This window comes from Enhydra lutris, unplaced genomic scaffold (genome assembly GCF_002288905.1).
Source record: "Enhydra lutris kenyoni isolate GAN:26980312 unplaced genomic scaffold, ASM228890v2 scaffoldscaffold60, whole genome shotgun sequence".
Taxonomy (NCBI): domain Eukaryota; kingdom Metazoa; phylum Chordata; class Mammalia; order Carnivora; family Mustelidae; genus Enhydra; species Enhydra lutris.
The window spans coordinates 8,821,668-8,893,756 of NW_019154144.1; positions in this window are offsets into that span (position 1 = coordinate 8,821,668).

Consider the following 72,089-nt stretch of genomic DNA (forward strand, 5'->3'; position numbering starts at 1 on the left):
AAAAACCATTCAGCATTTGTTTTGTAGTGAGCCTTTATAGAGACATCATGCACCCTGAGCAGCAAGAGTGGCACAACCAAGCTCTTTCCCTGGGAACTACATCTCAGTATCAAGCCACTGTAGCTTTGTACTGTGTCTTTGAGCATCTGTGCTTAATCTTGATTTATGCTGTGCATCCATTAGCAAGATGTGTCCTAAAGTATCTGAAAAGCCTGAAGGAGATTGTTTTTTCATTCTGGGAATAATTTCCATGTAAATTAATGTTAATTGCTTTTTCACTCTATGCCATTTCAGTTTATAAAAGTTTTCATGGGAACTCTGTTTTTTGATAGCAGGAAGAAATCTGTACCATACTGTTTTGATTCCTGTAGCTTTGTAGTAAGTTTTAAAATGGGAAAGTGTAAGTTCTCCAGTTTTGTTCTTCTTTTCTTTTTTTTTTTTTTAAAGGATTTTATTTATTTATTTGACATAGAGAGAGATCACAAGTAGGTAGAGAGGCAGGGAGAGAGAGAGGGGGAAGCAGGGTCCCTGCTGAGCAGAGAGCCCGATGTGGGGCTCGATCCCAGGACCCTGAGATCATGACCTGAGCTGAAGGCAGAGGCTTAACCCAATGAGCCACCCAGGGGCTCCTTGTTCTTCTTTTCTAATATTGTTTTGGCTCCCTTGTAACTTTATGTGAATTTGAGGATCAGCGTTTCCATTTTTGCAAAAAGGCCAGTAGGATTTTGATAGGGATTGTATTGAATCAGTAGATCGCTTTGACAAGTATTGGTGTGTTGAATATTCAGTATTCCAATTCATGGGCATGATGTCTTTCCATTTATTTAGGTTTTCTTTAATTTCTTTCAACAATGTTTTATGGTTTTCAGTGCACAAACTTTTCATCCCCTTAAATTTATTCCTCGGTATTTCATCTTTTTGAATGCTATCTTAGTCTGCTTAGGTTGCTATGACAAAATACTACATACTGGATGTCTTAAACAACAGAAATTTCTTTCTTACAGTTCTGGAGACTGGGAATCCAAGATCAAGGCCAATTTGGTTTTTGGTGGGAGTTTTCTTCCTGGCTTATAGATAGCTGCCTTCTCACTTTGTCATTCCATAGTGGGTCAGGAGAGAAAGAAAAGGGAGACAAAATCTACTCATGTCTAATCTATTAGATCAGGTTTCTACCCTTATGACCTCATTTAACCTTAAATTATCTTCTTACCGTTGGGCTGGCAGAAAGAAAGGGCTACTTAAGATGGCGAAAGTTCCCGCCACAAAACCTGAGCTCGGACAGGAGAACAAAGACCCAAGCAGGAATCTGAGACCCCCACTCCGGGCTCCCGTGGACCAATGGGACCCTGACAAGCGGGAATCTGAGATCCGCCCCCACTCCGGGCTCCAGTGGACCAATGGGACCCCGACGAGCAGGCGAAATATCCAAATAAGGGAAACTTGCCAAAAGACCCCTGAACTCCCCTCCAGACCCCTTAAAAGCACCCTTCTCCCTGCCTCGGGCGCGACTTCCCCCACTCTGCTTTCCAGAGTTGCGGAACCTCCCCTGAGGGCGCCCTCCTCCCATCGCAGTTTTCCTGGCTCCCTTTCTCCTGAGCCCTGAAACTGCGCCAGAGAGTGCCTTTAATAAATCTTGCCTTGTGCCTACCTCGCCTGGTGTGTTTATTTCCCGGAAAAACTTTACATTTGGTGCCAAAACCGGAAACCCGGGAGGGGATCGAGCCTCTGCCTCGGCTGGGCGGCTCTCCCCTCCACCTTCGGACTGGGACTCCGCACTTCCTTCGCTCGACTCTGAAAGTCTGCTGCCGCGGTGAGTGTTCCCTGGCTCCTGACCCCTCCCCGAGGCGTCCTGCCCTAATCGCGGCTGCGTCCGGGCGAGCTCTCCTCCACCAGGTGGCCCCGTAGTTCCGAGGAATTGGGAGACGTCCTCATTCCATGGCAACTATTCTCCTGAACCGCAACTCAGCCCGCGGAGGAGGGCACGCCTTCCTCCGCGTTTTGGGTTGATAGGGGAAGGAGCTATGGGAACCTCCCAGTTCAAATTCGACTCAAAAACTCCCTTGGGCTGTCTCCTGGCTAATCTCCGAACCTTGAGGCGAAGTCTCATACACTATTGTACCGTTGCTTGGCCCAAGTATCAGTTGGACAACCAATCGAAATGGCCTCCTGAGGGCACCTTCGACTATCAGGTGCTCAGGGGCCTTGACAATCTCTGTAGGCGCCAAGGCAGATGGTCCAAAGCACCTTACATCCAGGCCTTTTGGACTCTACGCTCTAGACCCTCACTCTGTTCCGGTTGCTCAACTTCTCAAGTACTCCTTGCCCGCACCCCCCTTTCGGCCCCTCCACCGTCCACTCCCAAGAACCTTGATTCCCCTTCCCTCTCCCCTCTCCAAACCCCCTGAAAACCTCTCCAGGCCCCCTGGAAGGGCCCCCCAACTGTCCCCCCCTCCTCCCTATCAGCCTTTCCCCGTCAACCAGCGCTCCCAGACCCCCCCCAAAGCTCTGAGCCGAAGCCCCCTGTGCTTATTCCGGCAGCTCCTGAGACTCCTACCTCAGAGCCAGAGCCTTCCCCCACTTCTAACCCTCCTGCCTCTCCCCCAATCTCCGCTCCGACATGGTCCAGAAATCAGTCTCCAGACCTGGTCTGTCCCCTGAGGGAGGTTGCAGGGGCTGAAGGGGTTGTCCGAGTCCATGTACCCTTCTCTTTGCAGGATCTCTCCCAAATAGAGAAGCGCTTGGGGTCTTTTTCGGCCAATCCTGATAACTATATCAAAGAATTCCAGTATCTGGCCCAAGCCTGTGACCTCGCCTGGCATGATTTACATGTGGCCCAGACCACCACCCTCACCACAGAGGAGAGGGAACGCATCCAGCCTGCTGCCCGGGAGCACGTGGATCAAGTCCATCTCACTGATGCTGCCATGCCAGTTGGAGCCCAGCGGTCCCAGCTGTAGAACCAGGTTGGGATTATCAGGATGGGCAAGATGGCCATGGGCACCGCGACCGCATGGTCCAATGTCTCATAGCCAACATGCGGGCAGCCTCTAATAAGGCCGTTAATTACGACAAGATTAGGGAGGTTGTGCAGGCCCCTGATGAAAACCCCGCCATGTTTCTTAACTGATTGACCGAGGCTTTAACCCAGTACACTCGCTTGGACCCCGCCTCTCCTGCAGGGGCCACGGTACTGGCTACTCATTTTATCTCTCAATCAGCACCAGATATACGGAGAAAGTTAAAAAAAGGCTGAGGAGGGCCCTCAGACCCCCATTTCTGACTTGGTGAAAATGGCATTTAAGGTCTTTAATTCCCGTGAGGAGGCCGCTGAGCTTAAACGACAAGCCAAACTCCAGGAAAAGGTTCAGTTGCAGACCCAAGCCTTGGTAGCAGCCCTGCGGCCGGCCAGCTCCAGGAGCCAACAGAGAGGGGCAACCAATCGCACACCCCCCCGGGGGCCTGTTTCAAATGCGGGGCCGAGAGACATTGGGCTCTCCAGTGCCCCAACCCAAAGCCGCCAACTCGGCCTTGCCCTCAATGCCATTTGATGGGCCACTGGAAATCCGACTGCCCTAACCTCGGGGTATCTTCGGCGCCTCAACGTGGGGGAGCCCCCGAGACAGTAAGTCCGGCTTTTCAACTGCTCAGATTGGGGGACGACTGACGAAGCCCAGACTCGGCCACCCCTCTCACCCAGGCCGAGCCCAGGGTCATGCTCCAGGTAGCGGGTAAGTCCATCTCCTTTCTGCTGGACACGGGGGCTACCTACTCTGTTCTGCCTTCCTATTCGGGACTTAACTCGAACCTCACCAATTACTGTTATGGGGATCGATGAGACCTCCTCCAATCTTAGGGTGACCCTTCCCCTTACCTGTAGCCTGGATGGGTTCCCCTTCTCCTACCCATTCCTAGTGATTCCTTCCTGCCCAGTCCCTCTACTGGGGAGGGACGTTCTCCAGAAACTGAGGGCAACTATCTGCCTCTCCCCTTCCTCCCCTCCCTCCACCTCAACCCGTCTCATCCTATACCTCTCCACTCCCTCGAACCCCGCTCCAGATGACCTACCCACTGTAGATCCTCGGGTGTGGGACACCTTGGAGCCCATCATCGCTTCCTACCTTACGCTGGTTAAAGTACAGCTTAAGGATAACTCCAAGTTTCCCTCTCGAGCTCAGTTTCCTATTTCCTTAGCCCACCGCTGGGGCCTGAAACCTATCAGAGAACGGCTTAAACGTCAGGGACTCCTGATCCCCATCAGTTCCCCCTGTAACACCCCTATCCTCCCAGTACGCAAGCCCTCAGGGGCTTATCTACTGGTACAAGACCTTAGGCTTATCAACGAGGCTGTGGTCCCCCTCCACCCAGTCGTTCCTAACCCCTACACCCTATTGTCTTACGTTCCTCCAAACACCTCTCACTTTACAGTACTGGACCTAAAGGACGCCTTTTTCACCGTCCCCTTGCACCCTGATTCCTATTTTCTTTTTGTCTTCACTTGGGAGGATCCCGACACACATGCTTCTGGACAACTAACTTGGACTGTCCTACCCCAGGGGTTCAGGGACAGCCCCCACATTTTCGGCCAGGCCTTGACTACAGACTTACAGCAGTGCGTCCTTAAGGCCAGTACTCTACTACAATATGTGGATGACCTCCTCCTCTGTAGCCCCTCCCTCTCGGTCTCCCAAGACGACACCTCCGCCCTACTTAACTTCCTGGGGGCCAAGGGATATCGAGTCACCCCCTCTAAGGCCCAATTGTGTGCCCCTTCGGTTACCTATCTGGGCATACTTCTGACTCCCACTTCTAAGTCTCTTACTGGGGACCGCATACGACTCCTCCAAGAAATCCAACCTCCCCAAACGGCGGATGAAATACTCTCTTTTCTTGGATTGGTTGGGTTCTTCAGACATTGGGTTCCAAATTTCTCTATCCTGGCCTGTCCTCTGTACCAGGCGGCTAAAGAGACCCCCCAGGGTTCTCTAACTGATCCCACTTCGATCCGCCACTCATTCTCTAAACTAAGGGACCGACTTACCACCGGTTCAGTCTTAGCCCTACCCGATCTCTCTAAACCATTCCATCTCTACACTGATGAGCGCTCCGGCTCTGCCACCAACCTCTTAACACTACTGGTGGGGCCTATGCATAGGGCTATAGCCTACCTGTCCAAGCAACTGGATGTCACCGCCCAGGGATGGCAGCCCTGCCTCAGGGCCCTAGCGGCAGCAGCTTCTCTTACAAAGGAAGCCCTCAAACTTACCTTAGGGCAGCCCATCATGGTCTACTCTCCCCACCGACTCACGGACCTCCTTAGCCACCGATCCCTGGCCCATCTGACTCCTTCTCGTCTCCAGCTATTCCATCTGCTATTCCTAGAAAACCCGCATATCTCTCTATCTCCCCCTGCTTAAGCCCCGCAACTTTACTGCCTATACCCTCACCCATCCCGGAACCCGTTCATTCCTGCCTACAACTTATAGAGGACCTCACTCCTCTCCATCCCGATCTCTCTGATCAACCACTATCCAACAGTGACCACGTACTCTTCGTGGACGGCAGTTCCTTCCTGGCCTCAGATGGCCAAAGACACGCTGCTTACGCTGTGGTCACCACAGATGCGGTATTAGAGACGGCTCCCCTCCCAATCGGAACCACTTCCCAGAAGGCTGAACTCGTAGCTCTCACCAGGGCATTACACTTGTCAAAGGGACAACGAGTCACCATTTACACTGACTCAAAATATGCCTACTTCATAACTCACACACACTCTACTCTTTGGCAAGAATGGGGTTTCCTAACGACCAAGGGCATCCCTCTAACTAATGGACCCCTCATCGCCAAGTTGCTTGAGGCCCTTAGTCTGCCCACTGAGGTAGCAGTTGTTCACTGTCGAGGCCTCCAAATGGCCAAGGATCTGGTCTCCCTAGGTAACAACAGGGCAGACTTAGTGGCCAGACAAATGGTCCTAAATACCCCTGTCTCCTATCCTCTTTCTTAACACCCCTCACCAGCCTTCCTACTCTGCAAAGGAAACACAAGCCCTCCAGGCGCAGGGAGGAAAGATCGGAGATAAGGGGTGGATCTACATTCAGGACAGGATTGCCCTGCCTGGCAATCTGGCACACACCTTAATTACTGACATCCACCGATCCCTCCATATTGGCCCAAAGGCTCTCCACCAATTTCTTCAGCCATTGTTCTATCATCCATCCTTATCTAAGGTAATCGAAGTTGTCCACAGGGCTTGTAAAACCTGTTCAGCCGTGAATTCACAAGGAGGAATCCGCAGACCAGGGCCTAACCATCAGCTCCGAGGTCATGGCGGGGGGCGGAGACGGGACTGGCAATTGGACTTCACTCACATGCCTCGCCATAAAACCTTTCGCTACCTATTAACCTTGGTTGATACATTCACAGGCTGGATTGAGGCATACCCCACCGCCCGGGACACAGCGGATGTGGTGGTGGCTACAATACTCATCGAGCACATCATCCCGAGGTTCGGATTGCCCTGGACCCTCCAGTCAGACAACGGACCCGCCTTCATCTCCAGTGTAACCCAACAGGTAGCTGAGAGCCTCAACATAACCTGGAAACTTCACATCCCATACCACCCACAGTCATCGGGTAAGGTAGAAAAGGCCAACGGGCTGCTCAAAGCCCAACTCACCAATCTTACCCTAGAGACCTGCCTTTCCTGGCCCACGCTTCTGCCCCTGGCTCTCACCAGACTCCGGGCTACGCCCCGTGGGCCTTCGGGCTTAAGCCCATTCGAATTACTATACAGCCGGCCCTTTCTTATAAATCATAGCCTTCCGGCCATTTCCCTGCCTCTTTTATCCTATCTACCTTACCTCACTCTCCTCCGAGCTTTCTTAAGGGCCCACGCCGACACTGTCATCCCAGCCCCAAGCGACCATGCTTCTGAAGGGGGTATATGAGATCTATCTCCTGGGGACCAGGTCCTCCTCAAAAGCTTGCGGCCAGGCTCCTTACAAACCCGGTGGACCGGGCCTCATACGGTCATCCTTACCACCCCAACTGCTGCGAAACTGTTGGGGCACTCTGCATGGGTACATATCAACAATCTCAAACGGGCACCCACAGATACTGATTGGACTTCCCAGATGGCAGGCCCCACCAAACTCCGCTTGGTTAGGGCCCCTTCTCATATTCCTTCTAATCCAGACAAACCAGGCGGACCCATGTGAGTCTAGCTGCATGAGGGGTTCAGGTACCTCTCGCTATTTCTCAGCCTTTACTTATATGCCTGCAACCTGCTACCGGGGAAAGAAACCAACAACCTGTACGTATGACCAGAAAACCTATTGGGTCTCTGACCTCGTGACAGCCAAACGTGGTATTGCCCCCTGCAACATCTACCCCAGGTCTGGAAAAGTTTGCTGGACCTATCTGGGTCATGTCGGTCTCTCTGACGGGGGCGGGGTCCAGGACCAGGCTAGCCACGAACACATTAAAACAGCGGTCAAGGACCTGACTAAACGACTCCAAACCCCAGTGACCCGGTCTATAAGGGCATCAATCTTGGTAGCATCCAAAAATTCCCTACCACTGAACAACTGACAGTGGCCCTCCTGAACTCTAGTTACAACCTATGGCGAAATGTGTCAAAGAACGGTGACAGTGACTGCTGGATCTGTTTCCCTTTTTCAACATGTTCCAACATTGTAGGGGTACCCCTCCCTATTGACTGACCACTCCCCAACTCCACGAATAATAATGCGGTCCATATCGGCCCCATGGGGGGAGACATACCTATTATTAATGTGTCCTCCCCCCTTACCACCGCAGCTGCCAACATCACTAACTCCTCCCTCCCGTACTGTACTCCCTCGGGAATATTTCTCTCGTGCCCTCAGGGAACCTATCACTGCCTGACCACTAATGACTCCCTAGGCTGTATATTCATTCTACTATCTCCTTCTACCACCATCTACTCTGAATCCCAGCTGCAATCCATCCTATTCCCCCAACACCGTGGAGGAAGAGGGCTGCCTTCCTTCCATTCATAATAGGGGCAAGAATAGCCACAGGGGTGGCAACCGGAACAGCAGGGATAGGAACTTCCATAGACTTTTATTACAAACTCTCCCAAGCCCTGAATGATGACATGGAACGGATTGCTGACTCCCTCACAGCCCTACAGACACATGTTACCAGCCTGGCGGCCTTAGCTCTGCAGAACAGATGGGCCTTAGACCTTCTGACCACCGAAAAAGGGGGGACCTGCCTATACTTAAATGAAGAATGTTGTTACTTTGTTAACCAATCAGGTATAGTTACCTCCAGGATCAAAGAACTCAGGGATCGGATTCAAGCATGGCCGCGAGACACGTCTTTCTGGGGCTTGGACCCCTACACCTGGGTAACCTGGCTGCTCCCTTTGGCGGGACCTGTATGCATAATCCTCCTAATCTCAGTTGCTCCCTGTCTTTTCCGATGCTTGCAGGGTCGCCTACAAGAACTTGCCCAAGTGTCCGTCAATCAACTCCTCCTCCAGCCCTACTCTCGCCTGCCCACTTCCGACTACCTCTATGACGACGCCCCCCTGTCAGCAGGAAGTAGCCAGAACTGAGTCAACACCCCTGGCACCATTATATAAAGCAAAAGGTCGGAATGTTGGGCTGGCAGAAAGAAAGGGCTACTTAAGATGGCGAAAGTTCCCGCCACAAAACCTGAGCTTGGACAGGAGAACAAAGACCCAAGCAGGAATCTGAGACCCCCGCTCCGGGCTCCTGTGGACCAATGGGACCCTGACAAGCGGGAATCTGAGACACACACACACACACACACACACACACACACACACACACACCGCTCCAGGCTCCAGTGGACCAATGGGACCCTGACGAGGAGGTGAAATATCCAAATAAGGGAAACTTGCCAAAAGACCCCTGAACTCCCCTCCAGACCCCTTAAAAGCACCCTTCTCCCTGCCTCGGGCGCGACTTCCCCCACTCTGCTTTCCAGAGTTACGGAACCTTCCCCTAGGGTGCCCTCCTCCCGTTGCAGTTTTCCTGGCTCCCTTTCTCCTGAGCCCTGAAACTGCGCCGGAGAGTGCCTTTAATAAATCTTGCCTTGTGCCTACCTCGCCTGGTGTGTTTATCTCGCCGGAAAAACTTTACACTTACAGGCCTTATCTCAAAAACAATCACATTGGAGATTATGGGTTCAACATATGGATTCTGGAGGGACACAATTCAGTCCATAGCAGTTAGTATTATAAATGGAATTATCACTTAATTTCCTTTTTAGGTTATTCATTGTTGGTGTATTAAAAAAAAACATTTTTTTCAGTGTTGGTCTTGTACTCTGCAAATTTGCCAAATTTATTACCTCTAATAATTGTGTGTGTGTGTGTGTGTGTGTGTGTGTATACACATGTGTATGTTCTTTAGGGTTTCTATATATAGGATCATAGCATCTGTTAATTGAGATAGTTTTATTTCTTCCCTACAATTTGGTTATTTCTTTCCCTTGTCTAATTGCTTTCGCTAGGGCCATTCTTTCATTTTAAGGAATTGGCTCATGCAGTTGTTAGAGCTGGCCAGTCTGAAATTTGTAGGGCAGGGTGGTAGGCTGAAAACTCAGGCAGGAGTTAATGTTGCAGTCTTGAGACAGAATTTCTTTTACAAGAAACCTCAGTTTTTGCTGTAAAGGCTTTTATGTATTACCAAAGTTGATTGAAAAAGGCCTACCCATATCATCAAGAGTAATCTTCATTTAGAATCAATCAATTGTAGATGAAAAACACATCCACAGAATTCTTTTCACAGTAACACCTGGATTAGAGTTTAATTAAATAGGTGGGTAGCAAAGTTGACACATAAAACCAACCATCACACCCAGTGTGGTAGATAGTTTTATTCACAATTTTTTAAATAAAAAAAATTTCACTTCTCTCATGGCTTTAGTTTGGGTATAATATACTTCCCCTGCCCTAGTGACTTTCCATTTTGCCATATGACTTGCTTTGGCCAATGGAATGTAAGTGGATGTAACATATGCCCTCTAGTTGTGAAACTAGATGCAGTCTTAGAAGGGGAAGGCATGTATGCTCTGAATTCTTTGACTTTGCCTGTATGTGCGTGTGTTTGTATGTATGTATTTCTGCAGGCCATGTTATGGTGTCCATCTTGAAATGGCTCCTACTGGCAAAAGAAGAAATACTTGGCACACCAAAGACAATTAAACTCATTAAGTATGTTAAAAACACATGAATTCTTAATATTGCTTAAAAAAAAAAACCCTCACTAGTCACATTGAAGATTGTTAGGACATCAACTCATTATTATGAAAATGGTAAATAATGGTTAAAAAGATAAAACAATTAACCTGCTTTTTCTACATAAACTGAAATTCAGAGTAACCAAATTGCTGATGAAGAAAAACTTTTTTGGAAAAAATCCAATGAATAAATAAGGGAGGAATGATATATCACCATTTTGGAACCCATAAGAAAATGATGTTTCTAAGAAATAGTGAGTGCAGTTCCACATGTAAAGAGCTCAGAAGTTGCTACTCCATCATAACAAGTAAAAAGATGAAAAAACTGAAAAATCAGCAACTCTTTAGATCTTCAAGAGAAATGAGGTCACAAGGCACATAATGCCCACCATGTGAATATAGAATCACAATTTATTGGAGCAGCAACCTCCATGGGAACCAGTGCCAGGGTAGGGAGACCTGAATTACAACTGATGAGTTGCTGGGGGTTCAGTCTGGACTATTCTGACACCCAGACTCTGGGGGACTGAGTCACGAGGCACATTTCTGTAAGAACTCTTCTGTAAGAACACACTTCTGTAAGAACTCCCAAGAACTCTAACAGGTTCTCACAGTAAATATTAAGAGAAAAATCTGTGCCCAGACAGGAGGAGAGGAAAAGGAGCCATCTGAAAATAAACCAGAGAACTCTGTTCTTAGTAAGGCATGCCCTTGGAGGAAACTAGAGCCTAAGTTGTTGGGGTTTTATCAGAGCCTGGACCTGGGAGACCCGGGGGACCTGGGGGAAAGGAAATACTCAACTCTAGCCCACTCTAGCCATCCTGTCCCACAAATGAGAGGAAGGGGAAGGAAACTGAGAAGCACTCATGAAGTTCAAGGTTCAGAGGCATAGGCTCTGAAAGACTGAGGCCTACTTATGAGACTGTAGAATGCTTCACTTCACCTAAATCTCATTAATACGTTATGAAAGCTCTGTTTCAACAGTTCTTTTTATGTGTCCAGCTATCAAGAAAAAAATACAAGACTTTCCAAAAGACAAAAAACGTAGATTGATGAGACAAAGCAAACATCAGAACCAGACATTGCACAGATATTGGAATTACCAGATTGGGACTTTAAAACTGTGAGTAAATGCTGAGGACTCTAAGGGACAAAGTGGACAGCATGCAAGAAGAGATGGATAATGTAAGCATAGAGATGAAAGTCATAACAAGGAACCAAAAGGAAATGTTAGAGACTAAAAAATGTATGAAAGAAATGAATGCCTTTGATGGGCCTGTTAGAAGACTGGACATGGCTGAGGAAGTAATAACTAATGTTTGCCAAATAACCATTAGGTAGAAGGTTGAAAGGGGACTTTACAAAAATGGATCAGGCTGATGACACTTGATCAATCGCAATAGTACTGCAAGTGAGATGATCCAGTATTGTGCACCTCCTAATGTGATACATCTCATATTGTTACTATGTATGAAATACTTTCACAAAACCAGAAATTGAATCTAAATCTAATGAAACTTCTAGGTTTAACTCCTAGTTTACTTGGAAAAAGAGGCACAGAATAACATGTTAAGTAACATCATGATAATAGAATCCACCCAGTGTACAATGTGGTAACCACTGTAGGAAAATGGAATGTAAACTGGCTATGTTAACTGTTATGGGCTGAATTTTGTCCCCTGAAAATTCTGTGCTGGAGCTTGAACCCTTAGGACCTCAGAATGTGACTGTACTTGTAAATAGAGTTTTTAAAGGGGTGATTAAGTTAAATGAAGTTGTTAAATGGGCCCTAATCCAATATGATGGGTACCCTTATAAAACGAAGTTAGGGCACATAAAGAGACACCAGAGATAACAGCACACCAAATCCGTGATATTTTGTTATGGCAGCCAGCCCTAGTAAACTAGTATAATAACACTAGGTGGAATAATGATTTTTTGGTTATAAGAATAACAAAAATGGACTTTATCTATTAGAGATATAAAATTTAGTATTTACGGTGAAATTATGAATTTGGGGATCTGGCTTAAAATACTTAAAAAATACATAGTAGATGAAATAAGAATGCAAATTTTTGGTAATTATTGAAACTGAGCAAGAGGTATTAGAAGTGCACTGTAGCTCCACTTTTGTATATGTTTGAAGATGTCCAAAATAAACAGTTAAACATGTATGCACATGCACACACATACACATACATGCAATATGCCTACATCATATGTAAATAGAGTTTTTGTCAGAATTTTGGCTCAGGGTCATCCACTCTGATGGATTTGGCTACTGGCATGTGCTAAAGACTCTCAAGTCTACAGTTTTACCCATTTCTGGTAACTCAACCTTTTCACTTGCTGTACCAAAGGCCTTTCACATGTAAAGTGTCCAAAATGAAATCATCATATTTTCCTTCAGATTTTCCATGTTTTCCCTGCTTTTGGTTTTCTCCTTCCCATAGATAAGAGTCTGGCTTAGAGATCTCTCTTAGGTCCCATATGTCACCAGTCCTCAAGTTACTGGAGTTCTATTTCTAAATACCTATTGGGTCTGTCCTCTCTTCTCTTATGGTATCACTTCCATGGTTCTCATTCTGGTTCACTGTACTCTTACCTGGATGGCTGTAGGTAACTCTTAAAGTTCCTTGCTTCCTTTCTCATTCTGGGTCTCCCTCTGCTGGTTTTGTTCATGTTGTTGCTAAAGTTGTCTTTTTTTCTCATAATTTTTAAAAGAAAGTTGGACAGAAAATATACAAATGCGAAACAGTGCAAAAGTGTATAACAATATAAAAGTGAGTCTATTATTGTGGTACAATTTATGGTAGTACAGATCTAGAAGGAACCAAATTTCCCTCAAAAGGTAACCTGAGTAAACCAGGGTAGGGCCATATAATGGAGTAATCTGTGACCCTAAAAAGGAATGAAGAATCTATCTGTCTATAGCATATATTGTTGTGTGAAGAAAGTCCTACACCTTTAATGAGACCCGGTTCCTTTTAGTGGGAAGGTGGAGCACAGCCTGGCCCTAGTAGTGTTTGTGGCTTCCAGATTAGTTATTGTTTCTAGGTATTTCACTAGACAGTGGTAGGAAATAAATGTAAGTATAAATAAAATTAAAAAATAAATATATTAACATATATCATGAAATTTATGGACATTCCAATTTAAATTCAGTATTTTTGGGGTTTTTATTTAACCTCTTTATCTTATTTGTGTATAGCCTTTCTCCCACAGTGAAAATGCTGGTCCACAAAGTGTACCTAAATAATGATTTGTTGCTTTGTCCTACATTACATTTGCAACTGTCTCAGAATAATATCAAAACTACAATTAACAATATGATCACTGTAATATTTAAAGATTTTTTTTTGAAATTTTTTTGTCCTTAGAGTATATACTATAAAAAATACATTATATAAATTTTGGTTTTTTTTAAAGACATTTGAAATAATTTCTTTCAGTTTGGTTATGTTTTGCTTTTGTTTTTAGGAATTGATTTTTTTAATAATTTACTTTTATAAGAATGTGAAATAAATATATGATTATATATTAAATCTAAAAAATTAGGTTAAGCTCAGAAACTCTAGCTTCTATTCCAGTTCCTTTTTCTCTTCCACCTTCCCTATATTGTTAAGCATATATTTTAGTTTAATGTAGTTACTATATGTTTGTATGCGACACATGTGTGTAGTTATCATTTGTATGTGTGTGTGTGTGTGTGTTTTATTACTAAATAAAATAAAGAGAGAGGATTAATCATTTATTCTGTTTTTGCAATTTTCTCTACCTTAAGGAATTCAATTAATTTATGAGTAAAAGTTTCCTTTTAAAGAATAAAAGCTAATAGAATTTCTGGGGAGGATGGTGGAATAGGATGACACTAAGCTCACCTCCTCCCACAGATACACCCAGATGACAGCCACATCAGTGTAAATAACTCAGAAAAATGACCCACACAGGTAAAAGAGCCATAAAGGTGACTGGACTAAAGGCAAATGTGGCTTAGCCACAATAATAGGGTGCACACAACATACAGTGGGAAAAAACATTTCTGAAGTGCCAGGGACATGCTACTGTAGGGCCCTATAGAAGCTCTTCTTCATAAAGTCGCTATTCAAGAATAAGAGACAAAGCTTTCTTAATATAGAAACAGATACAGAGAGTTAGTTAAAATGAGGAGACAGAAGAATATGTCCCAAATGAGAGAACAGGACAAATCACAGCAAGGGAGCTAAATGAAACAGAAATAAGTAGTATGACTGATAGAGAATTTAAAGTAATGGTCAAAAAGATATTCACTGGACTTGAGAAAAAAGTGGAAGATGTTAGTGAGACCCTCAACAAAGAGATAGAAAAACATAAAAACAAATCAGAGATGAAGAACTCAATATCTAAAATTTAAAAACACACTAGAAGGAATTAGCATTAAAGTAGAGGAAGTGGAAGAATGGATCAATGACCTGGAGGACAGTAATGAAAAGCAATAAAGCTGAAAAGGAGAAAGAGAAAAGAATAATAAAAAAATGAGAAGAGATTAAGGGAACTCAGCAACACCATCAGGTGTTAACACCAATTGTGTTATAGGGATTCCTTTAGGAGAAGAGAAGGAAAAGGGGGTAGAAAATTTCTTTGAAGAAATAAGAGCTGAAAACTTCACTGAACTGGGTAATGAAACAAATCCAGATCCTGGAGGTGTAGAGAGCCCCCAATAAAATCAGTCCAAGGAGGTCCTTTGGAGCAGGATGGAGGCGGTGCCGGAAGGGGCTGGGCCAGCAGGGTTGAAATTGAAATGACAGTGAGTCCCAGGAGGGCACCCGTCTTCCTGATTGCGGGAGCATACGGCAAGGCAGCTAGGCTAGTCCTACATCCATTTGGTGACTGGGTACAGGGCCAGTCCTGGAAAAGGCTAACCCTTTTGCAGAGAAGCTTTAGCCCTTCTGACCCCACAGTTATCAGTACTCAGACGCTGTGTAATTAACACACATAGTAATTAAAATGGCAGAAAGTCATGACACAGAGTTCTAAAAGCAGCAAGAGGAAAGAAAACAGTTACATACAAGGGAAACCCCATAAGGCTATCAGTAGACTTTATAGCAGAAACTTTACAGGCCAGAAGGGATTGGCATGATATATTCAAAATGCTGAGAGGAAAAAACTTGTAGCCAATAATACTCTGTCCAGCAAGGCTATTATTCAGAATAGAAGGAGAGATAAAGAATTTCCCAGACAAAAGTTAAAAGAATTCATCTCTGAGTCAGCCCTGTAAGAAATGTTAAAGGGGACTTTTTGAGTGGGAAGGAAGGACAATAAGTAAGAGTAAGAAAAGTGAGAAGCACCAAAACAACAAAATTAGGTATATCTATAAAAATCAGGTGATTCACAAAAGAATGTAAAATATGACACCATATGCCTAAAACATGGGATGGGGAGAGGAGTAAATATTTAGTGGTTTTAGAATGGCTTCAAGCTTAATCAACCATCAAATTAATACAGACTGCTCTATGCATAAGATGTTATATATAAACCTAATGGTAATCACAAATAAAAAAACTCTTAATAGATATGCAGAGAGAGAGAGAGAAAAAGAGAGAGAGAGAGAGAAAGTAATCCAAGTATATCACTAAATAAAGCCAGCAAATATTGAGAGAAGAGAGCAAGAGAAGAAAGGAACAGAAAAGAACTACAAAACAACTGTTAAACAGCTAATAAAATGGCAATAAGTATATACCTAGTGATAACTACTTTGAGTGTAAATGGACTAAAAATTCCAGTCAAAAGAGATAAGGTGATAGAAAGGATAAAAAACCAAGACCCATTTATATGCTGCCTACAAAAGACTCATTTCGACCTGACACATGCAGATTGAAAATGAGGGGGTAGGAAAAACACTTATATAAATGGAAGTGAAAAGAAACACAAGGCAGCAATAGACAAATAGGCTTTAAAACAAAGACTGTAATAAGAGACAAAGAAGGACACTACATAATCATAAAGGGACCAATTCAACAAGAAGATAATAACAATTGAAAATATTTATGCACCCAACATGGGAGCACCCAAATACATCAAGCAGTGATTAACAAACATAAAGGAAATAATTGATAATAACATAACGATAATAGGGGCTTTAATGCCCCATTACATCAATGGATAGATCATCTAAACAAAATCAACAAGGAAACAGTGGCTACAAGTGGCACATTGGACCAGATGGATTTAACAGATATATTCAGAACATTCCATCCTAAAACAGCAGAATACACATTCTTTACAAGCACACACAGAATATATCATGTTAGGCCACAAAACAAGTCTCAACAAATTCAAAAAGATTGTAGTTACATTATGCATCTTATCTGACCACAATGCTCGAAATTAGAAAATCAACCCCAAGAAAAAATCTGGAAAGAACACAGATACATGGAGGTTAAATAACATGCTACTCAACAATGGTTGAGTCAATCAAGAAATCAAAGAAATAAAAAATTACAAGTGGAAATGAAAACACAATGATCCAAAATGTTCAGGATGCAACGAAAGCAATTCTAAGAGGGAAGTTTACAGCAATATAGGCCTACCTCAAGAAGCAGGAAAAATGTCAAATAAACAACCTAACTTTATACCTAAAGGAGATAAAGAAGAACAACAAAACTCCAAACCAGCAGAAAGAAGGAAATAATAGATTAGAGCAAAAATAAATGATATAGAAATTTTTTGAAAAAGTGGAACAGATACACCAGGAACTGCTTATTTGAAAAGATCAGCAAAAATGACAAACCTCTAGCCAGACTCATTTAAAAAATAATAAAAAGTGGGGGGGGGGGAGAGAACCCAAACAAAAATCACAAAAGAGAGAAGAAAAAAAATACCCAACACCACAGAAATGCAAACAATTGTAAGAGAATATTATGAAAAATTATATGCTAACAAATTGGATAACCTAGAAGAAATGGATAAATTCCTAGAAACATATAACCTACCAAAACTGAAGCAGAAAGAAATAGAAAGTTTGGACAGAGTGATTACAGCCATGAAATAGAATCCATAATCAAAGAACTCCCTACAAACAAAAGTTCAGGACCAGACAGCTTCACAGGCAAATTCTACCTAACGTTTATTTATTTATTTTTTTGGAGATTTTATTTATTCATTTGACAGAAGAGATCGCAAGTAGGCAGAGAGGCAGGGTGGGGGGAGCAGGCTCCCTGCTGAGCAGAGAACCCGATGTGGGGCTGGATCCCAGGATCCTGGGATCATGACCTGAGCCGAAGGCAGAGGCTTTAACCCACTGAGCCACCCAGGTGCCCCTCTACCTAACGTTTAAAGAGTTGATACCTATTCTTCTCAAACTACTCCAAAAAGTACAAGAGGAAGGAAAACTTCCAAATTCATTCTATGAATCCAATAGTACCCTGATACCAAAACCAGCTATCACAAAAAAAGTGAGCTATAGGCCAGTATGTCTCATGAACATAGAAGCAAAAAAAATCCTCAACAAAATCCAGGGCACTTCGGTGGTTCAGTCAGTTATGCATCCAACTCCTGATTTTAGCTCAGGTCAGGATCTCAGGCTTCTGGGATCAAGCCCTGAGTCCAGCTCTACACTAAGCAGGGAGTCTGCTTCTCTCCCTCTCCATCTGCCCCTTCTCCCACTTGTGTACATGCTCTTTCTTTCTCTAAAGTAAATAAATAAGTCTTTAAAAAAGAAAATGCTCAACAAAATCCTAGGAAGCCAAATCCAGCAATATTCACCATGACCAAATGGGATTTATTCCTGGAATGCAAGGGTGGTTCAGTATTCACAGTTCAATCAACATGATATATCACATCAATAAGAGAAAGGATAAAAACCATATGATCATTTCAAAAGATGCAGAAAAAGCATTTGACAAGATAAAATATCCATTCATGATAAAAACCCTCAACAAAGCAGGTCTAGAGGAACATCCCTCAAAATAATAAAGGCCATATATGAAAAACCCACAATAAATATACTCAATGGGGGAAAACTGAGAACTTTTCCTCTAAGGTTGAGATTATAAGACAAGAATGTCCATCTCAACACGTTTATTTAATATAGTACTGGAATTCCTAACCATACCAGACAACAAAAAGCAATGAAAGACATCCAAATTAGCAAGGAAGAGGTAAAACTTGCACTATTTGCAGATGACATAATACTATATGTAGAAAACCAGAACACTCTACCAAAAAACTGCTAGAACTGATAAGTGAAATCAGTAGTGTTTGTCACAACTTTTTTTTTTTTTTAAAGATTTTATTTTTTTGACAGAGAGAAATCACAAGTAGGCAGAGAGGCAAGCAGAGAGAGAGAGAGGAGGAAGCAGGCTCCCTGCAGAGCAGAGAGCCTGACGCGGGGCTTGATCCCAGGACCCTGAGATCATGACCTGAGCCGAAGGCAAAGGCTTAACTCACTGAACCACCCAGGCGCCCCGTTTGTCACAACTTTCACTACTTTTGTGCAGGACACAAAATAAATGTATACAGAGAAATTAACCATCCCATTTATAATTGTACAAAAATAATAAGATACCTAGGAATGAACCCAACCAAAAAGATAAAAGACATACTCTGAAAACTACAGCACATTGATGAAAAAAATTAGAGATGACACAAAGAAATGGAAAGACATTCCATGCTCATGTGTTGGAAGAGCAAATAATGTCAGAATGTCAATACTGCCCAAAGCAATCTACACATTTAATGTAATCCCTATCAAAATACCAATAGTGTTTTTCACAGAACTAGAACAAACAGTCCTAAAATTTGTTTGGAGCCACAAAAGACCTCTTATAGCCAAAGCAATCTTGAAAAAGAACAGAACTGGAGGTATCACAATTCTGAACTTTAAGTTATATTACAAAGCTGTAGTTCTCAAAACAGTATGGTACGACCATAAAAAATAGACACACGTAGATCAATAGAACAGAATAGAAAACCCAGAAATGAACAACTACATGGTCAATTAATCTTCGGCAAAGAGGGAAAGAATATCCAATGGGAGAAAAAGACAGTCTCTTCAACAAATGATGCGGGGAAACCTGGACAGCTACATGCAAAAGAATGAAACTGGACCACTTGTAACACCATACACAAAAATGAACTCAAAATGGATTAAAGTCCTAGATAGAGACCAGAAACCATAAAAATCCTAGGAAAGAACATAGGCAGTAACATCTTTGACATTGGCCACAGCAATACTTTTTCTAGTTATGTCTCCTTAGGGAAAATAAAAGCAAAAATAAACTACTGGGACTACATTAGAATGAAAAGCTTTTGCACAGTGAAGGAAACAATCAATAAAACTAAAAGGCATCCTATGGATTGGGAGAAGATATTTATAAATGACATACCTGATAAAGGTTTAGTATCCAAAATATATAAAGAATTTACACAATCAACACCCAAAAAGCAAATAACCAGATTAGAAAATGGGTAGAAATGAACAGACATTTACCCAATGACATCCAGATGGCCAACAGACACATGAAAAGATGCTCAACATCACTGATCACCAGAGAAATACAGATCAAAACTACAATGAAGTATCACCTCACACCTGTCAGAAGGGCAAAAATAAAAGATACAAGAAACAACAAATGCTAGCAAGGAAGCAGAGAAAAAGGAACCCTCGTGCCCTGTTGGTGTGAAGGCAAACTTATGTAGTCACTTTGGAAAATATTATGGAAATTCCTCAAAAAGTTAATCTGAGGGTTTTGAAGGGGCGGGGGGTGGGAGGTTGGGGGAACCAGGTGGTGGGTATTAGAGAGGGCACGGATTGCGTGGAGCACTGGGTGTGGTGCAAAAACAATGAATACTGTTATGCTGAAAATTAAAAAAAAAAAGTAAGAAATGAAAAAAAAAATAGAACTACCCTATGATCCAATAATCACACTATTGGGTATTTACTCCAAACATGCAATACTAATTCAAAGGGAGACATATGCCCCTATGTTTATTGCAGCATTATTTATAATAGCCAAATTATGAAAGTAGCCCAAGTACCCATTGATAGGTGAAGGGATAAAGAAGTGGTACATAAATACAATGAAATATCATTCAGCCATTAAAAGGAATGAAATCTTGTCATTTACAACAACATGGATAGAACTAGAAAGTATAATGCTAAGTAAAATAAGTCAGTTAGAGAAAGACAAATACCATTTGATTTCACTCATACGTGGAATTTAAGAAAACAAAACAAAAAGGACAAAGGAAAAAAAAGAGAGAGAAACCAAGAAATGGATTCTTAACTATAGAGAACAAACTGATGGTTACCAGAGGGGAGATGGATTGGGGAATGGGCAATGGAGATAAAGACTACACTATCCTGGTGGGAAAAAATTTCACATAAATAAGAAAATAGAAAATACCAAGTATTGTCAAGGATGTGGAGAAATCGGCATCCTTATACATTGCTGGTGGGTATGTAAAATAGTGCAGCTACTATGGAAAACAGTATGGTGGTTCCTTAAAAAGCTCAATGGAATTACTATGTGATCCAGCAATTTTACTTCTAAGTATATTCCTAAAAGAATTAAAAACAGAGACTTTAACAGATGTTTGCACACCGTTGTTCATAGCAACATTATTCACCATAGCCAAAAGGTGGAAACAACTAGGCTATTCATCAAAAGATAAATAAACAAAATGTGTTGTTTGCATACAGTGGAATATTTTTAGCCTTAAAAAGTGATGAAATTCTGATACATGCCATGCTAACATAGACAAATCTTGAGCCTTATGCTAAGCAAAATAACCTAAACACAAAAGGACAACTATCACATGATTCCACTTAATGAGGTACTTAGAATAGTTAAATACATAGAGACAGAAAATAGAACAGTTAACCAGGGGCTGTGAGGAGAGCAGAGTGGGTAATTGTTGCTCAATGGATATAGTGTTTCAATTTTGTAAGGTGAAAACTTCTAGAAATAGAGAATTACTGATGGTTAAACAACATTTGTGAATGTACTTAATGCCACTGAATTGTTCATTTAAAACAGGTAAACATGGTATATTTTATCTTATGTATATTTTACCATAATAAGAAAATACTAAAAACACCTCCAAAACAACTCTCCCATTCTTTGTTCCAGAGGATTTGAGTTCATACTGTGTTCTGATCTCTTTTACCTATTTCAATAGCTTTCAATAGTCTTCCTTACCTTTTTAACTTTGGGGCAACTTTTGCTTTGACAATTCATATTTCTGGCCTTGCATTGTATGTATTATATTGCATGTGTTATATTTAGTTACTTGAGCACATATCTGTTTTTCAGTGATATTTGAAGCCCTTTGAGGTTGGGACCCATGTTAGGGCTTCAAAAAATGTTGGGACACCTCGGTGGCTCAGTTGGCTAAGTGTCTGCCTTCACTTGGGTCATGATCCTGGAGTCCTGGGATCGAATCCAATATCAGACTCCTTGCTCAGCAGTGGAGGGGCCTGCTTATCCCTCTGCCTGCTTCTCCCTTTGCCAACAGCTCCATTTGCTTGTGCTCTCTCTCTCTCTCTCTCCCTGACAAAGAAATAAATAAAATCTTAAAAAAAAAAAAAAGAGTTTGCTGTAGGGTGCCTGGATAGCTTAATTTGTTGTGTTTGCCTTTGGCTCAGGTCATGAGCCAAATTCCAGAGTTGCGGGATGGATATGCATGTTGGGCTCCCTATGGTGGGGAGTCTGTTCTCCCTCTTCTTCTCTTCCTACCCCTGCTCTCTCTTGCTTATGGTCTCTCTCTCAAATAAATAAAATCTTTTAAAAAAAGTTTAAAAAAATGTTTACTGGAAAGAATTAAAATTATTTCTATTATACATGGAGAGTTTTCTTGTATATAAGTGACATCTTGTGGCACCAACTGGAATAGTCAGTACTATATTGGTATTTTCTTTGAACAGATTGTTCTCTCTTTGGAAATACAGATGCTATATATCTTCTTTAAAGTTTACCTGAAATAAGCATGATTGCAATCAGAGGATAATAAACTAATGGTGATGCTAAAGGATGATTTTCTATACATGGGTGGGGCCTACCTGGGACAATTCCTAAACACCTACATCACTACAACCCCTTCCAGGTGTGGAAACTCACCAACTTTTAAGAGATTCCCTAAACCAGAATTACTAATTCTTTAAACAATTGGCCTAAAGATGATAGTTGAAACCAAAGAAGAGGAGAAGCATGCATGTTGGCTGTTGTAAGCCAAGAGGATTTGCAAAGAACCCTGACAAATGTCAGTTGGATTGTGAATTTTCTTGAGGGAAGATTTTGGGCTTGAAAAAAATATTTAGAGTTGCCAATGTTTAGTGAATTTTCAATTTATTAAAATTCTAAACTAGTAAATTTAGACCTTTTAAGCCTTTAATTTCAAGGTACTAATTTTATTATAAGGTTAATAAATTTTATTTCAATTAAGAACAGTTTCAGGGTGCCTGGGTACCTCAGTGGGCTAAGCCTCTGTCTTCGGCTCGGGTCATGATCTCAGGGCCCTGGGATCAAGCTCTGCATTGGGCTTTCTGCTCGGCGGGGAGCCTGCTCCCCCCTACCCTCTCTGCAGGCCTTTCTGCCTGCTTGTGATCTCTGTCAAATAAATAAATAAAAAATCTTAAAAAACAAAAAAAACCCCAACAGTTTCTTTAACTCCTCAGGGGATTCTTAAGTGCTCTGAAGTTTGAGAATCGTAAATAGGATTTCTAAATTACAATGAATTAATCTCTAATTTTTGAATTATTGTCTCAGCAAGGCCATCAAGAGGAAGTTTTATAGATTTGGCATGAGATTCCATAGCATGTCCAATTCTCATTGGCAGTCTAAACTCAAGTTTCCTTTAGCCATCACTTGTTTCAGAAGAATGTGTCTGACTTGCTAAAGAAAGAAAACAAAGAAACCGAAAATAAAGCAGGAATGGGAAGCAGAATAACACTCCAGCCCCCCGCACAGAATTTGACTTATTGTCTGTGCCTGTTTCATTTTTTTCCCCAGGCGAACTTACTGAATCAGTATTGGTGAAACTGAGCCTCTACTCTGAACATCTCAGGGACTTACTCTGATTCACATTTGCATCTCTACTGTTTGCTGAAATCTGAGTGCTTAATGTTCATTCACTTACTTATCAACTATTTATTGAGAGCCTATAATATACCAGGCATGAATCTAACTGCTAATGATGTTAGCAGTGACCAAACAGACAAAAATTCATTCTAGTGGGAGAGACAGATGTTAAGCAAATAAACAAGAAGAACACATAGTATGTTAGACGTGTCAGTGTCCTTTAGGCAAAGACCAGCAGGAACACACTTGTAGTTGAACAACTTGGGCTTATTGTTGCAGTGAGGGAAACTATCACCATGAGCAACTGTGGGGAGGCCCAGTAATAGTGTTAGAAAGAACCTGTTATAGAATTTAGACTGGGTAATTTTGGAAAGGATCTAATGAAGTGGAGATTTGCTGTGGATTGGATGTTATCAGGAAGCAGGGACAAAAATAGACTTATCAAGGAAAAAGGAGAGATGATTCAATTATATAAAATACATACATAGAAATGAAAGAGGATATATTACCACTCATGCCACAGAAATACAAAGGATTGTAAGAGATTAATATGAGCAATTATAAACCCACAAATTGGACAACTTAGAAGAAATGGGTAAATTCATATGACATGTAATTTTCCAAAACTGAATTGTGAAGAAGTAGAAAATCTGAACAGACCAATTGCTAGTAAGTTTATTGACTCAGTAATCATAAACCTACCAACAAACAAAAATCTAAGACCAGATAGCTTCACAGGTAAATTCTAATTATTTGAAGAAATATTAATGTCAATCCTTCTCAAACTCTTCCAAAAAAATAGAAGAGGAGGGAATATTCCCAAAGTCTTTTTTTTTTTCTTTTTTTGAGGCTGCCATTACCCTGATACCAAAACCAGTCAAGGACACAAGAAAATTATAGGCCAATTTCTTGTGTGAACATAGATGCAAAAGTCCTCAATGAAATAGCAAACCAAATTCAACAGTATATTAAAAGGATCATACACCATGATAAAGTGGGATTTATTCAAAGAATGCAAGGATGGTTAAACATCTGCAAATCAATCAGTGTCATAGACTATAATAACAAAATAAAAGATAAAAAGCCTTTGATCATCTCAATAGATGCAGAAAATCATTTGATAAAATTCAACAGCTGTCATGATGAAAACTCTCTTCCAAATGGGTGTAGAGGGAACATACCTCAACATCATAAAGGCCATATATGACAAGCCCACTGCTAGCATTATACTTAGTTGTGAGTATAAAAGCTTTTCCTCCAAGATCAGGAACAACACAAAGATGTTCATGTTACTCTTATTCAGTATAATGCTGGGTCCTGCTAGGGGAAAAAGAAATAGGGAAAGAAGTAGAAGACATTCAAATTATGGAGGAAGTCTTTTTTGCAGATGACATGATATTATATGTAGAAAACCCTAAAGGTGCCACCAAAAAACTGTTAGAACAAAAAAGTCAAATTCAATAAATTTATAAGATTCACAGTCAATTTGCAAAAATCAATGTGTTTCCATACAACAATAATGAACTATCTGAAATTAAGAGTACAGTCCCATTTACAATTGGATCAAAACTGAGAATAAATTTAATCAAGCCAGTGGAAAGAGCTGTGCACTGAAAGCTGTAAGACATCAATGAAGGAAATTGAAGACATAATTACATGGAAAGATATTCTGTGTTTGTGGATTAGAATAATATTGTTCAAATGTCTGTACTACACAAAGCAAGCTATAGATTCTTTGCAATCTCTGTCAAATTTTCAATGTCATTTTTCAAAGAAATGGAAAAAATTATCTTAGACTATAGACCCCAAAAAGACCCCAGATAGTCAAAGCAATCTTGAGAAAGAACAAAGCTGGAGGCGTCACTCTTCCTAATTTCAAACTATATTACAAATCATTAGTAATCAAAACAGTCTGGCATTGGCATGAATATGGACACATATCTCAATGAACAGAATAGAGAGCCCAGAAATAAACCCATGCATATTTAGTCAATTAACTTACAACAAAGGAGCCAGGAATATATAATGGAGAAAAGGATGTCTCTTCAATAAATTATTTTGGGAAAACTGGACAGCCACGTGGAAAAGAATGAAACCAGAACTCTGTCTTATGCGATAGGCAAAAAATCACCTAAAATGGATTGAATTTCAGGTTACACCTGAAATCATAAAACTAGGAGAAAACATGGGAACATGAGGCTAGGCTCCCTGACAGCAGTTTTGGCAATGTTTTTTGGAAATGACACCAAAAGCCACGGCAACAAAAGCAAAATAAACAAGTGGGACTACATCAAACTAAGAAACTTCTTCACAGTGAAGGAAACCATCAAAAAACTAAAAGGGAACCTATCAAATGGGAGAACATACTTGCAAATCATATATCTGATAAAGGGCTGACATCCAAAAAATATACAGAAATCCTATAACTTAGCAAAGAAACTCCACAAACAATATGATTTAAAAATGAGGAACTGGGGCTTCTGGGTGGCTCAGTCAGTTAAGTGTCTGACTCTTGATCTCAGCTCAGATCTTGATCTCATGGTCATGAGTACAAGCCCCACATTGGGCTCCATGATGGATATGGAACCTATTTAAGAAAAATTAGACATTTTCCCAGAGAAGACATACAAATGACCAATAGATACATGAAAAGGTGCTCAGCAAACCAAAACCACAATGAAGTATCACTTCATAACTGTTAGAGTTACCATCATCAAAACGACAACAGACACAAGTGTTGGTGAGGGTATAGAAGAAAGGGGACCCTTGTGCACTGTTGGTGGGCATGTTAATTGGGGCACCCATATGTAAAATAGTATGGAATGTCCTAAAAAAAAAGAAGAAGAAAATAGAAGTACCTTATGATCTAGCAGTTCTACTCTATCATATATCTGTCAAAATCACTAGTTTGAAGATATATCTTCCCCTCCCAGTATTCATTGTAGCATTATTTACAATAGCCAAGACATGGAAACAAACATCAGTGGATGAAAAAAAATTGTGGTATATATTCATGATAGAATATTTTATCACCATGAAAAAGAAGGAAATTGTGCCATTCACAACAACATGGTTAGACCTTGAGGACATTATAGTAAGTGAAATAAATTCTATAGAGAAATACAAATATTGTGTGACCTCACTTATAAATGGAATTTAAAAAACAAACAACTGAACCCATAGAAACAGAACAGATTGGTGGTTGCTGGAGGGGGTGCAGGGGGTAAGTGAAATGGGTGAAGGTAGTCAAAGGAGGTCAAAAGGTATACATTTCCCCTTATAAGTTCTGGAGATGTAATATACAGCATGGTGGCTATGGTTAATATACAGTACTTGAATGTTGCTAAGAGAGTAAGTCTTATAAGTTCTTATCTCAAAAAAATTGTAGTTATGTGAGATGATGAATATGAACTAGACTAATTATGATCATTTCACAACACATATACATATCAAATTTATTCTACACCTTAAGCTAATACAATATTATATATAAGCTAATATAATATTACTGTGTATATAATATATACACATATATATGTGTACACACATATGTATATATACATATATGTGTGTGTGTGTGTGTGTGTGTATCTCAATAAAACTAGGGGAAAAAATGATGATAAAACTGAACTTCAAATTCTCCACCAAGTCCTCTCCTATCATCTTTCCCTTTCCCAGATGACATCTCCGTATATATGTGTGTGTGTATGTGTGCATACACATATGTATACATATGTGTGCACACACATATATACATGTATACATATGTGTACACACATGTATACATATGTGTACACACAAGTATACATGTATATATATATCGTGTGTGTGTGTATATGTGTGTATCTCGATAAAACTAGGGGAAAAGATGATAAAACTGAACTTCAAATTCCCCACCAAGTCCTCTCCTATCATTTTTCCCTTTCCCAGATAACATCTCCATATTTCCAATAGATCAGGCTAGAAAACTGTGGGCATCTTTGATGCCTCTCTTTTTCTCACACTCACATTTAGTCATCACGTTTACTCACATTTAGTAAATCCTGTCAGCTCTGCTTATGCAATAGAACAGAGTATGACTGCTTCTCACTGTCCCAAGCCACCATTTATTATCCTATATAATGGCAACAACTTCCTAACTGGTTGCGTTGTGTTCACCATTGCCTGTCAGTAATGTGCTTTCCATGCAGAATGACCTTTTAAATGTCTAAATCTGATTATATTACTACTCTGCTAAAAATAGGGAAAGTCATTAAAAAGCCTACAAAACCCTATATTATCCCACACTCCCATGACCCTTTTTGAACTCACCTTCTGAAACACATTTCTGCCTTTTGTTTTCTTTGCATCTATTTGTTTGCATCTTTGTTTTCTTTGCATCTGTTGTTTTCTTTACTTATAATTATCTGATATTTTAAAATTGTAATTGTAAATAATTCACTCTATAGCTAAGAGACGATTTAAAAAGTAAACATAATATCAATATTGCACCTTGAAATTAAACTGTAATTCCATAATGTCGTCTGATATGCAGAATTTGTATTTCCCTTGTTTTCACAGTTTAAAAGGACATTTGTTCAGATTAGGGTCCAAACAAGGTTCACACATTGCATATGTCTCTTTTTAGTATGTTTATGATGACATATATATATATTTTTTCAGTGTTCCAAGATTCATTGTTTATGCACCACACTCAGTGCTCCATGCAAATACATGCCTTCCTTAATACCCACCACCAGGTTCACCCAACTCCCCACCCCTCTCCTCCCCTCCAAGACCCTCAGTTTGTTTCTCAGAGTCCACAGTCTTTCATGGTTTGTCTCCCCCTCCAATCTTCCCCAATTCTCTTCTCTCCAACTCCCAATGTCCTCCGTGTTATTCCTTATCCACAAGTAAGCGAAACCATATGATAATTGACTCTCTGCTTGACTTATTTCACTCAGCATAATCTCCTCCAATCCTGTCCATGTTGATAAAAAAGTTGGGTATTCATCCTTTCTGATGGAGGCATAATATTCCATTGTGTATAGGGACCATATATTCTTTATCCATTCATCTGTTGAAGGGCATCTGGGCTCTTTCCAATATTTGGCGACTGTGGCCATTGCTTCTATGGACATTGGGGTACAGATGGCCCTTCTTTTCACTTCATCTGTATCTTTGGGGTAAATACCCAGTACTGCAATTGCAGGGTCATAACGAAGCTCTATTTTTAATTTCTTAAGGAATTTCCACACTGTTTTTCAGAGTGGCTGCACCAACTTCCATTCCCACCAACAGAAGACCTAGCAAGAGCAATCAGACAACAAAAAGAAATAAAAGGTATTCAAACTGGCAAAGAAATCAAACTCTCTCTCTCTTTGCAGATGATATGATACTTTATATGGAAAACCCAAAGACTCCACCCCGAAACTACTAGAACTCATACAGCAATTCAGTAATGTGGCAGGATGCAAAATCAATGTACAGAAATCAGTTTCTTTCTTATACACCAACAATGAAAATACAGAAAGGGAAATTAGAGAATTGATTCCATTTACTATAGCACCAAGAACCATAAGATACCTGGGAATAAACCTAACCAAAGAGGTGAAGGATCTGTACTTGAGGAACTACAGAACACTCATGAAAGAAATTGAAGAAGACACAAAAAGATGGAAGACCATTCCATGCTCTTGGATCAGAAGAATAAACATTGTTAAAATGTCTATCCTGCCTAGAGCAATCTATACTTTTAATGCCATCCTAATTAAAATTTAACCAGTATTTTCCAAAGAGCTGAACAAACAATCTTAAAATTTGTATGGAATCAGAAGAGACCCCAAATTGCTAAGGAAATGTTGAAAAAGAAAAACAAAACTGGGGGCATCATGTTGCCTGATTTCAGGCTTTACTACAATGCTGTGATCACCAAGCAGCATGATACTTGCACAAAAACAGACACATAGACCAGTGGAACAGAGTAGAGAGCCCAGATATGGACCCTCAACTCTATGGTCAAATAATCTTCGACAAAGCAGGAAAAAAATACAGTGGAAAAAAGACAGTCTCTTCAATAAATGGTGCTGGGAAAATTGGACAGCTATGTGTAGAAGAATGAATTTCAACCATTCTCTTACACCATACACAAAGATAAACTCAAAATGGATAAAAGACCTCTATGTGAGGCAGGAATCTATCAAAATCCTAGAGGAGAACATAGACAGTAACCTCTTTGACATCGGCCACAGCAACTTCTTTCAAGACATGTCTCCAAAGCAAAGGAAACAAAAGTGAAAATGAACTTTTGGGACTTCATCAAGATCAAAAGCTTCTGCACAGCAAAGGAAACAGTCAGCAAAACAAAGAGGCAATCCATGGAATGGGAGAAGATATTTGCAAATGTATTTTGTGAGAAAATACAAAGGGCTGATATCCAAGATCTATAAAGATCTATAAAGAACTCCTCAAACTCAACACACACAAAACAGATAATCACGTCAAAAAATGGGCAGAAGGGGAGGAGTCAAGATGGCGGAGAAGTAGCAGGCTGAGACTACTTCAGGTAGCGGGAGATCAGCTAGATAGCTTATCTAAAGATTGCAAACACCTACAAATCCAACGGGAGATCGAAGAGAAGAAGGACAGCAACTCTAGAAACAGAAAATCAACCACTTTCTGAAAGCATATTTTCCTGGGGTTGTTGCCACCCTTTTAGTATTTTACTTGCTCCTTCATCTACTCTTATCTGGACAAAATGACAAGGCGGAAAAATTCACCACAAAAAAAAGAACAAGAGGCAGTACCAAAGGCTAGGGACCTAATCAATACAGACATTGGTAATATGTCAGATCTAGAGTTCAGAATGACGATTCTCAAGGTTCTAGCCGGGCTCAAAAAAGGCATGGAAGATATTAGAGAAACCCTCTCGGGAGATATAAAAGCCCTTTCTGGAGAAATAAAAGAACTAAAATCTAACCAAGTTGAAATCAAACAAGCTATAAATGAGGTGCAATCAAAAATGGAGGCTCTGACTTCTAGGATAAATGAGGCAGAAGAAAGAATTAGCGATATAGAAGACCAAATGACAGAGAATAAAGAAGCTGAGCAAAAGAGGGACAAACAGCTACTGGACCACAAGGGGAGAATTCGAGAGATAAGTGACACCATAAGACGAAAGAACATTAGAATAATTGGGATTCCAGAAGAAGAGGAAACAGAGAGGGGAGCAGAAGGTATATTGGAGAGAATTATTGGAGAGAATTTCCCCAATATGGCAAAGGGAACAAGCATCAAAATCCAGGAGATTCAGAGAACCCCCCTCAAAATCAATAAGAATAGGTCCACACCCCGTCACCTAATAGTAAAATTTACAAGTCTTAGTGACAAAGAGAAGATCCTGAAAGCAGCCCGGGAAAAGAAGTCTGTAATGTACAATGGTAAAAATATTAGATTGGCAGCAGACTTATCCACAGAGACCTGGCAGGCCAGAAAGAGCTGGCATGATATATTCAGGGTACTAAACGAGAAAAACATGCAGCCAAGAATACTATATCCAGCTAGGCTATCATTGAAAATAGAAGGAGAGATTAAAAGCTTCCAGGACAAACAAAAACTGAAAGAATTTGCAAATACCAAACCAGCTCTACAGGAAATATTGAAAGGGGTCCTCGAAGCAAAGAGAGATTCTAAAAGTAGTAGATCAGAAAGAAACAGAGACAATATACAATAACAGTCACCTTACAGGCAATACAGTGGCACTAAATTCATATCTCTCAATAGTTACCCTGAATGTGAATGGGCTAAATGCCCCAATCAAAAGACACAGGGTATCAGAATGGATAAAAAAACAAAAGCCATCTATAGGTTGCCTACAAGAAACTCATCTTAAACCCGAAGACACCTCCAGATTTAAAGTGAGGGGGTGGAAAAGAATTTACCATGCTAATGGACATCAGAAGAAAGCAGGAGTGGCAATCCTTACATCAGATCAATTAGATTTTAAGCCAAAGACTATAATAAGAGATGAGGAAGGACACTATATCATACTCAAAGGGTCTGTCCAACAAGAGGAGCTAACAATTTTAAATATCTATGCCCCTAACGTGGGAGCAGCCAACTATATGAACCAATTAATAACAAAATCAAAGAAACACATCGACAATAATACAATAATAGTAGGGGACTTTAACACTCCCCTCACTGAAATGGACAGATCATCCAAGCTAAAGATCAACAAGGAAATCAAGGCCTTAAATGACACACTGGACCAGATGGACATCACAGATCTATTCAGAACATTTCATCCCAAAGCAACAGAATACACATTCTTCTCTAGTGCACATGGAACATTCTCCAGAATAGATCACATTCTCGGTCCTAAATCAGGTCTCAACCGTTATCAAAAGATTGGAATCATTCCCTGCATATTTTCAGAACACAATGCTCTGAAGCTAGATCTCAATCACAAGAGGAAATTTGGAAAGAACCCAAATACATGGAGACTAAACAGCATCCTTCTAAAGAATGAATGGGTCAACCAGGAAATTAAGGAAGAGTTGAAAAATTCATGGAAACAAATGATAATGAAAACACAACGGTTCAAAATCTGTGGGACACAACAAAGGCAGTCCTGAGAGGAAAATATATAGCGGTACAAGCCTTTCTCAAGAAACAAGAAAGGTCTCAGGTACACAACCTAACCCTACACCTAAAAGAGCTAGAGAAAGAACAAGAAAGAAACCCTAAACCCAGCAGGAGAAGAGAAATCATAAAGATCAGAGCAGAAATCAATGAAATAGAAACCAAAAAAACAATAGAACAAATCAATGAAACTAGGAGCTGGTTCTTTGAAAGAATTAATAAGATCGATAAACCCCTGGCCAGACTTATCAAAAAGAAAAGAGAAAGGACCCAAATAAATAAAATCATGAATGAAAGAGGAGAGATCACAACGAACACCAAAGAAATACAGACAATTATAAGAACATACTATGAGCAACTCTATGCCAACAAATTTGACAATCTGGAAGAAATGGATGCATTCCTAGAGACATATAAACTACCACAACTGAACCAGGAAGAAATAGAAAGCCTGAAGAGACCCATAACCAGTAAGGAGATTGAAACGGTCATCAAAAATCTCCAAACAAACAAAAGCCCAGGGCCAGATGGCTTCCCGGGGGAATTCTACCAAACATTTAAAGAAGAACTAATTCCTATTCTCCTGAAACTGTTCCAAAAAATAGAAATGGAAGGAAAACTTCCAAACTCATTTTATGAGGCCAGCATCACCTTGATCCCAAAACCAGACAAGGACCCCAACAAAAAAGAGAACTACAGACCAATATCCTTGATGAACACAGATGCAAAAATTCTCGCCAAAATACTAGCCAATAGGATTCAACAGTACATTAAAAGGATTATTCACTGCGACCAAGTGGGATTTATTCCAGGGCTGCAAGGTTGGTTCAACATCCGCAAATCAATCAATGTGATACAACACATTAATAAAAGAAAGAACAAGAACCATACAATACTCTCCATAGATGCTGAAAAAGCATTTGACAAAGTACAGCATCCCTTCCTGATCAAAACTCTTCAAAGTGTAGGGATAGAGGGCACATACCTCAATATTATCAAAGCCATCTATGAAAAACCCACCGCAAATATCATTCTCAACGGAGAAAAAATGAAAGCTTTTCCACTAAGGTCAGGAACACGGCAGGGATGTCCGTTATCACCACTGCTATTCAACATAGTACTAGAAGTCCTAGCCTCAGCAATCAGACAACAAAAGGAAATTAAAGGCATCATAATTGGCAAAGAAGAAGTCAAACTACCACTCTTCGCAGATGATATGATACTGTATGTGGAAAACCCAAAAGACTCCACTCCAAAACTGCTAGAACTTGTACAGGAATTCAGTAAAGTGTCAGGATATAAAATCAATGCACAGAAATCAGTTGCATTTCTCTACACCAACAACAAGACAGAAGAAAGAGAAATTAAGGAGTCCATCCCATTTACAATTGCACCCAAAACTATAAGATACCTAGGAATAAATCTAACCAAAGAGACTAAGAATCTATACACAGAAAACTATAAAGTATTCATGAAAGAAATTGAGGAAGACTCAAAGAAATGGAAAAATGTTCCATGCTCCTGGATTGGAAGAACAAATATTGTGAAAATGTCTATGCTACCTAAAGCAGTCTACACATTTAATGCAATTCCTATCAAAGTACCATCCATTTTTTTCAAAGAAATGGAACAAATAATCCTAAAATTTATATGGAACCGGAAAAGACCTCGAATAGCCAAAGCAATATTGAAAAAGAAAGCCAACGTTGGTGGCATCACAATTCCGGACTTCAAGCTCTATTACAAAGCTGTCATCATCAAGACAGCATGGTACTGGCACAAAAACAGACACATAGATCAATGGAACAGAATAGAGAGCCCAGAAATAGACCCTCAACTCTATGGTCAACTCATCTTCGACAAAGCAGGAAAGAATATCCAATGGAAAAAAGACAGCCTCTTCAACAAATGGTGTTGGGAAAATTGGACAGCCACATGCAGAAAAATGAAATTGGATCATTTCCTTACACCACACATGAAAATAGACTCAAAATGGATGACGGATCTCAATGTGAGAAAGGAATCCATCAAAATCCTTGAGGAGAACACAGGCAGCAACCTCTTCGACCTCAGCCGCAGCAACATCTTCCTAGGAACATCGCCAAAGGCAAGGGAAGCAAGGGCAAAAATGAACTATTGGGATTTCATCAAGATCAAAAGCTTTTGCACAGCAAAGGAAACAGTTAACAAAACCAAAAGACAACTGACAGAATGGGAGAAGATATTTGCAAATGACATATCGGATAAAGGGCTAGTGTCCAAAATCTATAAAGAACTTAGCAAACTCAACACCCAAAGAACAAATAATCCAATCAAGAAATGGGCAGAGGACATGAACAGACATTTCTGCAAAGAAGACTCCAGATGGCCAACAGACACATGAAAAAGTGCTCCACATCACTTGGCATCAGGGAAATACAAATCAAAACCACAATGAGATACCACCTCACACCAGTCAGAATGGCTAAAATTAACAAGTCAGGAAATGACAGATGCTGGCGAGGATGCGGAGAAAGGGGAACCCTCCTACACTGTTGGTGGGAATGCAAGCTGGTGCAACCACTCTGGAAAACAGCATGGAGGTTCCTCAAAATGTTGAAAATAGAGCTACCCTATGACCCAGCAATTGCACTGCTGGGTATTCACCCTAAAGATACAAACGTAGTGATCCGAAGGGGCACGTGCACCCGAATGTTTATAGCAGCAATGTCTACAATAGCCAAACTATGGAAAGAACCTAGATGTCCATCAACAGACGAATGGATAAAGAAGATGTGGTATATATATACACAATGGAATACTATGCAGCCATCAAAAGAAATGAAATCTTGCCATTTGCGACGACGTGGATGGAACTAGAGGGTATCATGCTTAGCGAAATAAGTCAATCGGAGAAAGACAACTATCATATGATCTCCCTGATATGAGGGAGAGGAGATGCAACATGGTGGGTTAAGGGGGTAGGAGAAGAGTAAATGAAACAAGATGGGATTGGGAGGGAGACAAACCATAAGTGACTCTTAATCTCACAAAACAAACTGAGGGTTAATGGGGGGAGGGGGGTTGGGGGGGTGGGATTATGGACATTGGGGAGGGTATGTGCTATGGTGAGTGCTGTGAAGTGTGTAAACCTGGCGATTCACAGACCTGTACCCCTGGGGATAAAAATATATTATATGTTTATAAAAAATAAAATTAAAAAAAAATGGGCAGAAGGCATGAACAGACATTTCTCCAAAGAAGACATACAAATGCCTAACAGACACATGAAAAAATGTTCATATCATTAGCCATCAGGGAGATTCAAATCAAAACCACACTGAGATACCACCTTATAGAGGTTAGAATGGCCAAAATTAACAAGACAGTAAACAATAAGAGTTGGAGAGGATGTGGAGAAAGGGGAACCCTCTTACACTGTTGGTGATATATATATATATATTTTTAATTTGAGTATGACTTACAATGTTACATAAGTTTCAAATATATAGCATAGTGATTCTACTTGTCTATTCCTTATGCTATGTTCACATGGTTATGACAGATGCTTACCATATGTCACCATACAATGCTTTTACAATGTCATTGACTATATTCCCCATGCTGTGCCTTTAATTCTCTTGACTTATTCATTCCATAATTGGAAGCCTGTTTCTCCCACTCCTTTTCACCCATTTTGCCCAACCCTCTACCTCTCTTCCCTCTGGCAACCATCAGAGTGTTCTCTGTATTTATAGTTCTGATCCTACTTTTTGTTTGTTTTATTCATTTGTTTTGTTTTTAAGATACACATAGTATCCTCTTAAGACACTTTTAATCTATAAGAGTTTTCTCTCCCATCACTTTTTTTTCTTTCTTTCTTCTTTTCTTTTCCTTTCTTTTTCTTCTTTTCTTTCTGGAATGGATCTTAGATGGGATAGAATTTCCCATGTTCTAGATTCGTGTTTACCTTTTTAATCTAGCTTTTTATTTTTGCTAACCTGGTTGTTGTATTAGACCTAGAGGCTAGATCAGATTGAAATCTGATTTTTCTTCTTTTTACGAATATTTCATAGATGGAATTGTACGTTGCTTACTATATTACATTAGGGAGCTTTTAATACATGTCTCTTGGGGTGCCTGGTTGGCTCAGTGGGTTAAAGCCTCTGCCTTCGGCTCAGGTCATGATCTCAGGGTCCTGGGATCGAGTCCCACGTCGGGCTCTCTGCTCTGCGGAGAGCCTGCTTCCTCCTCTCTCTCTCTCTCTGCCTGCCTCGCCACCTACTTGTGATCTTTCTGTCAAATAAATAAATAAAATATTAAAAAAAAATACATGTCTCTTTTTTGATGTGAAGATTGTTCAGTATAAGTGCACCTGGGTGGCTCAGTAGGTTAAAGCCTCTGCTTCGGCTCAGGTCCTGGTCCCAGGGTCCTGGGATCGAGCCTCGGGTTGGGTTCTCTGCTCAACAGGGAGACTGCTCCCCTCCCGCCCACCCCCCCCCCCTCCCCCCCCCGCCTACCTCCCCCTCCCCCGCCTCTCTGCCTCTTGTGATCTCTGTCAAGTAAATAAATAAAATCTTAAAAAAAAAAACAAAAAAGATTGTTCAGTATATTCAATTATTAATTCAACTTAGCCACTAGAGGTCACGACTTTATTTTAAAAATAAGTATTGTACTGGACCTCGTGAAGGATATAGACTTAAGTTTTATAAAGAGTAGAAAAGTCTTTGTTAATGAGTTGTCGTTATTAAGAATTTCTCGGTAGAGGTGCCTGAGTGGCTCAGTGGGTTAAAGCCTCTGCCTTCGGCTCAGGTCATGATCCCAGCGTCCTGGGATCCAGCCCCGCATCGGGCTCTCTGCTCAGCAGGGAGCCTGCTTACCTTCCTCTCTCTCCGCCTGCCTCTCTGCGTACTTGTGATCTCTGTCTGTCAAATAAATAAATAAAATCTTTAAAAAAAAATAATTTCTGGGTAAACATTTTTGCCTCAAGTATAAAATGTTTGTTGTCTTTGAAGTTTAAATATAGTTTTACAATATAATTTTTCAATTTTAGACATTATCACTATATTAAAATTATGATTCCTAGATTTAAATACTTGCTAGAACTACCCTAGAAGTTTAAGTCAGTTTATATGCTGCTTTAACTGTATGCAATACTCTGGTTAAAATGGTAAAACAGGATATATAGGAGAGTAGGAAAAATACTGGTGAAACCAAGCATGGAGAAAGGGAATGAGCAGTAAAGGAGAGGAGGAAATAAAGCTTGTCCATGGCTTTCATGGGAATCTGTAGCTGTGCATTCTCCCTGGGACTGTCCTCAGGCCTGTTTGCTAGTACTATTTCCAGAACTTTCTTTAAAATGTGCCTTTCTATTGACTGGGTAGCCTTGTGGATCCAAAGATGTTTTTCAATTTAATCATACTAAGAATTTTTATTAGAGGTGCTGATAGTGGTAGATATGTGTTATTTGTCTTTTTCACAAGTGGGAGAAATTGAACTCAAGTAGTGCAACTGTTATGGTAAATTACTGCCCCAAACGCTAGTATCAAGACAATAGTGAGTATGATAATAGCAATAATTTATACATTTTGAGAATCACATCTTTACTTCGATTATCATCTTACAGGGGTGGAAAAACATGGATTAAACCCAGATAATCTAGGGTTTAGATTCTGGCAGTATTTTATTATGGCATCTTATAACATGACCACTTTGAGTGTCTATTTATTTGTATGTGAATTGGGAACAATAAGACTTAGGACTATAGTTAATAATACTATCTTATATATTTGAAAGTTGCTGAGAGAGTAGATCTTGAAAGTTCTAATTTTGAGGAAAAAAACTATAAATATGTGAGGTGATGGATGTTGACTAGCCTTTTATTATTATCTACAGCTGGGCCTTATCTGAATCATGCTGAACTATTTGAGTCTAGTTAAAATGGCCTTAGAAATTTCTTAAATACTTAGCTAAAACATTTTTCACTTACCCAAAGAGTTTTAAAATTCTCTACTGTTACCCATTTCTAGTAAGTTCTCCAAAATTAATTTTAGGAGTATATCTCTTCATTTCAGCTGATATTAATATTAAACTTTTAGATTTAATTTTAGCTACATAGAAGACTATTCTGAACTATCTGATTTTTTAATCCAGATATACGAGAATATACTTGGAAATATTTAATAGTTTTTGTTGTTGTTGTTGCATAAGGTAGGGAATTAATGAGGTAGAGAAGAAAATGAAATGCATTTTTAAAAACCAGATAATTTATTAAAATAACTGAAAGAAACATCAAATTTTTAAGACATTCCAGTGTTTTATAAGTACAAATAAGGTCAGTTACAGAGCTTCTATATTAATTAAATAACTAATTTTATTCCATATATTTATTCATTAGTTGAATAAAAGAGAAACCATTTAAAGAAGCATGGCTCTTGCAGTCATGAACTTAAATTGAATTGTACTGAAAGCCTCTGCTTATAAAGATTAAGTGAGGCTTATTGTATGTCTTGCCAGCCAGCCAGCCAGCCAGCCATCCATTTGTATTGAATGGATGAGATTGAAATAAAACATGGTAAGCTTTTAGTCTGGTGAGGAAGCAGATAATAAATCAGGGTTCACAGTTCAATATAATTATAATGTGTAGAGATTCTATGTTAGTACAGTGGAGGAGATCTAAATCAGATAGGGGTAGGGAGGCTAAGTCCTTTCTCTGAGCACATGAAAACCGGGTATGTGAATGCCCTAAGAAAATTGGAAACTGATGGGTCATGCATTAAAAAGAAAGAATGTGCCCTGTCTACTAAGAAGAGCATTCTGGGAGGTTGATTTCTAAACAGTAAGATTATTTTAAAATGTAAAGAGATTTGGGATGCCTGGGTGGCTCAGTCATTAAGCGTCTGCCTTCGGCTCAGGTCATGATCCCAGGGTCCTCGGATCAAGACCTGCATCAGGCTCCCTTCTCGTCAGAAAGCCTGCTTCTCCCTCTCCAGCTTCCCCTGCTGTGTTCCCTCTCTCGCTGTCTCTCTCTGTCAAATAAATAAATAAGATCTTTAAAAAATAATATAAAATGTAAAGGAATTTGAGCATGTTTGTGTTCTGCCAATGGCAAGAAAGAGATTCCATATTCCAGAAAGAAAATCTTTGCCATCATTTAATAGGGTTCCTGAATACACCGAAGAAGCAAGATTACAATGAGTAAACTAAGTGGGAAATAAAAGCCTGTGAGAAGTGCTTGGAGTGACTGATGGATAAACACTGGTATGTTTATATTTGGATTGAGTAATATTTTAAGCACCTGGATTTTAGTTAATCCTGTTTCCCAAAGCAGTAATATTCTTTTTATTTGTATAGCCGCCCAAAGAAGATAAACAAAGATAAACTGCCAGCACTGAGGCTAAATCAGGTGTTCTTTTGTATCAGAGTTACAGAGTTAAAGTCTGTATTGGGATTTAAGCAACACATCTTTCCTCTTTAATTTTCCCTCACAGAAAATGTTAATATGCATGTGGAAACTTAACCTGGATGTTATAAAATCCTCCATGTTGAATTTTGTAAGAAAAGAGGCATTCATGAGTAAAAAGAACTTTGTAAAAGTAAAGGCTATTGAATGCTGTAATAGGTTACCAAAAGATTGTAGAATTTTCTTATTGTAAGAGCCTTAAACTCATAGATCCATTTAGATAACATTTTAGGATAACCTCTGGCTTTGTGTACATGGTCATACTAATGTACTTTCTATGAGCAAACTCAATCACTATCCCCAAGAAGACTTTCTCTTTATTTATCCACACAGATTTAACTATTTCTTCCTTTGTATCCTCATGTTACACGATCACAACACCTATAAAATTTTAGGACAGTTCTTTATTTATCATTCTCCTTCACTGGATTATAGTTCTCTGAGGACAGAGCTATGTTTCAAGTTTCCAGTTGAATGCTGAAAAAAAATAGCCAGTATTAAATAAATCCCCTATGTCTCATTCTAGCTAAGTCTGTCATTTCATTGTTCCATGAGCTGGCCATGAACATTCCAATTTCTTGTGTTTATGCCATGTGCCTTATTTTGGTGTATACTTTCCTTTTTACTGTCTGTATGAGTCTTATGTGTTCTTCCTGGTCTAGCACAAGTCTCATTTCCTTCATAGAGACCCCAGGAGATTCAAGGCTTGAGTGAACATTCTTTCCTTGGAAATCCTAAAACATTTATTTACAGAATTGGTAAATATAAAAGCATGTGAGTCCTCAATTAATTTGTAAGCACAGGGATCATGCCTCATTTCTACTTTCCCTAATGACTAACACAGTGCTTTGTTTTTTTCTTTTTTCATTTTTTAAATTTTCAAATTTAAATTCAGTTAGCCAAGTTATAGTACAGTGCTTTATTTCAGAGTAGCTGGGGTAATGAAGGAGGTATGAAAATGACTAATCTAATCACTTAAGGAAATTTCTGTTGAAGACATTAATATTTCTAAAATCTGTACACAACGGAGAAAGGGGACTAACATTTTCAATACTGTAAAATAATGATACAGGTCCCTATTCCTCATCCAGAACCCCCAGGGGCCAGATTGTTTTGGAATTTAGAATATTTTCCTCTTGACTGGGTCGTACTTTCCATTAATAATTCATAATAAATGAGTAAATAAGGACAATAAAGACTATAAATATCCTCATGTCAGTTCAGATCCAGTTTTGGTTAATAAAGTGAAACTTCATAATCTGAATTGCATAGACCATGAAGTCCAATTATTTGTCTGGTGATTAATTTGTAAGTTATACTGTTGGCCTTGTAAATTGGTCATAGTCTGAAATATAACCTTTGCAGTTCATTTGTTATTTTTTTTTCTTAGTTTCAGTGGAGAGTTGCCATGTTAATATAAATGTCATGAGAAGATTATAAATCAGGACTTCAATATTCTACAAACAATAATTCTTTTTTTTTAAGATTTTATTTATTTATTTGAGAGAGAGGCAGTGAGAGAGAGCATGAGCAAGGAGAAGATCAGAGGGAGAAGCAGACTCCCCGTGGAGCTGGGAGCCCAATGCGGGACTCGATCCCGGGACTCTGGGATCATGACCTGAGCCGAAGACAGTTGTCCAACCAACTGAGCCACCCAGGCGTCCCTACAAACAATAATTCTTGAAGTTTGGCTGACTCATACATATAGAGTAATATATATATTTTAGCTATTTTCTGATGAAAATTCTAACAAGAATTTTTAAGGCTCCTTATTCAAAAGATAGCATGAGCTTGAAAGATAATAAACTTCTAAAGTGGTAAAAACTTTAATTAACTATCTCAGGAGCACACTGCTGCTTTTCTATTTTTTAAGTGTTTAAAGAAGATTTAGAAATTAACTGCATTTCTATTTGACTGAATTGTATACAACGTTTTTAACTTTCAACCTCTACTCTTCTAGGCTTGAGTATAATTATATTTTCTAATCCAACATTTATGGATTTAGTTGAGCAGTCTCTCTTGGCATGTATTTAGGTAAGTTTGTTTGCTCACAAAAATGAAGTCATGGTCATATGGAAACATTTAGTGTATTTTTTAACTAGCAAATTGGAACAATGGTATCTAGAAAGCATTTTTATCAAGTTAAAATATCTAAATTTTTTTTTTTAATTTATTTGACAGAGAACACAAGTAGGCAGAGAGGCAGGCAGAGAGAGAGGAAGGGAAGCAGGCTCCCTGCTGAGCAGAGAGCCCGATGCGGGGCTCGATCCCAGGACCCTGGGATCATGACCTGAGCCGAAAGCAGAGGCTTTCACCCACTGAGCCACACAGGCGCCCCAAGTTAAAATATCTAACCACAAATTTTTCTCCTTCTCACTTTTATCATGAAATTGCTCCTAGGAATTGTGCTGTAGTATAAAATTTGCTTTTTTAAACATGAAGATTTTATTTTTAAAAATTAAAAAAAACTCAAACTTTGATAGGGAACACCCCACACAAAGTAGTGACTTAACTGGACTTGTTAAAAAACTTTAAAAAGAGAATCAACTGAGAGAATGGGAGAGAGAGATTAGAGGTGGTAGGTAAGGAGGAAGAGGAAATACTGAGTCTCAGTGAGGAGACTGGGGAGGAGCCTGGATTGAATACAGTGGCAGTGGATTTGGGAATATATTTTAACACATTGTTGGGATCCACGTGATAAAGAGTGACTGAGGACTGTTTTAACCAGACCTATGAAAGGTGTGACTGTTGAAAACAAAGTCCGCATCAGACCCAAGAGGCCATGTAAACAAAAGAAGCAATCCATTATGACAGTGGATCAAAACAAGTTGATAGAGGAGAAAGGGAAAGTTTGATAGAAATGGGGAAATCGGGAAGGAATGATCATTGTTTGTGATAAGTGATATGTCTTAGTGTAAGTTTCAGGCTGCTGACAGTAATACATGGTAGTTTTATGTATATTTAATGGCCTAACCATGAAAGAATAAGATGGACAAGTTGACAAACACAAGATGGCTTTACTTCTGTATTTAGGCAAGGTCAGTCACTCTGCACATCATTGTGGCCACACCTCTCCACAAATTACTTGAAGGCAGCATAGTGTTTAAAAATGTTGGCCAATTGGGAATATTATCACAGTTATATAGCTAGTTGAGGTTAAAAAAAAAGGCAGAAAAGAGAAAAGAAAGAACATAATTTTTGTGACGCTAAAATATATAATGGTGGAGAAATATTTTTCCTTACCTAAAAATGACTATGGAGTTGTTACAGGAGAATGGAGGTAAATTGGTCAGGGTTCTTCTCCTTACAGTGACAGAAAACTAACTTGAACAGGTTAGGCAATAGAAGAAAATTTATCCATTCACATAGCTGAAAAGTACAGAAATTTATTGCTTCAGGCATGGCTGTCTCTAGGTGCGTAAATGATATTGTCAGACATCTCTTTCTTTTTCCATCACCGGGCTCTATTTTCTCCCCACACTATATCCCCCCCCCCCCATTTTCTCTTTTTAAATTTTTTATAATAATTTTTATTGAGGTAAAACTAGTATATAACATTATATTTGTTTTAGGTATACAACATAATAATTTGTAATTTTATGTAATACACAGTGATCACCACAGTGAGTTTAGTTATCATCTGACACTATACAGTGACCCCTTTTAATCCTTTTGCCCACCTCCTAACCCTCTTTCACTCTGAAAAATACAAATCTGTTTTCTCTATGAGTTTTGGTTTTACTTTTTTTATTCCACATGTAAGTGAAATGATAATGGTATTTGTCTTTTTCTGTCTGACTTATTTTACTTAGCATAATAACCCCAAGATTCATCTTGCCACAAATGGCAAGAGCTCTTCTATTTTTGTGGCTGAGTAATATCCCATTGTGCATATACACCGTAACTTCTTTATCCATTTATCTGTTGATGAACACCTAGGATTTTTCCATATCTTGGCTATTGTAAATAATGCTGCATTAAACATAGGTGTGTGTGTGTGTGTGTGTGTGTGTGTGTGTGTGTGTGTGTGTGTATATATATATATATATATATTTAGTGTTTTTGTTTTCTTCAGATAAATACCCAGAAGTGGAATAGCTGGACCATATGGTAGTTCTATTTTTAATTTTTTGAAGAACCTTTATCCTGTTTTCCATAGTGGGTGCATCAATTTATATTCCTGATAATAATGTATGAGGGTTCTCTTTTCTCCACATTCTTGCCAACACTTGTTTCTTGTGTTTTCTATTTTAGCCATTCTCACAGGTGGGAGGTGATATCTAGTTGTGGTTTTTATTGCATTTTCTTGATGATTAGTGATACTGAGTATCTTTTCATATGCCTGTTGTCCATCTGTATGTCTTTTTTTAAAAAAAATTCTCTGCTGATTCAATCCTCTGCCCACTTTTTTTCTTTTTAACTTTTTAAAATAATTAAAAAAAATTTTTTAATAAACATATAATGTATTATTAGCCCCAGGGGTATAGGTCTGTGAATCACCAGGTTTACACACTTCACAGCACTCACCATAGCACATACCCTCCCCAATGTCCATAACCCCACCAACCTCTCCCTACCCCCCCACCCCCTGGCCACCCTCAGTTTGTTTTATGAGATTAAGAGTCTCTTATGGGGACGGCTGGGTGGCTCAGTTGGTTAAGCAGCTGCCTTCAGCTCAGGTCGTGGTCCCAGCGTCCTGGGATTGAGTCCCACATCGGGCTCCTTGCTCATCAGGGAGCCTGCTTCTCCCTCTGCCTCTGCCTGCCATTCTGTCTGCCTGTGCTTGCTCTCTCTCTCCCTCTCTCTCTCTGACAAATAAATAAATAAAATCTTTAAAAAAAAAAAAGAGTCTCTTATGGTTTGTTTCCCTCCCAATCCCATCTTGTTTCATTTTTTCCTTCCCTACCCCCCAAAGCCCCCTGCCCTGCCTCTCAAATTCCTCATATCAGAGAGATCATATGATGATTGTCTTTCTCTGATTGACCTGTTTTTCTCAGCATAGTGTCCTCTATTCCATCCACATTGTTGCAATATTTCATTTCTTTTGATGGCTGCGTAGTATTCCATTGTATATATATACCACATCTTCTTTATCCATTCATCTGTTGATGGACATCTGGGTTCTTTCCATAGTTTGGCTATTATGGACATTGCTGCTATAAACATTTGGGTGTACGTGTCCTTTCAGATCACTATGTTTGTATCTTTAGGTTAAATACCCAGTAGTGCAATTGCTGGGTCGTAGGAGAGCTCTATTTTCAACTTTTTGAAGAACCCCCATGCTGTTTTCCAGAGTGGTGCACCAGCTTGCATTCCCACCAACAGTGTATTCTTTTTCACTTTTAAGGAGGCTCCACATGCACCATTGGTTCAAACTCAGGACTCCAAGATTAACAGTTACATGCTCTACCAACTGAGCCAGCCAGGTGTTTCTGCCCATTTTGTTTGTTTTTTTGTTTTGTTTTGTTTTTATTTTAATCACCAGATACTCATCACAACAAATGCACTCCTTCATCCCCATCATCTGTTTTACTCATTCCCCCTCTTCCCTCTGATAACTCTCAGTTCTCTATGGTAAGAGTCATTTCTTGGTTTTTCTCTTTTTCCCTTTGCTCAATTGTTTTGCTTCTTAAATTCCATATAGGAGTGAAATCATATGGTAGTTATCTTTCCTTTCTTATCTCGCTTAATATTATACTTTCTCCTATTTAGAGGACTGGCTGAGCTGTGCATGTAACACTATGCCTGACACAAAGGGGTTCATAACACATTATCTTTATTATGTTGATTGTAGACTGTGTAATGTTTGGTGGCTTGAACAATTTCTCTTTCTTGAAACTTTTTTTCCAGTTTTACCTTATTATCTTATTCAATTTCCTGATATACCAGGGTTATTTCTCCTCCTATCTTTCTGGCTATGCTTTACTTTTGCTAGTTTTTCTTTCCCCACCTGCTTCTTTATCATTTGTTTTCTCCAATATTCCATCATTGGTCTCCTTTTCTCATTTGTCATACTCTTCCTGAGCAATATTATCTCTAGGTGAAACATTCTTTCCTATCCTCAAGTTCACTCTGGTCATAAATAAGAACTCCCATTAATACTTTGATCCATTTAGAAGCACACTTTGGGAGCAAGCTCTCCTTGTTCTCCATACCTCTAAACTACCCTTCTGCCCAGGAGTGGGAGTGACTACTTTTTGGTGAGATTGAGAAAAGGGACTCAGTGTATAACACTAGCTTCTTGTTTACTAGAGTTCTTTTCCTACCTTCTCTCTCCTTCATATCCCTTCCTTTTCCTTTTGACCTTCTGTCCCCAGATCTTTTGTGGTCTTCTCTTCATGAAGGTAAGCCTATAAAGCAAGTTGGAATTGCATAAATTGCACAGGTAAGTTAAACCATGTTTAAAATTAAAGAAATACAGAGTCAGAATAAATATTGTTGACACAAGTACTTTAAGATTTCAAACTATAAGACTGTGGCATTTGTCATTCATTTCAGATAAGAAAGATTAAAGAAAGACTGAGTTTTTATTTTTAATCTCCTGATGTTATAACCTATAATATTAAGACTGTGTTGACCTCAAGGCTAAGTCAAATGTTTGTTGTAGGAAATTGTGTTGGCTTACTAAAGTTATAAGCTGTTATTTGAACTAGGAAATTGAATTTGCTCACCACTTTGAGATAATTAGCTCACTATGACCTCATTGATGTTGCTAAAATCAATCTTACCCATATTAACTCTGTAAATTCTCTTCAGATAAGAAACTACCTCAGATTCTGTCTAGATTTTTATTTTTGCTACTTGTATAGTTTAAAAAAAGGCCAAATCTCATTCCTATGCAATTTCAAATGAGGTTCCAATATAGTTTTTCTAATAATAAAGGCTATATTTCAATTCCTACCCAACATTTTTTCATATTATCTGATCAATTCTGCATCTGGAGAGGAAGATTATGATAAACTGGTCTTTCTGAATCCTGACATAAGTTAAGTAAATCTGGGGACTTGTTTTCATTGTAACATGCCATGGAAGTTTGGGGAAGAGGGCATGAATAACTCCACCATATTATATGGTGGATACAAACATTTCCATGAAGAACCTGCAGGACATCACCAAGATGGCAATATATAGGCTTCTGAATTTACCTCCTCCCACAGATGCACCACATATACAACTACACATGGATCAATAGCCTGTGAGAGAAATCCAGAAATTAGTTGAATGAATCCCACACATTGGGTGGTTGAGGAAATACCCACATTGAAGTGGGTAGGAAGCACTGGGACATACTCTGATCATGAATCCACCCTTGGAGCAGTGTCTTATAATTGGGAGGGAACCCTCAATATCCAACTTTCACAGAGGAGATAAGGGTATGGACCACACATGTAACAACCCAACTTTTAAGACTACACTTAAGAACAGACTCCCAAATTACCTAGTTCTAAGAGCCAATGGAGCTTGCATTCATGAGTCTCACAGGATTATAACAAACAAAAGAATAATTAGCAGGCATATAAACATTCCCCATGGCTGTGTCCCTGGATTCAGCAGACAAAATTGCCCACTTTTCAGTTTTTCCATGGAAGGGGTTTGACTTCATATTTTACCAGCTGCTGTCTGAGGGTCCAACTTCTATTTAAACCACATGTAGGTGCTGACTGCATACCTTCCTGGAGCCTGAAAGAGCTGGAGAGCACTTTCCTTGCCTTCTTCCATTGGCTTGTTCCATCAGTAAAACCAAGTTACCAGCTTCTCCCTGGGAGGAGCTTTCCCACACATATAGCACCCTCACTGTATGGTTACCACCAAGGGCACTGTTTCCCAAATGACCCATGACTAGGAACTTACAGAGCTTGGCATTCATGAATCCCCCAGGACCACATAAAACAAAGAATCTGTTCTATTTGGACATGAGCACTCCCAGTAACTTTTTCCTCTGGCTTAGCACAGAGTGTGTATGCAAAAACATTAATTCTTGATTTATCCCTAATAGGGATTAGACTGCATATCCAATCTCCTAACTTATCCAGCTGCTGCCTGAAGGTTGAGCTTCCAATTTGTCTCCACTGGGGAGCTAAAAGAGTAAGCAATTAATAGTTATCTGGAAGCCTGGACAGGCATATTGGTATTTCCCACACTTTGGCACACTGACAGTCTCGGTATACCCACAATTACTAGGAACTGCTAGAACAAAGATGGCAGCTTGAACAATCACAGATGTTTGAGGAACCAGGAACTTGAACTGGACTGATTGATGAAGTGCATCTTCTGCATGAGCCCAGACTATCAAGACTGGGAGAGGTGTCTTCTATATCTAATGCTTAGAAATTAACAGAGAGTAAAGCAAGATGAAGAAATTGAGGAATATATCCCAAACAAAAGAACAAGACACATTTACAGAAATTGACCTTAATGAAGTGGAGATAAATGACTTACCAATAGAGAGTTCAAAACAATGTTCATAAAGACACTCATGTGATCAGGAAAGGAATGCATGATCAAAGTTAGAATTTAAACAAGGAGACAGAAATATAAGAAAATACCAAAGAGAAATCATAGAACTGAAGAATACAGTAACTGAACTGAAAAACTCAGTAGAGGGGTTCAGTAGCCCAGTAGATCAAATGAAAGAGAGGATCAGTGAACCTGAAGACAAGGCAGTGAAATCTACCAAATCGGAGAAGCGAAAATGAAAAAAGAATGAAGATAGCTTAAGGCACCTATGAGAAACTGTCAGACATACTTGTATACATTATAGCAGTACCAGAGAGAGGAGAGAGAAAGGGGCAGAAAGCTTATTCAGAGATATAATGGCTTAAAACTTCCCTAACCTGAGAAAAGAAACTTATATTTAGATCTGGGAAGACTGGAGAGTTCCAAAAAGGATTAATCCAAAGAGACCCACTCTGAGACACATTATAATAAATTTTCAAAAGTTAAAGGGAAAGAAAGAATCTTAAAAGCAGCAAAAGAAACTTTTTACATACAAGAGAACAGCACCCCCCCCCTTAAGATTATAAGCTGATTTATCAGCTGGATATCAGAGATGGAAATCAGAGATGAGTATGATGATATATTCAAGTGCTGAAAAAGAAAATCCACCAACCAAGAATACTTGGCATGGTTGCTCTTCAGAATTGAAGGAGCCTTAAAAGAAATGTTAGATTTCTTTCTTTTTTTTAAAGATTTTATTTATTTATTTGACAGAGAGAGAGAGATCACAAGTAGGCAGAGAGGCAGGCAGAAAAAGAGGGGGAAGCAGGTTCCCCACTGAGCAGAGAGCCTGACACAGGGCTTGATCCCAGGACCCTGAGACCATGACCCTAGCCAAAGGCAGAGGCTTTAATCCACTGAGCCAGCCAGGCGCCCCAAGAAATGTTGGATATCTTTATGCTGAAATTAAAAGATATAAGTGGTGACATTAAAGGTGTGAAAATATAAAACTTACTGATAAAACAGTTAAATTCATAATACTCTAATGTTGTAATGGTGGTAGGCAAATAACTTATAACTCTGATATAAAGTTTGAGACAAAAGTATTAAAATTCCTGTAACTAGAATAATTTGATGAATGGATACATAAGATAAAAAAGATAAAATTATGACTTAAAAAACAAAAATATGGGGTAGGGGAGGAGTGTAAAAATATAGAGCTTTTGTATGTGTTCAGATTTAAGTCATTATTAGTTTAGAATAGACTGTTATAACTTTAAGGTGTTTTATGTAAGCCTCATGGTAACTACAAAATAAAAAAACTATAGTAGGTATACAAAAGACAAAGAAGTCAAAGCACATCACTACAGAAAATCATTAAATCATGAAAAGAGATTGCAAGAAGAAAGAAACAAAGGAAATACAAAACAGTAAACAACAACAACAACAACAACAATAAATTAACAAACAATAAATTAACAAAATCTCAAAAGTAAGTCTATACATACCAGTAAATAGTTTATGTGTTTATGGGCAGAATTATCCAATGAAAAGACAGAATGGCTGAATGAATTAAAAAAACAGGACCCAACTATATTCTCCCTACAAGAAACTCACCTTAGCTTTAAGGATACATACAGAGTGAAAGTGAAGAGATGGGAAAAGATATTCCATGCAAGTAGAAACCAAAAGAAAGCAGAGCTATCTATACTTACATGACAGAGAAAACAGAAAACAGTAATGAAAGAACAGAGAAGACCAGTATATAATGATAAAAAGGTCAATTCATAAGGAAGATATAATAATCATAAAAAAATACACCTATTATTGGAATGCCTAAATATATAAAGCAAATATTGACAGATGTGAAGGGAGAAATAGGCAGCAACCCAATAACAGTAGGGGACTTAAATATCCCATTTTCAACAATGGATAAATAAGACAGAATATCAACAAGAAAACCTTGGACTTAAACTACATGTTAGACCAGGTAGAACCAGCTGATCTATACAGAACATCCCATCCAATAGCAGCAGAATACACATTCTTCTCAAGTGCACATTGAGCATTCTCCAGGCCACAAAAGAGTCTTAACAAACCTAAGAAGATTGAAATCGTATCAAGCATCTTTTTTGATCATAATGGTATGACACTATATATCAATTACAAGAGGAAAGCTGGAAAATTCGCAATTATGTGGAGATTAAACATGCTCCTGAATAATTAACACATCGAAGAAAAAAATCAAAAGAAAAATTTAAAAAATATATCTGAAGACAAATGAAAATGGAAATACAATATATAAACCATGTGATACAGCACAAGCAGTCCTAAGAGGAAATTTTATAGCAGTAAACACAAACATTAAGAAAAAAGAAAGATCTCAAATAAACAACCTAACTTTACAAATCAAGGAACTAGAATAAGAGGAACAAACAAAGCCCAAAGTTGGTAGAAGGAAGAAAATAAATATTAGGGTATGAATACATGAGAAAGAGATTAGAAAGTCAATAGAAAAATTCAATGTAACCAACAGCTGAATTTTTTGAAAAGATAAACAAAATTGACAAACCTTTAGCTACTCTAAGAAGAAAAAGAGTAGACTCAAATAAAATTAGGAATGACAGAGGGACATTACAACTGATAATACAGAAATGCTAAGGATCATTAAGAAGCTACAATGAACAATTATACCAGCAAATTAGATAACCTAGAAGACATGAATAAAGTTCTGTAAACACACAGCCTACCAAGACTGAATCATGAAGATACAGAAAGTCTAAATAATTACTTGTAAAGAGATTGAATCAGTAATGAAAAACTTCCCATCAAAGAAAAGTCTAGGACAATGTGGATTAGGTGTTGAATTTTACCAAACATTTAAAGAAGAATTAATACCAACCTTCTCAACCTCTTCCAAAAATAGAAGAGGAGACACCACTTCCAAACTCATTTTACCAGGCCATCATTACCCTAGTATCAAAGCTACAGAAAGACACTACAAGAAAAGATTACAGGTCAATATCACCGAGAGAGGCAAAAATCTTCAACAAAATATTAGCAAACCAAATTCAACAGTACACTGAAAGGATCACACACCATGATCAAGTGGTATTTATTACTGGAATGCCAGCAAGAGTGGTTCAACATCTAGAAATCAATAAATGTGATATATCATACTAAGAAATATGATGGACAAAAATTATATGATCACCTCAATAGGTGCAGAAAAGCCATTTCATAAAATTCAACATCTTTTCATAATAAAAACTCTCAACAAATTAAGAATATATGGACTATACTTCAACATAATAAAGACCATATATGACATGCCCTTAGAGAATATCATACTCGGTGGTGAAGAGCTAAAAGCTTTTCTTGTAAGATCAGGAACAAACCAAGGATGCCCATTTTTATCACTTTTATTTAACATAGTGTTGGAAGGCCTAAAAGAGCAATGTTTGCAGATGCTGCATTGTATATGGTAAACCCTAAAGACTCTGCAAAAACAAAGCAAAACAAAGCAAAACTTTCAGAATAAAAGGTTTCCTAAAGTTGCAGTATAAAAAAATCAGCATCCAAAAGTCATTTGTGTTTCTATGCATTAGCAATGAACAATTTGAAAGAAAAATTAAGAAAATAATCCCATTTGTTATTGCATCAAAAAGAATAAAATACCTAGGAATAAGCTTAATCAAGGTGGTGAAAGATCAATGTACCAGAAACTATATAACTTTGATGAAATAAATTAAAGAAGATGAAAATAAATGGAAGGCATTCAGTGTTCATGGATTGCAAGAATAATATTAGTAAAATGTCCTAAAGCAATTTACAGATTTGGTGCAATGCCTATCAGAATTCTCACAGAAATAGAAAAACATAATTCTAAAATTCCTGTGGAACCATAAAAGATCCCGAACAAAGCAATCTTAAGAAAGAACATTGTTGGGGGAATCAATTCCTGATTTCAAACTATATTACAAAGCTATAATAATCAAACAGAATGGTTGACATAAAAACACACAGAAATAAGTGAACAGAATAGAAAGCCCAGAAATAAACTCATGCATATATGGCCAGTTTATTTTCAACAAGACACCAACAATATACAATGCAGAATGGATAGTCTCTTCAAAAAATTGTGTTGTGAAAACTGAATATCCACATGCAAAACAATGAAACTGGACCACTGTCTTTCACCATACACAAAAGTCAACTCAAATGGATGAAACATCAGCTGCGAAACTACAAAACTCCTAGAAGAAAACATAGAAGATAAACCCACTGACATGGGTCTTTCTGAATTTGACACTAAAGTTAAAGGCAACAAAAGAGAAAAATAAACAAGTGGACCATATCAAACTAAAAAGCTTCTGCACAGTAAAGGGAACCATCAACAAAATGAAATTCAACCTATTGAATGGGAAAAATATTTGCAACCATGTATTTGACATGTGATACTATCCAAAATATATAAAGAATTCATAAACTCAAAAGTGTGAAAGAGGGGCGCCTGGGTGGCTCAGTGGGTTAAAGCCTCTGCCTTTAGCTCAGGTCATGGTCCTGGGGTCCTGGGATTGAGCCCCGCATCATATCGGGCTCTCTGCTCAGCAAGGAGCCTGCCCCCCCCAACCTGTCTGTCTGTCTACTTGTGATCTCTGTCAAGTAAATAAATAAAATCTTTTTAAAAAGTGTAAAAGAAATAACCCAATTAAAAAATTGGTGAAGAACCCAAATAGTCATTTTTCCAAAGAAGACATAGAGTTGGCTAGTAGGTATATGAAAAGGTGCTCAACATCATGAATTATCTGGAAAACGCAAATTAAAACCACAATGAGAAGCCACTTTATACCTGTTAGGCTAGTCTGAAAAAAAAAAAACAAAAAACAAGAGACGATAAATTCTGGTGAGAATGTGAAGAAAAGGGAGCCCTTATACACTGTTGGTGAGAATATAAACTGGTACACTTATGTAAAACAGTATGGGCATTCCTCAAAAAAATTCAAAACAGAGCTACCATATTATGCAGAAATCCCACTTCTGGATATGTATCTAAAAGAAATGAAATCGCTATCTTGAAGATACCTGTACTTTTTTTTTTTTTAAGATTTTATTTATTTATTTGACAGAGAGAGATCACAAGTAGACGGAGAGGCAGGCAGAGAGAGAGAGAGAGAGAGGGAAGCAGGCTCCTTGCTGAGCAGAGAGCCCGATGCGGGACTCGATCCCAGGACCCTGAGATCATGACCTGAGCCGAAGGCAGCGGCTTAACCCACTGAGCCACCCAGGCGCCCCGAAGATACCTGTACTTTTGTGTTCACTGCAACCTTATTCACATTAGCCAAGACACGGAATCAAACTAAATGTCTATCAACAGATGAATGGGTAAAGAAATATACCCACATATAGTGCAATGTTTTTCAGCATTAAAAAAGAAGGAAAATCTGTTATTTGTGACAACATGGATGATTCTGGAAGGCATTATGTTAAGTGAAATACGCTAGACAGAAAAAGACAAATACTGTATGGTATCATTGGATGTGAAATCATTGGACATGAAATCTAAAAAAATCAATTTCATAATAATAGGAATGTAGTGGTTGCCAGGAGCTGGGGGATGAGGAAATGGGGTGAGTTTTGTAAAAGGATACAGACTTACAGTTGTAAGGTGAATAGGGTCTGAGGATCTAACGTATAACATGGTGACCTCAATGGATAATACTATATTGTGTAATTCAAATTTGCTAAGACAAAAACAGGTTAATATGTGATGATGGATGTATTAATTAACTTCATGGAGATAATCCTTTCAAAATGTATAGGTATAGCAAACCATCACATTGAATACTTTAAATATATTATCTTATTGGTAAATTATATCTCAATAAAGCTGAAAAAGTTAAAAAGAGCCTGCATTTCTTAAATGGCTAAATTGGCTTTGACTGGTTTGCAACACAAACTCCTTTGGCTATAGATTCCTACTTATCCTTCTTATATTCAGAATTTAGCTGAGTTCTACACTGAATTCTCTTTCCCCTACTTATAATAGTTTCTGCATAAAATTTATCTTTACTGCTTTGACCATTTCTGTCTTTTCCACAGTATGTGTTGGGGCCCTATAGCTGGTGTATTAAATTAAGACTGCAGATTATGACCTGGTGAATGAAGAGGCACAAGCCACTAACATGGGGTCAGCAAGTAGCTTTGTCGTCATCTGAGCTCTCACTTTGGGGAAATGAAAACCCTGGGGACATTTAGACTGAAGGTGTGATTTCAATACAGTCACAGGAAGAAAGCCAAGTCACAAGATTTATTACTTAGAGATACCAGAAATGGGGGAAGTGCACAATGAGCCATGGGTAATGACAGTCTTCCGTCCTAAGTCATGAAGAAGCAACAGATAGAGAGCAGTGTAGCAAACACCTATTGCTTGTAAGGTAGTTGGGATGGGAGTTACTAACTTTTCATGGGCTTTGAGTGGTTATTTATTTTATTTTATTTTAAATTTTTAAATTTTTTAATAAATATATAATGTATCATTAGCTCCAGGGGTACAGATCTGTGAATCGCCAGATTTACACACTTCACAGCTTGAGTGGTTATTTTAAAAGGTGCCCTGGGAATAGTTTGAAGAGAATAGATATTAACTCTTCTTCAAATGTTTGGTAAGGAAGGTTTCCAAATACATTCTGTGAAGCTAGCCAGAATACCTGACGCCAAACCAGACAAAGACACCACAAAAAAACAAAAACAAAAACAAAACGAAAAACTACAGACCAATATGCCCGATGAACATAGATGCACAAAATCTTCCACAAAATATTAGCAAACCATATTTAACACAACACTAAAAATATCATTTACCTGGCCAATAGACACATGAAAAAGTGCTCAACATCACTGGGCATCAGGGAAATACAAATTAAAACCACAATGAGATACCACTCACACCAGTCAGAGTGGCTAAAATTGACAAGTCAGGAAATGACAGATGTTAGCGAGGTTGCGGAGAAAGAGGAACCCGCCTACACTGTTGGTGGGAATGCAAGCCTGCAGCCACTCTGGAAAACAATATGGACATTCCTCAAAAAGTTGAAAATAGAGCTACCCTATGACTTAGCAACTGTACTACTGGGTATTTACCCTAAAGATACAAATGTAGTGATCTGAAGGGGCAAGTGCTCCCGAATGTTTATAGCAGCAATGTCCACAATAGCTGATCTATGGAAAGAACCTCGATGTCCATCAACAGATGAATGGATAAAGAAGAGGTGGTATATATATACAATGGAATACTATGCATCAAAAGAAATGAAATATTACCATTTGAAACAATGTGGATGGAACTAGAGGGCACTATGCTGAGCGAAATAAGTCAATCAAAGAAAGACAATTATCATATGAATCTCCCTGATATGAGGAATTTGAGAGGCAATGTGGGGGGTTTGGGGGGTAGGAAAGAAATAAATGAAACAAAATGGGATTGGGAGGGAGACAAACTATAAGAGACTCTTAATCTCACAAAACAGAGGGTTGTTGGGGGGTGGGGGTGGGGGGTAGGGGATAGGGTGGTTGGGTTATGGACATTGGGGAGGGTATGTGCTATGATGAGTGCTATGAAATGTGTAAGCCTGAAGATTCACAGACCTGTACCCCTTGGGCAAATAATACATTATATGTTAATTAAAATTATTTTAAAAAAAAGATCATTGGGGCGCCTGGCTCAGTGGGTTAAAGCCTCTGCCTTTGGCTCAGGTCATGATCTCAGGGTCCTGGGATCGAGCCCCACATTGGGCTCTCTGCTCAGGAGGGAGCCTGCTTCCCTCTCTCTCTCTCTCTGCCTGCCTCTCTGCCTACTTGTGATATCTGTCTGTCAAATAAATAAATAAAATCTTAAAAAAAAAGATCATTTACCAATCATATTGGGATGGGATTTATTCTTCGGATTCAAGGATAGGTCACAAATCAACATGATATATCATATCAACAAAACAAAGGATAAAAATTATATTATCATCTCAGTAGATTCAGAGAAAGCATTTGACAAAGTATGACATCCATTCATCATAAAATCTGCCAATAAAGTGGGCTTAAAGGGAACATACTTGAACATAAGAAAACTCATATATGAAAACCCACATCTAATGTTCTCAATGGTGAAAAACTGAAAGCGTTTCAGTTATAAGATTATAACAAGATTATATAAGATTATATTTATATATATTAAATATATATATTTAATATATTTAATATATAAAAATATGTATATTTAATATATATAATATATATATATTTAATATATATATAAATATACATATTTATATATATATTAAATTATATAAGATTACAACAAGACAAGTATGTCCCTCTCACCACTTTTATTCAACATAGTACTAGAAGTCCTACGGTTAGCAACCAGATAAGAAAAAGAAATAAGAGGCAACTCTTTGGTAAAGAAAAAGTTAACCTATTACTATTTGAAGAGGATGTGATACTGTAGACAACTCTAAAGATGCCACCAAAAACTTACCAAAAGTAATAAATGAATTCAGTAAGGTTATGGAATACAAATTCACCCAGAAATTGGTAGCATTTCTATACACTCATAACAAAGTAGCAGAAAGAGAAATTGAGAAAATAACTCCACTTATGATTGCACCAAAGAGAATAAAATACCTGGGAATAAATTTAACTGAAGAGGTAAAAGATCTGAACTCTGAAAACTATAAAATACTGATAAAAGAAATTGAAGATGACACAAAAAAAAGGAAAGATACTCCATGCTCATGGATTGGAAGAATTAATATCATTAAAATGTCCATATTATTTAAAGCAGTCTACAGATTCAGTGCAATCCCTAGCAAAGTACCAACAGCATTTTTCTCAAAACTAGAAAAAATAATACTAAAATTTGTGAGGAACCACAAAAGACCCCAAATAGCCAAAACAATATTGAGAAAGCAAAACAAAGCTGGAGGTATCATGATTCCAGATTTCAAGATACACTTTAAAGCTTATAGTAATCAAAAGAGTATGGTACTGACATAAAAATGGACACATAGATCAATAGAACAGAATAAAGCCCAGAAATAAGCCCATGACTATATGGTGAATTATTCTGAGACAAAGGAGGCGAGAGTGTCCAATGCGGAAAATACAGCCTCTTCAAAAAATGGTGCTGGGAAAACTGGATGGCTGCATTTAAAACAATGAAACTAGACTACTTTGCAACACCATACACAAAAATAAGATGGATTAAAGACCTAGATGTGAGACCTGAAATCATAAAAATCCTAGAAGAGAGCACAGGCTGTAATTTCTCTGACATTAGCTGTGGGAACATTTTTCTAGATATGTCTCCAGAAAGGTGCCCTGGGGAAAGTGAAGTGGGAACTTGGGTTGGGAAACATAAGCTCAGGTCCTTATCTAAATCTCTAGGTGCGAGCAGGGTTTCATACTATAAAATGCCTATGCAGCAACTCAAAACTGCTGTTTTCTCATCATATAGTACAAGAGACTTCATATATATATTCCTCTCCAGCCTCCATAAATACAAAGGTTAGGCCTTTTTATCGAGCATTTATTATTTGTCAGTCACAATGTCTAGTGTCATTTATTATTTGATCCATACAGTAGTCAATTGGTGGGTCCTATTGCTGACCTCAGTTTACAGACAATGGGAACTGGGACATAAAGAGGTTAGGTAGGTTTGTCAAAAGTGCCCCAGCTCAGAAAAGGCCGTGCCGGGCCTGGAATGGAACTCTGGCCTCAAGAGATTGAACTTTTAGCCACTGCACCCTACGACAGGGCTATTAGAATGGCAATTATGATATTCATTCATTTTGAAGGGAATAAAATATGCACTCTTTACTCACAAACAGTGAAGTTGTCTGGAGATAATAATTTCTCTGAGAACTGCAACAAATTGTTCAGACTCCAATATTTGCCATTTCAGAGATGAAACTAATTATAAAAACTGCTTGCATTATCCTGTAATCAGTTATGCCTTAAGTAGTATAACTGCACATTGGGAAGAATAGTAGTCTCCCTCAGATGGAAGTTTCCTCAAATAGAAGAGCAAAGGAGTCACGTATCTACTTAAAACCAGAGAAGAAGTTGCTCTGTATCATTTATTAAGGAGTGTAAAAGGGGTGAGGAAGATAGTCTTTTGCGTCTCTTGATATGTAATGACAGTGCTTGAGAATTTCATCAACTTATATATATTTTTACTCTTCATATTTAAAATATGTACTACTGCAGGCAGGATCCACACTATGTGTCTTTAAGTATGGATTATTAGAACAAATTTTTACCCAGACAGATGCTAGAATTGTCAAATAATTTAAAACAGAATGTTCTTCTGCTCCTTGTTGGAGCTTCGCCCTGGTGGAAACTTTACAGACTTATAGGCAAGGGTAATTTAGTGGCTTGCATCTTTGCTCATATTTGTTTGTTCTTAATAAGATCAGTTTTTAATTTCGGGAGTGACATCTTTTTTGGCTCTTTACATGAGCATGAATGTCCCAAGCTCCTGATGATTTGTAAACTACAAGATACAGCAGCTGAAATGCATTAGTTTAGTAATAAATACAGGAACCAGTTTGATCTTATAAAGTATGCATTATGCAAATATCTCACACTGAATAGTGGTCTTAATAGTGACAGTGTTTCAGCCATAGCTGATTTTCCAGAGTACTTCAAGAGAGTTTTTTGCATGTGATTTTCAAACTCCAAGTTATTTCCAGGATAACTCAGTCTGTAAGATTTTTCTGTTTACTCCTTACCATGTTTTAGCTTTCACAGTGTTGCTGAATGGCTACCTAAGCAAAGCATGGAAGGAATCTTGAATCACAGAATCAGCAATGGAATTATCTGTGATATCTCAATCTCCTAAAAATGGGGAAAGGGGAAAGTATTTATGGTGGGCTGAAGGGCAAAGGAGACCATCAAAGGACTTCTTGGAGGTAGATAAAACCAAATAATTATAGAGGAGTCCATTGAATTTGACTATCTTTTAGGCCTCCCCATAAGCATTTCATTTTAGATATCTGCATCTTGTATGCATCTCAGACTTAACACATACAAAACCAAAATCTTTTTTTTTTTTTTAAGATTTTGTTTATTTATTTGACAGACAGAGATCACAAGTAGGCAGAGAGGCAGGCAGAGAGAGAGAAAGGAGGAAGCAGGCTCCCCGCTGAGCAGAGAGCCTGATGCGGGGCTCGATTCCAGAACCCTGGGATCATGACCTGAGCCGAAGGCAGAGGCTTTAACCTGCTGAGCCACCTAGGTGCCCCCAAAACCAAACTCTCCATCTGACTTGCCCCAAATAGGCCCTGTCAAGGTCTTCCGCATTTCATTTTATGTTAACTTTTCCTAGTTGTTCAGCCCAAACATTAAGAGGTCATTTTTGATTTGCCTTGCCTTTCTCTCTCTTTCTCTCTCTCTGCTCTTGCTGGCTCTACCTTACATTCACGTATTATTTTTCATCACAATAATTATCATCTTCTAATTAATTTAATTTACTTATTTTATTTATTTGCCTCTACTACAGTATAGATTCCATGATAGTAGGAGTTTTTTTTTTAATTTTTTAAATTTTTTATAAACATATAATATATTTTTATCCCCAGGGGTACAGGTCTGTGAATCGCCAGGTTTACACACTTCACAGGACTCACCATAGCACATACCCTCCCCAATGTCCATAACCCCAACCCCCTTCTCCCAGCCCCCCTCCCCCCATCAACCCTCAGTTTGTTTGGTGAGATTAAGAGTCACTTATGGTTTGTCTCCCTCCCAATCCCATCTTGTTTCATTTATTCTTCTCCTACCCCTTTAACCCCCATGTTGCACCTCCACTTCCTCATATCAGGGAGATCATATGATAGTTGTCTTTCTCTGATTGACTTATTTATCTATTTGTTCACTGATAAACATTATTTGGTATGTAGTAGGTGTAGGTGCTTAATAAGTAAATGTTGAATGAATGAATGAAGATATGAATGAACTGTGCTGAAATGTGACTGTGGCCTATCTCTCCACTAATTTTGGCATGATAGCCCCCAGGCAAGAAGTAATAACAGCCAATTCCAGTTGGGTGTTTGTGTATCAGAACATGCCTAAGGTTAAACGTTAGTAGGGGTAGAAGAAAATTGGTTTGTATGATTTGATGATTTTTCCTATATTGTATGACTCCTCTCTTTTTATAATAGGGATGACAGATTGACTATAGGATTTTAGAGGTAAAGATGAAATTTATAGGTAAAAATTATTATTATTTTTTTTGGATTTTTTTTTAATTTTATTTTTTATAAACATATAATATATTTTTATCCCCAGGGGTACAGGTCTGTGAATCGCCAGGTTTACACACTTCACAGCACTCACCATAGCACATACCCTCCCCAATGTCCATAATCCCACCCCCCCTCTCCCAAACCCCCTCCCCCCATCAACCCTCAGTTTGTTTGGTGAGATTAAGAGTCACTTATGGTTTGTCTCCCTCCCAATCCCATCTTGTTTCATTTACTCTTCTCCTACCCCCTTAACCCACCATGTTGCATCTCCTCTCCCTCATATCAGGGAGATCATATGATAGTTGTCTTTCTCCGATTGACTTATTTCGCTAAGCATGATACCCTCTAGTTCCATCCACGTCGTCGCAAATGGCAAGATTTCATTTCTTTTGATGGCTGCATAGTATTCCATTGTGTATATATATACCACATCTTCTTTATCCATTCGTCTGTTGATGGACATCTAGGTTCTTTCCATAGTTTGGCTATTGTAGACATTGCTGCTATAAACATTCGGGTGCACGTGCCCCTTCGGATCACTACGTTTGTATCTTTAGGGTGAATACCCAGCAGTGCAATTGCTGGGTCATAGGGTAGCTCTATTTTCAACATTTTGAGGAACCTCCATGCTGTTTTCCAGAGTGGTTGCACCAGCTTGCATTCCCACCAACAGTGTAGGAGGGTTCCCCTTTCTCCGCATCCTCGCCAGCATCTGTCATTTCCTGACTTGTTAATTTTAGCCATTCTGACTGGTGTGAGGTGGTATCTCATTGTGGTTTTGATTTGTATTTCCCTGATGCCAAGTGATGTGGAGCACTTTTTCATGTGTCTGTTGGCCATCTGGAGTCTTCTTTGCAGAAATGTCTGTTCATGTCCTCTGCCCATTTCTTGATTGGATTATTTGTTCTTTGGGTGTTGAGTTTGCTAAGTTCTTTATAGATTTTGGACACTAGCCCTTTATCCGATATGTCATTTGCAAATATCTTCTCCCATTCTGTCAGTTGTCTTTTGGTTTTGTTAACTGTTTCCTTTGCTGTGCAAAAGCTTTTGATCTTGATGAAATCCCAATAGTTCATTTTTGCCCTTGCTTCCCTTGCCTTTGGCGATGTTCCTAGGAAGATGTTGCTGCGGCTGAGGTCGAAGAGGTTGCTGCCTGTGTTCTCCTCAAGGATTTTGATGGATTCCTTTCTCACATTGAGATCCGTCATCCATTTTGAGTCTATTTTCATGTGTGGTGTAAGGAAATGATCCAATTTCATTTTTCTGCATGTGGCTGTCCAATTTTCCCAACACCATTTGTTGAAGAGGCTGTCTTTTTTCCATTGGATATTCTTTCCTGCTTTGTCGAAGATGAGTTGACCATAGAGTTGAGGGTCTATTTCTGGGCTCTCTATTCTGTTCCATTGATCTATGTGTCTGTTTTTGTGCCAGTACCATGCTGTCTTGATGATGACAGCTTTGTAATAGAGCTTGAAGTCCGGAATTGTGATGCCACCAACGTTGGCTTTCTTTTTCAATATTGCTTTGGCTATTCGAGGTCTTTTCCGGTTCCATATAAATTTTAGGATTATTTGTTCCATTTCTTTGAAAAAAATGGATGGTACTTTGATAGGAATTGCATTAAATGTGTAGACTGCTTTAGGTAGCATAGACATTTTCACAATATTTGTTCTTCCAATCCAGGAGCATGGAACATTTTTCCATTTCTTTGAGTCTTCCTCAATTTCTTTCATGAATACTTTATAGTTTTCTGTGTATAGATTCTTAGTCTCTTTGGTTAGATTTATTCCTAGGTATCTTATAGTTTTGGGTGCAATTGTAAATGGGATGGACTCCTTAATTTCTCTTTCTTCTGTCTTGTTGTTGGTGTAGAGAAATGCAACTGATTTCTGTGCATTGATTTTGTATCCTGACACTTTACTGAATTCCTGTACAAGTTCTAGCAGTTTTGGAGTGGAGTCTTTTGGGTTTTCCACATACAGTATCATATCATCTGCGAAGAGTGGTAGTTTGACTTCTTCTTTGCCAATTATGATGCCTTTAATTTCCTTTTGTTGTCTGATTGCTGAGGCTAGGACTTCTAGTACTATGTTGAATAGCAGTGGTGATAACGGACATCCCTGCCGTGTTCCTGACCTTAGTGGAAAAGCTTTCATTTTTTCTCCGTTGAGAATGATATTTGCGGTGGGTTTTTCATAGATGGCTTTGATAATATTGAGGTATGTGCCCTCTATCCCTACACTTTGAAGAGTTTTGATCAGGAAGGGATGCTGTACTTTGTCAAATGCTTTTTCAGCATCTATGGAGAGTATCATATGGTTCTTGTTCTTTCTTTTATTAATGTGTTGTATCACATTGATTGATTTGCGGATGTTGAACCAACCTTGCAGCCCTGGAATAAATCCCACTTGGTCGCAGTGAATAATCCTTTTAATGTACTGTTGAATCCTATTGGCTAGTATTTTGGCGAGAATTTTTGCATCTGTGTTCATCAAGGATATTGGTCTGTAGTTCTCTTTTTTGTTGGGGTCCTTGTCTGGTTTTGGGATCAAGGTGATGCTGGCCTCATAAAATGAGTTTGGAAGTTTTCCTTCCATTTCTATTTTTTGGAACAGTTTCAGGAGAATAGGAATTAGTTCTTCTTTAAATGTTTGGTAGAATTCCCCCGGGAAGCCATCTGGCCCTGGGCTTTTGTTTGTTTGGAGATTTTTGATGACCGTTTCAATCTCCTTACTGGTTATGGGTCTCTTCAGGCTTTCTATTTCTTCCTGGTTCAGTTGTGGTAGTTTATATGTCTCTAGGAATGCATCCATTTCTTCCAGATTGTCAAATTTGTTGGCGTAGAGTTGCTCATAGTATGTTCTTATAATTGTCTGTATTTCTTTGGTGTTCGTTGTGATCTCTCCTCTTTCATCCATGATTTTATTTATTTGGGTCCTTTCTCTTTTCTTTTTGATAAGTCTGGCCAGGGGTTTATCGATCTTATTAATTCTTTCAAAGAACCAGCTCCTAGTTTCATTGATTTGTTCTATTGTTTTTTTGGTTTCTATTTCATTGATTTCTGCTCTGATCTTTATGATTTCTCTTCTCCTGCTGGGTTTAGGGTTTCTTTCTTGTTCTTTCTCTAGCTCTTTTAGGTGTAGGGTTAGGTTGTGTACCTGAGACCTTTCTTGTTTCTTGAGAAAGGCTTGTACCGCTATATATTTTCCTCTCAGGACTGCCTTTGTTGTGTCCCACAGATTTTGAACCGTTGTGTTTTCATTATCATTTGTTTCCATGAATTTTTCAACTCTTCCTTAATTTCCTGGTTGACCCATTCATTCTTTAGAAGGATGCTGTTTAGTCTCCATGTATTTGGGTTCTTTCCAAATTTCCTCTTGTGATTGAGATCTAGCTTCAGAGCATTGTGTTCTGAAAATATGCAGGGAATGATTCCAATCTTTTGATAACGGTTGAGACCTGATTTAGGACCGAGAATGTGATCTATTCTGGAGAATGTTCCATGTGCACTAGAGAAGAATGTGTATTCTGTTGCTTTGGGATGAAATGTTCTGAATAGATCTGTGATGTCCATCTGGTCCAGTGTGTCATTTAAGGCCTTGATTTCCTTGTTGATCTTTAGCTTGGATGATCTGTCCATTTCAGTGAGGGGAGTGTTAAAGTCCCCTACTATTATTGTATTATTGTCGATGTGTTTCTTTGATTTTGTTATTAATTGGTTCATATAGTTGGCTGCTCCCACGTTAGGGGCATAGATATTTAAAATTGTTAGCTCCTCTTGTTGGACAGACCCTTTGAGTATGATATAGTGTCCTTCCTCATCTCTTATTATAGTCTTTGGCTTAAAATCTAATTGATCTGATGTAAGGATTGCCACTCCTGCTTTCTTCTGATGTCCATTAGCATGGTAAATTCTTTTCCACCCCCTCACTTTAAATCTGGAGGTGTCTTCGGGTTTAAGATGAGTTTCTTGTAGGCAACCTATAGATGGCTTTTGTTTTTTTATCCATTCTGATACCCTGTGTCTTTTGATTGGGGCATTTAGCCCATTCACATTCAGGGTAACTATTGAGAGATATGAATTTAGTGCCATTGTATTGCCTGTAAGGTGACTGTTATTGTATATTGTCTCTGTTTCTTTCTGATCTACTACTTTTAGAATCTCTCTTTGCTTCGAGGACCCCTTTCAATATTTCCTGTAGAGCTGGTTTGGTATTTGCAAATTCTTTCAGTTTTTGTTTGTCCTGGAAGCTTTTAATCTCTCCTTCTATTTTCAATGATAGCCTAGCTGGATATAGTATTCTTGGCTGCATGTTTTTCTCGTTTAGTACTCTGAATATATCATGCCAGCTCTTTCTGGCCTGCCAGGTCTCTGTGGATAAGTCTGCTGCCAATCTAATATTTTTACCATTGTACGTTACAGACTTCTTTTCCCGGGCTGCTTTCAGGATCTTCTCTTTGTCACTAAGACTTGTAAATTTTACTATTAGGTGACGGGGTGTGGACCTATTCTTATTGATTTTGAGGGGGGTTCTCTGAACCTCCTGGATTTTGATGCTTGTTCCCTTTGCCATATTGGGGAAATTCTCTCCAATAATTCTCTCCAATATACCTTCTGCTCCCCTCTCTGTTTCCTCTTCTTCTGGAATCCCAATTATTCTAATGTTCTTTCATCTTATGGTGTCACTTATCTCTCGAATTCTCCCCTCGTGGTCCAGTAGCTGTTTGTCCTTCTTTTGCTCAGCTTCTTTATTCTCTGTCATTTGGTCTTCTATATCGCTAATTCTTTCTTCTGCTTCATTTATCCTAGAAGTCAGAGCCTCCATTTTTGATTGCACCTCATTTATAGCTTGTTTGATTTCAACTTGGTTAGATTTTAGTTCTTTTATTTCTCCAGAAAGGGCTTTTATATCTCCCGAGAGGGTTTCTCTAATATCTTCCATGCCTTTTTCGAGCCCGGCTAGAACCTTGAGAATCGTCATTCTGAACTCTAGATCTGACATATTACCAATGTCTGTATTGATTAGGTCCCTAGCCTTTGGTACTGCCTCTTGTTCTTTTTTTTGTGGTGAATTTTTCCGCCTTGTCATTTTGTCCAGATAAGTGTATATGACGGAGCAAGTAAAATACTAAAAGGGTGGTAACAACCCCAGGAAACTATGCTTTAGCCAAATCAGAAGAGATCCCAAATCGTGAGAGGGGAGAAAGGGGATAAAAAGAGGTTCAGAAAGAAGAAAAAAAAAAAAAGAAACAATTAAAAAAAGAAAACCAATAAAGAAAAAATATAAAAAGGAAAAAAAATATATATATTAGATAAACTAGTTAAAAAACGTTAAAAAAGAAAAGGGTAAAAGTTAAAAAAATTTAGCAGAAGAAGAAATATAAATTGAAAAAGAAAAAAAATTAAATTAACTGCAAGGCTAAAGAATCATGGGGAGAAAGCCATGAGTTCCGTGCTTTGCTTTCTCCTCCTCTGGAATTCCGCTGCTCTCCTTGGTATTGAAACTGCATTCCTTGGTAGGTGAACTTGGTCCTGGCTGGGCTTCTTGTTGATCTTCTGGGGGAGGGGCCTGTTGTAGTGATTCTCAAGTGTCTTTGCCCCAGGCGGAGTTGCATCGCCCTTACCCAGGGCGGTCTGAGTAATCCGCTCGGGTTTGCTTTCGGGAGCTTTTGTTCCCTGAGCGCTTTCCGTAGAGTTCCGGAGGGCGGGAATGAAGATGGTGGCCTCCCGGTCTCTGGCCCGGAGGAGCCGAGAGCCCGGGGCCCCACTCCTCAGTGCGCCCTCAGAGAACAGTGCCCAATTACTCCCGTCACCCTGGCCTCCGGCCGCGCTCCGAGCTGACCGAGCCTGCGACCGGTTCAAGGTAACCCTGAGTTTAGAGCTTACTCCTCGGCTCTGTCTCTGTAACCGGCTTCCCCGTTCTAATACCTGTAAGCTCTGTGACACTCAGACACCCCCGATCCTTCTGTGACCCTGCGGGACCTGAGGCCACGCTGACCCCGCGTGGGCTTCACCCCGGTTAAGCCTCTGGAGCAATGTCCCTCAGCGGAACGGACTTTTAAAAGTCCTGATTTTGTGCTCCGTTGCTCCGCCGCTTGCCGGGAGCCGGCCCCTCCCCCCGCGGTCTATCTTCCCTTCGCTTTGGATTCACTTCTCCGCCAGTCCTACCTTTCAGAAAGTGGTTGATTTTCTGTTTCTAGAGTTGCTGTTCTTCTCTTCGATCTCCCGTTGGATTTGTAGGTGTTTGCAATCTTTAGATAAGCTATCTAGCTGATCTCCCGCTACCTGAAGTAGTCTCAGCCTGCTACTTCTCCGCCATCTTGACTCACAAAATCCGGTAAAAATTATTTTTATCTAGAGTTTTTGAGTCAAATATCAAACTAAGAATCAACAGATGAGTTCAAAGAAATGCAGTGGGAATACTTCAGAACTTTTTAAAATCAAGATCCATATGAACAAGTCTGTATGTATGCAAGGGTAGTGGGTAGTGATGCTAGTACTGCTAGATTGGGGTGAAAAATGTATGTTTCTGAACTTCTGTGATTCATCTCTGACTGGAAAAGTAGCACTATACTTGCGTGCTCAATCCCCTAGTAGGTCTCATAATGGACCGAGGGAAATCTTGGTGTAGAAAATGCCCAAAGAAGAGAAAGGTGTGAAGGACTTTGGAGGTTCTACTCTACTATGCATTAATAAAGGAGCTATCCTACCTTCTTTTCCCCCATAGTTTATAAAGGTCTTCCTTCCATTTTTCAAATTTCTTTTTGTTTTTACGTTTCTTTATAACAATTTATGACTTGTCTGGATTTTCCATTAATATTTTGTGTGTTGAGGGACACAGTGTTTTAAGTCCTGTGATTCTCCTGTGCCTAAACTAAGTTTCTATATTATATCATACATGGAAACTGTAGCCAGGAGTTAAAAATCTGGCAGTTAAAAACTTGGATTCAGTACAGGTTTTCTAATGTTCCTTGGAATCTCTCAGTATGAATTCTTGAGGGGTAAGTGTCTTGCTCTCTCTTTTGTAATTCCTAGGGGTTTCAAAGTTGGAAGTCAAAGAAATACAGAGCTGATGATGCAACTTTATTTGGAAAAGGTGTCATTTTAGTTCTACATATTTCAGATGTGTGTGTATGTGTTTTATGACCAATTAAACCTATAAATATATTAAAAGAAAAAAGCTACATATAAATCTGTGCATATTTTAAAAAAACCTCTTGGCTTGAAAACATAAAATGTCTTCTGTCTTTATATGTTAGATTTCAGCTTCTTTTATTACTCTACAGGAGATTCCCAACCTGGGAACAAAAGCACTTGCACATGTGTTGCTGAAGTTTTGTTCAGAGAAAGGAAAAAAAGAGGAGTTAATGGCAAAGAGCTAAGAGAGAATTTTTTGAGAGGCTATCATTGTTCGCGTACTATGTTAGGTGCTCCACTCACCTTATTCCCTTTAATACCACAATCTTATGAGGTAGCTGTTTATTCCCCCTAACTGGATAAGGGAAAATAACTGTTTTTTCCCTTTACTGAGTAAGGAAAGTACTTATGAAATTATGTAGTTGGTCTAAGGTTCTGTAGAGATTGTAGCTATACAGGGTCAAAGCTGCCTAGGCTTGTATAACTAGGAAACGCATATTCTTTCAACTTTTTTAAAAAAATATTTTTATTTATTTATTTGACACACAGACACATCACAAGTAGTCAGAGAGGCAGGCAGAGAGAGAGGGGGAAGCAGGTTCCCTGCTGAGCAGAAAGCCCGATGCAGGATTAGATCCCAGGACCCTGAGACCATGACCCCAGCTGAAGGCAGAGGTTTAACCCACTGAGTCACCCAGGTGCCCCACAAACAATTATTTTTCTTTCTTCTTGAGGTTTACATTCCTCTGAAAGCAGAGGCTTAACCAGCTGAGCCACTCAGGCACCCCATATTCTTTCAACTTTATCATGCATAAATGGGAGTCCCAAGGATTTAAATAATAAAAATATTCTTGTTTTCTGGCCCAAGCACTGGCTCACGTGCTTCCCTTGCCATTATCTCTACATGGTTTGTTGTGAATCATGGTACCATCTCATAGGCTTTTTCTCTGCCATCTCCGTAGTCATTTCTTTATTGAGTTTTATCAAGGTTTTTTGCTTTTGTTTTTCTGTTAGTTAAATTGAAATGTCTTTTTTTTTTTTTTTTTTAAGCTTCCTTTTCAGTCCCCGCCCCTCCTCCCCTGCCATGGAATCCTTTAAGTATAAACAGGATTCCGCACAGAAGCTCTGGTAAAACTCTGGCTAAACAAAGATTTAAGTAAGAATGAGAATACAGAGGGAAACCAGATGTAAGTGGTTCTGAGTACTTTGTTAGAAGAATTGGGATAGGCACTAGCATGAAGAACTGTATCGTTTTAAGGATATATCCTCCCTTTAATATTCTCATGGCAATTCATATCACAAATAACAAAGAACCCAAGACTATTTCATTTTATGAGGTATGGTATGGTGGTGGGATAGGAACTGAGCACTTTGCAAGTTAATGTTCCTAAATTTTCTAATCTCCATCAACCTAGGTAAGAGAAGGAGGTAGTATAAGGTATGGGTGGACATAGAAGGTTATACAGTGTTTTAAAATGTATTATTTTATTCAATCTTTATAACAAATGTGTGACGTGGATAGTGCAGTATATTAATTGGCTTTGCAACAGTAGGAACCTCCAAATCTCAGCAGCTTGCAACAATAAAGTTTATTCGTCATTTACATTTTATGGAGGATATAGAACGCTACATCTCTGGTTTTTGTGTCCTCTTCGTTCTGGAATCCAAGCTGAAAAGGTAGCCTCCTTATGGGGGTGTCATTCTCATGGCAAAAGTTGGAAAAAATGTCACATTGTGTTGGATAAAACATTCCATATGTCCAGGCCCAAAGACAGTGTGTGTGAAAATGTATACTCTCCCACGGACAGATAGTAACATAATATACCACAGGCAAATTTTATTATTGTGATTATCCTTATTTTACAGAAGTAGAAACTAAGGCATAGAGAAATTAGATGAATTGCCCAAGCTCACAGTACTGACAAGTGGTCAAGGCCAATTCAAAATTCAAGTCTGACCCAACAGCATTACTTTTTGTATTATACCAACAAGACCGGTATTTCTTTCATTTATCCACTTAACTTTGTTGATGACATTTGCCTTGAGAACAGTTTTCTTCCTAATGACCTACTAGAAAATTAATGTAGCCAACCCAATGTCCATTATGCTTCCTTCTCTTCCAATCTTCCAATGAATGGCTTTAACATAAGCCTTGAAATTCAAATGATTTCTGTGTGAGGGAAGTCAGTATTTAAAAAAGTTACAGATAGTCCAGTTTTGGAGAAAGTGTAAATTAAAAAAAAATCCCTTTTCAAATGTGGAACTGAAATAATTATAGTTTAATAAAAAATTTTATCCTAAATCCTATATTTCTTTGTATCAGTTAAAGACATTGTCTATGAAAGAAAGCCAAATGTAATTTATAAGGGTGGTTGTGTGGACTTTCACTGATAAGGAATTTTATAAGCATGTTCAGAATAGGGAGCATTATTAACTGAAGTGGTGATGTGACCCTGGTTTGTTTCCAGCCCAGTCTCCCCTGAATTTTCCAAACCTTAAGCTAACAGGGCTACTAACTTCCCAGAATACTTAGATCTCTCCACTTTCTTGTCTCTGGGTCATGGCTTAGTGTATTTTCCCTCAGCCTGAAATGCTTCCAGCCTGCTCCACCTTCCCAACCAGGTCTGATCCTAACAATCTGTCAAGACTTCATTCTTAAATGCTTTGTGCTCCAGGAAGCCTCTCCCCATCTAATCAAATGCAAATATAAATCTTCAAAAAATGTTTTGCTTGAACTCTGGTATTCTTTCTTCCCCCTTTGCCCAATACCTTTCCCCTAACAGATATCTGTGCAACAAATCATTCTTTTTTTTTTCCCCTAAAGATTTTATTTATGTTTTTGACAGACAGAGATCACACAGACAGAGGCAGGAAGGCAGGCAGAGAGAGGAAGGGAAGAAGGCTCCCTGCTGAGCAGAGAGCCTGATGCGGGGGGGATGCAGGGCTAGATCCCAGGACCCTGGGATCATGACCCGAGCCAAAGGAAGAGGCTTTAACCCATTGAGCCCCAGGCGCCCCTCTTTTTTTTTTTTTTCAAATGGAAGTAAACTGAACTATTATATTTGCTAAATTGAAGTTTTTATGTGGAGTTGATGCATGCATCTATTTATTCAACAAATAGTTATCAAATGCCTACATTTATAAGGCACAATTAACTTGTTAAAGCTGACTTAGCTATAGAGTGATGAATTCAGGATTCAAATCAAGAATTGTCTGACACCATAGCCAGTACTCTTAACCACTCATAGATATCAAAAACTAGAGATTCTCGTATGCTAGATAGCTTCACTGTTGGGCAGATATTAATCTTCTTTTTTCCCCTTAAAAACTGTATAAAGTATTTTTATCAATGCCTTTTTAAGCTCCTGATTAATCTTGTTTCTAAAATTGACATTAAAAATATTTTTTTCCTATTAATATAAGTTGTTCCCATTAAAAATAAAATAACATTTTTTGTGTGGACTGTTTTGAGTAAATTATACTACCCAGAAGCAGGTTTTGTGGATTGTAAGGTGACACTTTTTTTTCCTGGCCCTCTTTAAGAAAAAAAGAAGAAAAAACTACAAACATTTAAAAAAATGACATTTAGGGCGCCTGGGTGGCTCAGTGGGGTAAGCCTCTGCCTTCGGCTCAGGTCATGATCTCAGGGTCCTGGGATCGAGTCCTGCATTGGGCTCTCTGTTTGGCAGAGAGCCTGCTTCCTCTTCTCTCTCTCTGCCTGCCTCTCTGCCTGTTTGTGATTTCTCTCTATCAAATAAATAAATAAAATCTTAAAAAAAATGACATTTAGCATAGGAAAAGAAATCATGACAATTTACTTGAACTTGGAGGTTCAGATCCCTTTTTTTCTAAGTCATCTTGAGACCATTTACCAGAAATGCTTACATTAAAAAGCTTCCTTATTGACACCTGGCTTCTCCTTTTCACCTGGAATACTTCACAGCTCCTGGCAGCTCCCAGCACTCCAGAAACTCTGCATGTGAGGTTTTATTCATTTTCCGGCAAGTCTACCCCTGGTCTCAACAGTTTAAAAATCATGGTGAAATTGCATTGGTTTTAGTCTCAGATGAGTTTTTGAGTTAATTTTCTGGACTCCTTGTTACTTTTCCCCCAGGAAATAGAGATGTTTATTAGGAATGGCCTTTGAGACACAAGTTTCTTTCTAATTAAAAAAAAAATTTTTCCCATAGTGTTGGATGAACTATTGTCATTGTAGAAACCATTTGGTATGAATATAGTCTCCTTTTGGAAATACTTACATAGAACATAAAATAATGAAAATCAGTTCTTAAATGAATAATGCTGTCACTAAGGGATTTAACTGAAGTTTATATGGCTCAGACACTGTGTTCAGAATAACAGTACCCAGAATCAGTCACTTCAATTTTAAAAAATCTTGTAAATGACTACACTTCGCTGAAGGATTTAAGTAATTTTTTTCCTTAAAGCTTTGTTGAAGTATGTTGGTCCTACTAAGACCACTGGAAATTAGTCTTCTTTGGTGTAATATTAAAAAATGGCAGCAGAGGGCCTCATTGCAATGCGCTAGATTTTTTTTCTTCAAGAAAGAACATTTTCTTTCCATTGCTTAGTGTGTGTTCTCTTACTTTAAAACTTGTAATATATTATTTGAAAAACAGATCTTTTAAATACCAATTTTACGGTATAGAATGGAGGGTGCAATTTAAACCTAAAAACTCTTAACCTTTTTTTCTTGGTTCCTCTGAAGATGTTGAAATTTTGAGGTTCTTTCTTCATTTCCTTCCACAACAGTAAGGAATTACATACTCTCTTTTGACTTTTCCATGAAGGCTGTTACTTTCTTTCTTAAGCTCATCCATTTT